Raw genomic sequence first — 72089 nt, 5'->3', positions numbered from 1 at the left:
AATGTGTTATTTTTTTTACATCTGTCTCTGAAATGTCCCTTACCGACATCCTTTTGGTCTAAAAATCCTGAGATTATAGCTGTCCCACCTCTCCAGTACCTTCTCCGCCAATAGAAACATGTCTGTGTATACTGTGTGTACAATTATGTGTATACTGTGTGATTGTATACTGTGTGTATACTGTGTGTACAATTATGTGTATACTGTGTGGCCCCATAATCTCCGATTGCCTGGGGGCCCCATAATCTCTTATTGCCCGGGGGGCCCCATGAGTTGTCAGACCACCCCTGAATCCCGAATCATAAGCATTCTGGCCCCCAAAAAAGACGAGGTTTTACACTACGCATGAAATGTAAGACACAGAGGACTCAGGAAATATTGTCAGGGACTCTACACTATACAAAATATGCTAAAAACAAAGAAAACCCAAAAACATTGGAAAAATACTCCATACTTACAGATAATGATCGAAAACCAACATGGAACCAACAGTCTGCACATCACTCCAACCATTTCTCCAATCCTTCTTGTGTAGAACAGGTATATACAACCTAACACAAGATATGAAGACTATTATTAGCTGTTAAGGTAGGCGGAAGGAAACTCAAGTGACCACAGACTCACTGATCATGAAAGAAGCATTTTAAGAACAACAGAAGACCAAAAATTTGACACTTTGATTTGTGGCACCTCAAACTTATTTTTTTTTTTTGTTAAGGGCCAAAACGATCTTTGGTTTTCACACCGATGACCAAAGGAACACACAGAGCTTACTTATTATTAGAAGCACTGGGGTTGATTTACTAAACCCTGTTCACTTTGTACGAGAAGTTGAACTTTGTAAGGGAAATTTCCCCAGAGCTCAGCCCGGGAAGGTTTTCCTGCTTAAAGACCCAGGCCATTTTTTGCGATACGGCACTGCGTCGCTTTAACTGACAATTACGCGGATCTGCAACGTGGTACCCAATCAAAATTGATGTCCTTTTTTTCCCACAAATAGAGATTTCTTTTGGTGGTTTTTCATCACCTCTGCGCTTTAAATTTTTTGCGCTATAAACAAAAAAAAACTACAATTGTGAAAAAAGCAAACAATATTTTTTTACTTTTTGCTATAATAAATATCCCCAAAAAATGTTTTAAAAATAAATAAATTTCTTCATCAGTTTAGGCTAATATGCATTCTTCGACATATTTCTGGTAAAAAAAAAAAATGCATATCATCTGCAAAATAGGGGATATATTTATGGCATTTTTATTAATTTTTCTTTTTTTTTACTAGTAATAGCAATGATCAGCGATTTTTAGAGGTACTGCGACATTGGACACTTTTGATACTTTTTTGGGACCATTGACATTTATACAGCGATCAGTGCTATAAAAATGCACTCATTACTGTGTAAATGTCACTGGCAGGGAAAGGGGTTAACACTAGGGGGTGATCAAAGGGTTAAATGTATTCCCTTGTGAGTGTTTCTTACTATGGAGGGATGGGACAGACTATGGGAAGACACATATCGCTGTTCATAATTACTAGAAACAGCAGATCTGTCTCTTTCTGTCAGAACAAGGATTTGTGTGTTTACACACACAAATCCCCGTTCTGGCTCTTGTGCCTGCGATTGCAGGTGGCCGGCAGCAATCACACCTGCCGGCCATGTGCATCGTGTCCCCTGCCGCGCAGTGGGCGTGCGCCTACTATGGCTTTTAAAGGAGCCAACGTACCGTACTGCGATTCGCAGGGACATAAGTCAGCAAGTGGTTAATTAAGGTGAAGCTCTGCTGACTTCCATCATCTAATCATATACAAGCAAAAATGCTGTTTTTTTAATTTATTTATTTCAGGTACTTATGTAGCACCCTCTAATGTCCTAATAGTGTTAGTGCAGGCAAATGGAAGTTTATGACTCATGGTAAGTTATGTGAGTCAGAAATTGGGTTAGGGTTACTGCAGGTCAAGCTGGATGGCTCCACAGAGGCCGGTCTCTGGTACCTCCCCTTGGATCTAGAAGTTTGGAGAAGCTTCTAGAAGTTAGTGTGCGGAGGTCAGGAGGTACTGATCTGCATACTTGAGGGAACTCGGCCAATCCTCAGACAGAATGTCCTGGCAAGGTGGCTAGGTCAGCCCTTAAATATGGGGGAGCCATGTTAGCAGAGGAGTCTGGTGGAAGATGGAGTGTTGAGGAAGCTGCTGGTGGCCTAGGAGGGGACACCTGGATTTGGGGGGCCTCTGCCTGCAGGCTGGGCTTGGGCTGGCTTGGGAAGATCCTATCATAAACTTAGTTTGAGGAGGAATCTTGCCTAAGGAGCAGCAAGGAACAAAGATGACAGAGTGAGTACATCAGTACAACCAGGAGGGGGATGGGAATGACTGCCACATGTAGCAAGCTTTTAGAATGACAGCGCTTAACACTTCCTATCCCTTGCCCCGGGAGATATTTGGAGCAGCCAGGTGGGCTGGTGGACAAACAGCCAGGAGGGCTGGTAGTTCCTGCAGGCAGTAGAGCTGGAGGCAGTTCTACAAAGGAGAGGAGATACTTCTGTATGCAGTTTACTATATACTGTGTTATTTTCTAAAGGGGACTGAGAGCTCCTAGTCCTCACGGGACTTTTGCTTTTGATTACTGAGGACTGACAGGGTCTAGGAAGGACAACAGTCCAGGATTTTGTACATAGGAAAGAAGTTATCACGTACCTGGTAGCAGAGCAGAGCCTGAAGTGATGAGGAAGACCTCTCTAAGCCCCTTGTACACACGGTCGGACATTCTGCCAACCAAATCCGTTGGATTTTGTGCGTCGGATTTTGCCTGTCGGATCTTGTCCGAAACTGTTGCATACACACGGTCGGACTAAGTTGTCGAAAAATCCGATCATTCAGAACGTGATGATGTAATTTCATTACGATGGGACTAGTAGCCAATAGCTTTGATGTAGGAATTTGATCTGAGCATGCGTGGCACTTGGTCCGATCAAAATTCTCTACACATGATCGGAGTATGTCCGATCGAACCAGTTGGTCGGAAAATATTTCCAACATGTTGGAAAATTGGGTCAGACGAATATTCGGACGGAATCGGTCCGATGCATACCACACACAGTCGGATTATCCGACGACACGGTCCGATAGGACACATTCCGACGGATTCTCCGACCGTGTTTACAAGGGCTTACACCTCTGACTCGAGGCCCCTGGCAGTGTGAACAGAAGACGCAGGAGTGCAGAGTGGCACGAGTACCTGTAGGTCTTTCCAGTAGCAGAACGTGTTTCCCCACCAGACAGGAGAGTTTGTCAGTAGTCTTCAGTGAAGCAGGTGGACTGGTAGACAGCTGGAGGATGGCAGACTAAAGTAGGCTGGTACTGGTGACAGCGGGCAGGTAAGGCATGTGCTGGTAGTATATATATATATATATATATATATATATATATATATATATATATATATATATATAGTGTAGATATCCTATCTCATTATCAGCTTCCCTCATTATCGTTAATACGCTCAATTGACTGCTCAGACAAATCATAAGCTAGCCACCAATACCACTTTTTACATATTTATTTGTAATAAAATTGGAAAACCATTTATAATTTTCCTTCAACTTCCCAATTATGTGCCACTTTGTGTTGGTCTATCACATAAAATCTCAATAAAATACATTTATGTTTTTGGTTGTAACATGACAAAATGTGGAAAATGTCAAGGGGTATGAATACTTTTTCAGGACACTGTGCTAATGAACAAAGTTAATTTGAGACATTGAGAATTATCTTCCATACAACTGGTGTGCAATGTTTGAACACCTTTTTTGTTGGTGCAGGAGGTCAGGTGCGCAGACCATGTGACTGTAAATTAGGTAGAATAGTGGTTAGCGATTCAGTGAATTTAGGAAATGGAAAATATAACCGCATTTTTTTTTTATTTCCATTTTCAAACTCTCTAAGACTCATTTTGCTTAGGTAACATAGTAAACTTACTCAAAACATAAGCCTTGTTTCTATGGTATTGGGGCTGCATTATATATAGGCAGTAACTGCATGAGTTTGACTCAGAGGCTACCAGATAGCCAGCAAAATGGTGGTTGACTGTTGGTGGAGCAGGGTAAGTGTTAAGGGCTCACTTTAGGGATAAGGATGAGTTGTAGGCTTAGGGGGTTATGAGAACCTGATAGGTCCTCAAAAATCTAAACAAAAAACTGTAAAAGATAGCAGGTTCAGTCTACTTTCTCCACTGCGGGTGGTGCTCATCTGCAGTGGCAATGAAGGTGGAGGAGGGAGTTGAGAGGAACCTAGTTCCTCTATGGTTTCCTCGGCCACAGGGAGGCGGACATCTGATTGGAGACACCCCATGTGACTCTAGAGGCCAGCTTGGGTCAGGCATAGTCTATTTAAGACCCTGGCTCTGGGGTTCCATTTTGTAACTGGCTATTGTAGGGACAGGTCACTCGTCTGTCAAGGACAGTGCTTAGCATCAGGGGAAGGTTCCAGATCAGTACAGAAATTGCAGGGACACACCATCCTTCCTGGAAGCCTTTCCAATTGGGTGCAGACCAGCCAGGCCACATTCCGCTCCGTAAGACAGATGCTTTCGGCACCTTTGGTCCACCACTCTACTGCTGCTTTTGTGTTACAACTTGTGAGCGCTCCCAGTCGGGTTGCTTTCCCACCTGGCTTGTTTGTTTTTGCTGGTCTTTTGTTAAATTATATTTTTGCTATTGCACCTGGACTTTGTGTGTTTTCTTCCACCACATTACGCTGCACCTTTCCAGGCATTAACGTCAATGACAGCCTATTTCTTCTATCTCCTCTCCATTCTAGTGCTTCAATCACTAAAACTTCTTTGGCTTCTTAAAGTTCCGGAGATGTTAGAAGAGTTTAGCCTGCAGTTTGCCGAATATATTTAGGTGCTGGTTCTAGGTGAACCAACAGAGTGGGCAGCCCATCTCTTAACCACTTGGGACCCGCGCTATAGCCAAATGACGGCTACAGCGCGGATCTCCTTTTCCGGGACTATGTCTATTGATGTAGTCCCGTGCACGAGCGCAGCTCTGTGATCACATCAGTCCCGATCACGGCCAGCCCTGCCAGTGCCCACCTGCCCCCTGCCAGTGCCCACCTGCCCCCTCATCAATAAAGATGTTAAAAAAATAAGTGCCCCCCGTCAGTGCCACCCAGCAGTGCCCATAGTGCCACCTAGCAGTGCCCACAGTGCCACCCAGCAGTGCCCACAGTGCCACCCAGCAGTGTCCAAAATCTGCCTCAACAAAGGTGCTGCACCCCAATGCCACATATCCATGCCCATCAGTGTCATCTACCAGTGCCCAGCAGTGCCGCCCATCAGTGCCCAGCAGTGCCACCTATCTGAGCCACCTATCAGTGCCACCTATCAGTGCCCATCAGTCCCATCTATCAGTGGTACCTATCAGTGCCCCTTAGTGCCACCCATCCGTACCACCCATCTGTGCCACCCATCCGTGCCATCTTATCTGTGCCCATCTTTGCCCATCAGTGCCGCCTTATCTGTGCCTATCGGTGCCGCCTTATCTGTGCCTATTAGTGCCGTCTTAACTATGCCTATCAGTGCCCACCAGTGCAGCCTATCAGTGCCCACCAATGTAGCCTATCAGTGCCCACCAATGCAGCCTATCAGTGCCGCCTCATCGGCGCACTTCAATGAAGGAGAAAAATTACCTGCTTACAAAATTTTATAACAAACTATTAAACATGATTTTTTATTTTTTTTGCATCTTTTTTTGTTTGTTTAGCAAAAAATAAAACTCCGAGCTGTAATTAAATACCACCAAAAGAAAGCTCTATTTGTGGGAAAAAAATGATAAAAATTTCATTTGGGTACAGTGTTGTATGACCGCGCAATTGTCATTCAAAGTGCATCAGCGCTGAAAGCTGAAAATTGGTCTGGGACTGAGGGGGGTTTAAGTGCCCAGTAAGCAAGTGGTTAAAGCAGGGGTCTCCAAACTGCGGCCCGAGGGCCAGGTGTGGCCCTTTGTTAGCCTTTGTTAGGCCCTTGTGGCACAATTCCTCCCACTGACACCAACAATGGAGCACTATATCTTCCACCAATACCAATGATGGGATACTATTCCTCCTACTAATAAGGGGAATACTCCTCCTCCTATTTACCACCAACCTTGCGGCCATATTTATTCTCACTGATGCTGGGCCCATGACATTTTCTGCCCCTGCTGGCCACAAGTCTGAAGGACAACAAAGTGCCCATTTGTTTGAAAAGTTTGGTGACCCCTGTCTTAAAGTATCAGACACTGCCTAGTCTTGTTTTGGATCAGAACAAAAGTCCGATATTATTATATCTACCCCTGATCAGATTGAATATAGCGCGCATGCACTCGCTGAAGTAATACGCTGTCACTCAGTTCAGAGTAAAATACTTTCTGTTTAATATTTCCACTTCTCAAGACTTTAATACAACTCCATTAAAGATTAAGACACGTCAACAAGAATGGCACATACAAACCACAAATATAAAAATACATATAGTGCTAAAACATTGGTTTTAGTTGGGTGCTTAATTGAGGAAGTAGCTTTGTTGTTGCAGCAGTTCTTGCTTCTTTTAATCCATTGGTGTTATGTTGTTATATTCTGAATGTATTCTCGGAAGCAGGCATGAACTTATGTTACCTGTTGACTGTCAGTCCAGTTCCAAAAATATCTGAATATGTCTTAAAGTGGCTGTAAACCCTTACAAACCACTTTGACCTACAGGTAAGCCTAGATTAAGGCTTACCTGTAGGTCCAAGAAATATCTCCTAAACCTACATGCGCTGTAGACAGCGGCACGCATGCGCACTGAGCGCGCCGCATTTAACAGCGATATGCCACGAGTGGCGGCTTCCGTGCACATGCGCGAGAGTGACATCATCGCGGCTCCGACGAATGACAGCGCTGGAGCAGTGAGACCCACCAAGAAGATGGAGGCTCCGGACTACAGGGGGCAGCGGTGACTTTGCTGGCTCCTGTGTCAGGTAAGTGACACATAATGGACTACTATGCGATGCTAAGTGACACATAATGGACTACTAAGCATGTATTGGAATAGACATTGGAATAGACGTTTCATGATTCCTTTAATCACATTCATTACAGTCTAAAGTCATGACATCTAACCTTGTTCATAAGATACTGAAGCCGCATACACACGGGCGGACTGTCTGGCCAACTAAGTCCATCAGACAATCCGACGGACAGTCCGTCCTACTTTCGAATGAACGGACTTGACCACATACGATGAACAGACACTCCGCTGAAAGCTTGCGTGATGACGTGTACAGCACGTACGACGGGACTAGAAATAGGACGTCCAATACACAGCAATGCAACCTTTCGCCGTGTAAATCCTTTCTGAGCATGTGCCATACTTAGTCCGTCCAACTTGCCTACTCACGAGCGGACTGTCCGCTGAAACCAAAGTTGGACGGACAATATTACGGAAATTCCGAAAGACTTAGTCCGCCAGACTGTCCGCTGAAAAAGTCTGCTGAAGCCCACACACGAGCGGACTGTCCACTGAAATGTGTTTCAGCGGACTAAGTTGGACAGACAGTCCGCCCGTGTGTACGCGGCTTAAGGTGAGAAAATTGATTGCGACAGGAGGGGGTTAGCACAAGACAGTTGGCCTAGGATGGGGAATAGGGACAATTCCTAACAGTCTCTACCCCAGAAGAGCTTACAATCTAATTGAAATATCCTTACCTCACAGACTTGGGTCAAGCTTTAATGTTCACTAGGTTCAGTTCTCAATGGGAACAATTTGATGGTGCCTGAATGTTTTCAGAACCTGTATACAGTTACTTTATACTCTCTGACCTCTGCAATCTAAAACAGTAAAACCATTTTCCACCCATGTAAGTCGTATTTTTTTTTTTTTTTAATATAGCACCCTCCTATAGTAGTGCAGCTCTGTAATCAGTGAAGCGGGGATTGATTGTTTAGGTCTGCTCAATGTCTCACAGGCTGGTGCACTGATTACTTCCCCCTTTATTCTAGAGGATTCTAGAAGTATAATGGGAGGAAGAACAGAGCAAGCAGCCTGAATATTTATAAGAATCCAACCCATGCCCGGTAAGGTGTACTCAGAATGCAGTGGAAGAGCTCATACTTTTTCTGGAGCCTGAGGCATGAGGAGCAGAGTTCCTGGGTATAGTCCTGCTGGAGGAGACCCCTGTGCAGGGGCTCTAACCCTGGGGCAGGATTTCAAGGTCCCAGCTGAAGCTTCAGTGAGCCATTGGCTGCTGCTGCTATCAAACTCAGCCAATCAGGAGAGAGAGGGGAGCAGGGCCGACCAGCGGCTCCGTCTCTGAATGGATACACAAAGCTGCAGCTTGGCTTGACCAGGAGTATTTTTTTAAAATATTGGCGTGGGGGGGGGGGGGTGTCCTTATTTTTCTATTGACGGCAATGCTTTCATTAAAGCTGTCGGCGGGGAAGCCCATTGAGAGCTGATGACTCATCCGTTGTTAAGGATGCAGCAGCTGGCTCCTTAACGACCAACTATTCACTATGCCCTGATTGGGCAAAGCTTTGCCCAATCAGGGCTTAGAATGCTATGTGCAGTGCGCAGTGCATTGTGGGGCACTTGGCGGGCAAACATAATGCCGAGCTCCCTGCTAAATGATGTTTGCCAAAGGCAATTTCCCCAAGTCTAGACAGGACACTCTGCATGGTCCAATAGCATGAACCTAGCTCTCCAGGACATTATTTAGCAGGACACTCCTTCTCCAGTTGCTCCAGCAAGGTAGAACGAACTCAAGGTAGAACAAGCTTCTCCAGGCCGCAAACCATGTTCTCTCTTCTACTAAAGGCCCTTCCCAGGCAGCAGTTCTGAGAGGCACTGGTCTCCAACACTGCCACCTTTCCTTGCAACAACCCAGGAGGCTCCTTCTTCAAAGTCACCACAAAGATTTATATCCTTCTTCAGTCTGAATGGAACACTCGCCTACAACAGGCAGAAGGGAAGCCCAAGAAACCCAGAACATCAGCAATTAGAGCTCAGGCTGACTACAGCCTAGCTGCAACACTACATTTTGGACGGGGGGGGGGGGGGCATTCCAGCTTAAGGCAAGTCCCCTATACTTATAACTGGAAGGATTAAAGAATATGTAAACCCAACATGTTCATATTCCTGATAAGCGCCTGCTGTACCATATACTTGTATCAAAAAGTATCCTGTTCTCTTTGTATTGCTTCCTTTATGTGAAGTCCCTAATGTTCTTGCCAATCCCTCAGCTTTACTATTAAAAACTGACCACACTAGGCAGGTGAGCAGAGTATGCTGCTGTTTCTCCTCCCTGAGCTACGTATGCAGCTGAGAACAGATGTGATGTAAAAAGGGGGGAAAAGGTATTTATAATGTTTGGCCTTCCATTATTGTTTTAACTACTTCAGATTTGGCTGTTGAATGACCAGGCCATTTTTGCGATTCGGCACTGCGTCGCTTTAACTGACAATTGCGCGGTCATGCAACGCTGCACCCAAACAAAATCGATGTCCTTTTTTTCCCACAAATAGAGCTTTCTTTTGATGGTATTTGATTGCCTCTGCAGTTTTTATTTTTTGCACTATAAACAAAAAAAGAGCTACAATTTTGAAATAAAAAACACAATATTTTGTACTTTTTGTAATAAATACCCCCATTTAAAAACAAAACAAAAAAAAAACAACTATTTTTTTCTCAGTTTAGGACGATATCCTGTTTCCCTGAAAATAAGACCTAGCGTGATTGTCGGTGATGGCTGCAATATAAGCCCCACCCCCCAAATAAGCCCTACCCTGTTTCCCCAAAAATAAGCCCTACCCTGAAATGAAGACCTACAAGGACTTTAACTAGGGCTTATTTGGGGGGGTAGGGCTTATATTGCAGCCATCACCGACAATCACGCTAGGCCTTATTTTTCGGGGGAAACAGGGTATGTATTCTTCTACATAAACATTGCAATAAGCGTATATTGATTGGTTTGCACAAAAGTTATAGTGTCTACAAAATAGGGGATAGATTTATAGCCTTTTTATTATTATTATTATTATTTTTTTTTTTTACCAGTAATGGCGGCGATCTGCGATTTTTGTCGGAAAGTCCGATCGTGTGTACGGGGCATAAGAATAATACTGACAGCGGTGTAGCACACTATATTATATTTGTGGTCATTGTAGTCTCCCATTAAACTGATGGATGGTGTAGTGCCCTGCTTTAAGATAGTGGTCAATGGTGGGATGCCCACCTTTAAACTGGTGGTCAGGGTAATGTCCCCTTTTAAGTTTTGTTTGGTAGTCACTATAGTGCACTACACTGCTTTTGGTTATGGCTAGTGTAGTGCCCCTCTTTTAGTAGGTGGTCAGTGGTTTTGGTGTCTGTTTACATTGGTGAAAGGAAGAAATAAGAGTGGTGCACTTATTCAATAACGTGCCATGAATTAATATACTTAAAGAACGAACATGATAACAGGGGCGGACTGACAACTCATGGGGCCCCCGGGCAATAGGAGATTATGGGGCCCCCAGGCAATCAGAGATTATGGGGCCACACAGTATACACACACACGGTGTACAATTGCACAGTATACACAAACATGTATACACAGTATACACAGACATGTTTCTATTGGCTGAGAAGGTACTGGAGAGGTGGGGCAGCTATAATCTCAGGATTTTTAGACCAAAAGGATGTCGGTAAGGGACATTTCAGAGATAGATGTAAAAAAAACCACAGATTTTTACATACTGTCCCTGGTTTTACTGAGGCTAGCAACCATGATGGGGCCCCTAGTGGCCCGGGGCCCTCGGGCAGTGCCCGAGTGGCCAAATGGTCAGTCCGCTCCTGCATGATAAGTATCCAAAACATACAAATAAATAAATGTAAATAAAAGTCCAACTGAAGCCCAATGGTAGGAGTCAGTTCATATAGAGATAAAAAAAATCTCATAGGAGTGACTTGATAGAAAAAAAAACAGACAACATATCAATCCAAACATCAACTGTTATGCCACGTACACACGATCGGAATTTCGGCCAGCAAAAGACAGATGAGAGCTTTTCATCGGAAAATGCGACCGTGTGTATGCTCCATCGGAATTTAGCTGGCCAGCAAAAATTTGATAACAGGTTCTCAATTTTCCCGATGGAAAAACTTTTATCGGAAATTCCGATCTTGTGTATGCAATTCTGATGCGCAAAAACTCACGCATGCTCAGATTCAACTACGAGATGGAAACTATTGGCGACTAGGTATTGCACTTTCTTTACTTTAGTCGTGTTGTACGTCACCGCGTTCTTGGCGGTCGGAATTTGGTGTGACCGTGTGTAGGCAAGACAGTTTGAGTGGAATTCTGTTGGAATTCCGACGGGAAAACCATCAGAGCTTTTTCCGACGAGAATTCCGATTGTGTGTACGCGACATTAAATTTATGAATTGGCCGCTCACCTCCAAAAATGACCCAAAGGTCAAACAAGACTCATCAGTTAAGGAATCTTGCTGATGGATCTGTAAAGACATTCAGGTCCCAAGCGAAGTCAAAGAACTACGTCCAGATCTTGGTATCAAACCATCTTGGTAGACTGCATACGTAGAGGAAACAGCTCGCTCCAAGAAATGGCACTTCTTGTATAAATGGCGCTCAAAGGAAACAAAGAACAGCCATAGTGCAATATTGCCAAATAAAAAGTACATTTATTAAGTAAAAGAAGCTGCTTACATCAAGTAAGAATAAAAATCGCAGTAAGAAACAATGAGAGTAGTGACACACTCACCCCCTCATGGCACTTCTGTAAAACGCCACTGATAAAGACGTCACAAGGCTCCACGTGACACGTTGCGTCACTGATCATGTGACTTCCTCAGGGATAGGAGCCAAGTGACAAGCGGCGGGTATTCATACCCCCTCTAACCAATGGGTAAGCCTTAGTAACAGGTGAGTCATTAGTTCATCTGTGTCCAATATAATTAATTGGCCAATAAGAAAAAACATCCATCATGGTCACAGAAAAATGCCTATCAACCGAAAGGTGATATGTTGCACACAATAAAATAAAATAAAGTCTCATGACCAGAGAAAACTGCCTAGCAACCGAAAGGTGATATGTTGCACACAATAAAATAAAATAAAGTCTCATCACCAGAGAAAACTGCCTAGCAACCGAAAGGTTATAGATTGCATATAATACAATAAAATTAAATAAATTAAATCTAACACTAAATGGCGGGCAAACATGGAAAAATTTTAGACATTTAATATGCAAATAGATACGGAAGTATTTTTCGTACAAGATTTCCCAAAGAGGAATATTGGAGAAAAATAAACTAAATCCAAAAATAAAAGATATAAAAATATACACAATATGAACGAGAGAGAGAGAGGGGATGATAATGGTGACATCCAGTGGGCAAAAAACAATAGTGCTGCCACATGGAGTTTATATAACCAATTATAGACATACTAAGTAAGTATGAGAGGATGACATCTGGTGGACAAGAACAACATCACCACTGAAAGGATACTTAATATATAAAAACATATAAAAATGACCCGAAATGCTCATAAATACACCAAACAGTGGTTTCATTGAACAAGACTAAACGTAATAGATAAGTAAATAGAAATGGAAATGAAAATGAAAAAATCAACATCTAGAAATCAGAAATGAAACAATTAAGGTCAAAATCAATGTTTAACCCTTGAGGATGGAAAGATTTCATTTCAAAAATCCATTTTGATTCACATTTAGTGTGTTAACTCTATTGCTCCCTCTCCAGTGAGGTTTATATCTTTCAATTGCCCAAAATTTCAATACCGAAGGAGCCTGTGTGTGGAATTGGGCAAAATGTCTAGGGACACTATGCTTAGTAAACACCTTACAAACTTTTTAAATATGTTCTCTAATCCTTTTCGACATCAGGTGTTTAGTCCTACCGATATATTGCTTCAAGCACAGACATTGGAGGACCTTTTTCCACATCGGGTGTTTAGTCCTACCGATATATTGCTTCAAGCACGGACATTGGAGGACCCTTTTCCACATTGGGCGTTTAGTCCTACCGATATATTGCTTCAAGCACAGACAATGGAGGACCCTTTTCCACATTGGGTATTTAGTCCTACCGATTTATTGCTTCAAGAACGGACATTGGAGGACCCTTTTCCACATCAGGCGTTTAGTCCTACCAATATATTGCTTCAAGCACAGGCAATGGAGGACCTTTTTCCACATCGGGCGTTTAGTCCTACCGATATATTGCTTCAAGCACAGAAATTGGAGGACCTTTTTCCGCATCGGGCGTTTAGTCCTACCGATATATTGCTTCAAGCACAGACCTTGGAGGACCTTTTTCCACATCGGGCGTTTAGTCCTACCGATATATTGCTTCAAGCACAGAAATTGGAGGACCTTTTTCCGCATCGGGCGTTTAGTCCTACCGATATATTGCTTCAAGCACAGACCTTGGAGGACCTTTTTCCACATCGGGCGTTTAGTCCTACCGATATATTGCTTCAAGCACAGAAATTGGAGGACCTTTTTCCGCATCGGGCGTTTAGTCCTACCGATATATTGCTTCAAGCACAGACCTTGGAGGACCTTTTTCCACATCGGGCGTTTAGTCCTACCGATATATTGCTTCAAGCACGGACATTGAAGGACATACACCACCCCCACTGTCCTACAAGAAATAAAGTCTTTGATCTGATATTCCTTATTGGTAACAGTGGATTTGAATGTATCGCCATTTTGACCATTCAGCTTAGTATTCTTGCATGCATAACATCTCCTGCATGGAAAAAAAAACCTTTTCCCTGAAAGAAGGTGAAGCTAGTTGCTTGACTGGGAGGATCAGGGATATGCTTTGCAATCATATCCCGTAAGGTACGTCCTTACCTATACGTGAATTTCGGAAACTACTGGTAGAATGGTTCACTAAATGCTAAATAAATCTGTTGCCATGACCCAAAGGTCACAAAACCTAACCAGTGATAATACCCATACTCAGTTGAGAACCAAATCGCTGTTTAACCCACAGATTCATAATAATGAACATGTGGATGTTTTCTACCATATGGTACTACAAGATCTTGAAACGCTGAAACTAAAAAGGATAAGGGATCCAACATACATCCAAGGAGGAGGAATTAAGGAGCTAGAGGAAAGAAAAAATGTGATCATTAGATCTGCAAGATACAAAAATAATGTGTAGCGCTCAAAAATGTAACCATATAAGTGGAAACATATACTCAAGTGGCCAAAAATTGTGCACTGGTAATTAGAAATCGCCAATGCTCATAAGAATAAAATAAATGTGAATACAAATATATACACAAAAATAGGATAGTGTGAAATTGTGAAGAAAATTAAACATGAATTGTGCTAGTGAGACACAATGGAATGTAATTATCACAGTCCAAAAAACAAGTACATGAGAAGTGGAAGAGTTCTGATTCCCCCGTTTCCAGATGGACTTTTGGATATATAATCCGGATGTACCAGTTGGTAGCCCTGTGGACACTTGAAAGGAGTTCACAAATAAGAGGTAGGGTACTCTTACCAGATATGATGGACACACATACCATACGGCAGTGGGTCGAACGGGCTCGTAATCCTCGGTTCCTGGAAATGCCACACTGGATACCATGAACAGTATACCATTCCAAATCGTAAGGACGAACAGTGATGGACACCCAACAACCAGGTAAATCCAGGACAATCCAAAGAATGATGGTAGATGGATGATTAACGGTGACCAAATATAAAATAAAAAAGGAAAAACATGCTCCATATGGTGCAGGTCAACCAGATATGGTTTATTCAAGCGTAATTTTTTTTAAAAAAAAGACATGCAAGATAAGCAATGTAAAAGTGATCACAAAAAGGATAAAAAGATATAACAGCAATGTGGGAGGCAAAACGGTGCTAGCCCTATAGACCTGCAGACAAGGGGGGAGGGGGGGTTGTGGTTTTAGCGAAGGAATATTATAACGATGAACTTACTGGGAAACTGAATGATCATAATAATTACCTTAAATTGATGGGAAATCCCACAACAAAATATAAGTAAGAATTGGAAAGCTTAATACAACTGGGAACCAGAAAGAAGCTAAATATCTGTTACATCAAACTTGCCAAGTACCTGTGATATATACCATACCAAAACTATGGAAGGACCAGACCCATCCACCGGGGAGACCCAATGTCAATGCCAAACAGTCCAAATACTAGATCCTATTCATCTGTGTGAGTTTGACGCAGAGGCTACCAGTGCAGGACAAGCCAGATAGCCGGCATAATGGTGGTTGACTGTTGGTGGAGCAGGGTAAGTGTTAAGGGCTCACTTTGGGGATAAGGATAAGTTGTAGGCTTAGGGGGTTATGAGACCTTGAAAAATAACGTCTTCAAAAATATAAACAAAAAATCAGCTATCTGTAAAAGAAGACAGGCTGCTCCCACTGATACCAATGATGAGGTACTATCCCTTCCACTGACACCAATAAGGGGCACTATTCCTTCAACTGATACCAATGAAAGGGCACTATTCCTCCCTCTGACACCAATTATGGGACACTATTCCTCCCACTGACACCAATGATGAGGCACTATTTCTCCCACTGATACCAATGATAGGGCACTATTCCTTCCACTGATGCCAATGAAGGGGCACTATTCCTCCCACTGATACCAATGATGAGGCACTATTTCTGCCACTGATACCAATGACAGGGCACTATTCCTTCCACTGATGCCAATGAAGGGGCACTATTCCTCCCACTGATACCAATGATGAGGCACTATTTCTCCCACTGATACCAATGATGGGACACTATTTCTCCCACTAGTACCAATGATTGGACACTCTTTAGCAATATAGGAAAAGCGGGTTTGAAATGAAATTGTCAAGTTGCAAGAGGAAGGAAGGGAGGCAACCACAAATTGGACAGATAGTAAATGAGCATTGTCAGAACAGTCAAATAAAAAAATATATATCAGTGAGCAGCTGCTGATCAGTGTATTCTGCTGTCAAAATACAATCACCATACCCCCCATAGCATAAATCCTTTACCCCTCAAATTTTCCCTCTGAGCATAAAATCTTCTACCCCCTAAATATTGCCTCCTAGCACAAATCCCCTCAATCATCCCTACTGGCACAAATTCCCTATACCCAATTCCCCCTTCATAACACAAATGCCCGTCCTAGTACAATCCCCCCCCCCCAAATTGAAATAAATCGTACGCCACTACCTCCCCCAAATTTCCTCTTCCCGGTACAAATTTTCTGCCCACCAATCCCCCCTTCAACCCCTCTCCTAGCACCAATCCTCTTCTCCCTCTCCCTCCTAACACAAAAACTCTCAACCTCAGCACAATTATTTGTTACTCTGAAGCTGCTTTCACTAGTCCTGCCAACTTGAAGGTAGGAACTCTCCATGCAGCGCCCCCCCACCTCACATGATGCCACTGTGCCCAGGGTCGCTGCCCCACCAAGACAGGGCAAGTGCCAGGCAAACGGCGAGAGGGCGGGGGTCAAACTGGGGGCATTCAAGGGCACACTGGTAGCATTTAATGGAAACACTGGCAGAATTTGGTGGGCACACTGGCAGTATTTGATGGGCACACTGGCAGCAGCTGATGGGCAGACTGGCAGCGTTTGATGGGCACAGTGGCAGCATTTGGCACAGTGGCTGCATTTGATGGGCAAAGTGGAAGCGTTTGATGGCACAGTGGCAGCGTTTAATGGGCACAGTAGCAGCGTTTAATGGGCATAGTGGAAGCGTTTGGCACCGTGGCAGCATTTGATGGGCACATAGGCAGAGTTTGAAGGCACGGTGGCAGCGTTTGATGGCACAGTAGCAACGTTTAATGGGCACACTGGCAGCATTTGGCACCCTGGCAGTGTTTGATGGGCACAGTGGCAGCATTTGATGGCACAGTGGCTGCAATTGATGGCACAGTGGCAGCATTTGATGGGCACACTGGCAGTATATGATGGGCACACTGGCAGCAGATGATGGGCACACTGGCAGGAGTTGATGTCAGACTGGCAGCGTTTGATGGGCACAATGGCAGCATTTGGCATAGTGGCTGCATTTGATGGGCAGAGTGGCAGCATTTGATGGCACAGTGGCAGCGCTTAATGGGCACAGTGGCAGCGCTTAATGGGCACAGTGGCAGCGTTTGATGGGCACAGTGGCAGAGTTTGAAGGAACGGTGGCAGTGTTCGAGGGCAAAGTGGCAGTGTTTGATGGGCACAGTGGCAGCGTTTGATGGCACAGTGGCTGCAATTGATGGCACAGTGGCAGCATTTGATGGCACAGTAGCTGCAATTGATGATTTTTTTCCTAAATTTTTTTCCACTTCCCCAAAAATATTGAGCACCAGTCACCACTGTTATCTGGCCCTAATCTCCACATCATGTGATGTCATTGAACCTAGCTGAATATATCAGGAAATAGGAAAAAGGCATGTATACAGATTTTTTTTTCTTGGTCATGAGGGTGCTCCAGACGGAGTGTGGGCATGGAAACTGGACCAGAGCTCCAGCATTTTGTACTCATATACATGGGAGTAAAACTGAATGATCTTCACTTGTCATAGTGAATAAAGTATTCACCTTACATTATCCAATTATGCACAAACAAAGATTGTGTGTTTTTTTTTTTAACTTCAGTTGCCCATTTTTGTGTTTAAAGTAGAGCTGCACCCTAATCACTAAAGCAGTCCATAGATTACTCGACTTTCTTAACTTCCACCATGGGTGGAAGGAAAGAAAATTGCTTGAGTTCCCCATCAACACTGACTGAGAATGCTTCTTACAGCGCTATTGTGTTTTTCAGGTGGGGGGAGTTGGGCTTTGGGACAGGTTAGGTCCTTTTTCTTTTTGCCTTGGACCCTCCACCCACCTCTGGTACCTCTCTTCTTGGGGAGCTTCCTAGGTAATCTTGAGTTGACCCGGGAAAACCCGATTGGTAGGAAGGTCCTGGTTGGGTTTGGTTGTATCAATAGGGGGAACGAGTGAACAAGTCCTCCTCTCTATCGCCATAACCATATGTATCATGATACGTCATATGAGATGCCTTACCCTGGGGGGAAGGGGAGACGCCCTGTGTGGGACGCCTTCCCAGTGAGTATAGCCCTGTATAAGCCCGGTATAAGCTCTGAGCAGTAATCGAATGTAGAAAAATCCAACAGGTTAGTTGTAACCAAGTCGGTCAATGGGTCGACATAGGTACAATCAGCCTGCCAATACATGAATCAAATCTTGTCTGGTTGCTACCGAACCGGACAAATTTTGATACATGTATAGCCAGTTTTGGTAAGGCGAACATTCAGTTTCCAGCGTAAAAACATTATGTTTTTCTTTAGTAAACCAAGCTGATAAATCTTACCCTACAAAATCGAAGCCGACAATCTAGATATACACGGTTGGACAAAATTAAGGAAATAGGTATGGTAAAAGAACAAAATTGTTACCTAATATGGTGTTGGACTGCCTTTGGTATCTGAGACGGCCTGAACTCTCCTGGGAATTGACAAATATAAGTCTTGGATGGAGGATAATGGAATCTGTTACTACTCTCAAAAATCCAGGTTACAATCCTGCGCAATACACTTTTGTCTTCTTCGATCAGTTGACCATGCCGAACGTTCCCGGAAACTGTATTTGCTGTCATAACCTTGGATACTGCACCTTGCGACACCACAAATAAATTGGCAACTTCAGTCACAGAGGCACCAGCTAAGCGGGCACCAACAATTTACCCTCTGAAACTCAGTAAGCTCTGACTCCATGTTACTAGCAGCCTGTTAGCTAGGTGTCTCATCACACAGCGGAAGCAAAAGAATGTTACATCACTTCCGCTCTCAACGCAAAACATGCCATCATTTTCACACCTGCAAACTATATAGTATTTCCAGATCTTTTGCCCAAGCCCTGTACAGTAGATAGACCTGCATTAACCAGATGTCCTTACTGTTCCATTTTTCATGGGACTGCCCCAGGATTTGAAGGACATGTCATGGAACTAAGGGCTGGAAACCGGCAGTATCTGCAATGTATTTGCAGTAACCTCAGCAGGAGGAGGAAGAGTGATATGTGGATGACTGCAAATTGGAGGGGGGTGACTGCCAAAAAACACATATTATCGATAGGGAGTTTTTTATGCCATTAACCTTTTATTTATTTTTTTAGGAGGGGGGGGGGGGTGGGATCAGTTTAGCAGGCAGGTATAAGCTCTGATCAGTGCTTTAGAGTTTTCACACGTTCCTTAGAGCAGAGTTTCTTAACCATGTGTATAGGTGTTCTCCCTTATGGCTTGAGACATTATTATGATGTAGGAATATTTGAGGATGAGTCTATGGCCCTATCCTACAGTGATGGAATGCTAATGAAAAGTTAACATTGAGTAGATGCAATTAACAAGTTCATGAGACCATCTCCTGATGGTCATCATTGATGGTCATCATAAACTCATCATAAACTCTTGATGGTCATCATAAACTCTTGATGGTGATCATAAACTCATGATAAACTCTTGATGGTCATCATAAACTCATCATAAACTCTTGATGGTCATCATAAACTCATCATAAACTCTTGATGGTGATTATAAACTCATCATAAACTCTTGATGGTCATCATAAACTCATCATAAACTCTTGATGGTCATCATAAAATCATCATAAACTCTTGATGGTCATAATAAAGTCATCATAAACTCTTGATGGTGATCATAAACTCATCATAAACTCTTGATGGTGATCATAAACTCATCATAAACTCATCATAAACTCTTGATGGTCATCATAAACTCATCATAAACTCTTGATGGTCATCATAAACTCACCATTGAGTTTATCATTGGGAGTCAGCTCCGGACCAATAAACACCTTAAGGACCAGAGGTCTTTTTGCAATTTCGCACTGCGCTGCTTTAACTGGTAATTGCGCGGTCATGCAATATTGCACCCAAACGAAATTTGCGTCCTTTTCTTCCCACAAATAGAGCTTTCTTTTGATGGTATTTGATTGCCTCTGCGATTTTTATTTTTTGCGATATAAATGAAAAAAGAGCGAAAATTTTGAAAAAAAAAGATATTTTCTTCTTTTTGTTATAAGAAAAATCGAATAAACTAAATTTTAGTCATACATTGAGGGCAACATTTATTCAGCCACATGTCTTTAGTAAAAAAAATGTCAATAAGCGGATATTTTTTGGTTTGCGCAAAAGTTATAGCGTCTACAAACTAGAGTACATTTTCTGGAATTTACACAGCTTTTAATTTATGACTGCCTATCTCATTTCTTGAGGTGCTAAAATGGCAGGGCAGTACAAATCCCCCCCAAATGACCCCATTTTGGAAAGTAGACACCCCAAGGAAATTGCTGATGGGTATGTTGAGCCCATTGAATATTTATTTTTTTTGTCCTAAGGGATTGAATAATGACAAAAAAAAAAAAAAAAATTTTTTTTACAAAAAGTTGTCACTAAATGATATATTGCTCACACATGCCATGGTTATATGTGAAATGACACCCCAAAATACATTCTGCTGCTTCTCCCGAGTACGGGGATACCACATGTGTGGGACTTTTTGGGAGTCTAGTCGCGCACGGCACCCCGAAAACCAATCACCACCTTCAGGATTTCTAAGGGTGCAAATTTTTGATTTACCGTATATACTCGAGTATAAGCCGAGATTTTCAGCCTCTTTTTTGAGGCTGAAAGTGCCCCCCTCGGCTTATACTCGAGTCATCGCTGTCTGCCCGCTCGATCAGCGTGTCGAGCAGACAGACAGCGGCCATTCTATGATTCAAAAGCCGCGCCTCCGGCTCCGCCTTCGCCTGTGATAGGCGGAACACTGAATTTCCCAGCAGCCTGTGTTCCGCCTATCACGGGCGTCGTCTCATCCTCGTACTACGGACGAGGATGATACGACGTCCGTGATAGGCGGAACACAGGCTGCTGGGAAATTCAGTGTTCCGCCTATCACAGGCGAAGGAGGAGGCGCGGCTTTTGAATTTTACAATGGCCGCCGACGAAGAGGGCACGGGACGGAGGCAAGGCAAGGCACGGCACGGGACGGGACGGGACGGGACGGGACGAAGGCAAGGCACGACACGGGACGGAGGCTCGGGACAAAGGCTCGGGACACAGGTAGGCTGGACACACACACACACACACACACACACACACACACACACACACACACACACACACACACACGGATGGAGACACACACACACACAGGGATGGATGGATACACACTGTGATGGCGATTTTGAAGGATAATATTTATATCAAAGAGTTTAAAAGAAAGCCATTGTGAGGACCAATTAACTTACTATGCCCTGTTTTAGATATATATATATGTGTAACATGTATACTAGAATATTTACTGTTCTTGGTATCTCAAACACACAAACCTGTTTTTCTGCTGTTTGTACAGTATCTAAGTTACCCTATTGTTCACAGAGATGGCCATTTCAGATATAGTGCCTCTTTTAAATGCTAATTTATGTTGTATCAAAGAGGGCTGACGGTTGTAAATCCAGAGATAATTAAACCGGTCTTAAGTCGGAACTGGCAGGGTCAGAGATCAAAGGAAGTTGCTCATAGAGGCATCGGAAGTTTGATGCTCAACTGGGCTTGAAATTATAACCAATCAGAGTGTGAGCCATCCTGAACCAATCAGAGCCAATGGGTGCGTTCCATCTTCTGATTGGCCCAGAATGCATATAAAATAGGGCTAAAATTAGCTGCTCTCTCTTGATTTTCTAGACCATGGAGGGCGACCGGAAGTCTGTGTAACGTATCTCTCTCTCTCTCCCCCTCTCTCTCCCCCCCCCCCTCTCCCTCTCTCGCTCCCTCTCTCTCTCCCTCTCTCTCTCTCTCTCTTTCTCTCTCTCCTTTTTATCATGTCTCTTCTATTTCTAATTATTTCTTTCGTAGGACTTATCTTGAAATATTGATAAATATATAGAAAGTGTATGTCTGTTGTAAGCATATGACCTAAATCATCTTGGCCGCTCTGTACTTGTAACATCACTTGAGTTATATGATAAGTTCTAATTATTCTAAAGTTTCTTTTCTGTATAAATAAATGTAATTGTTTATCTTTTCGCACTGTTATCGTTCATTTTTATTCTTATGTAGACAAAGGTTTAATCACTTATTTTCTCGTATCGTTAGTCATTTAAGTGAGATATAAAAATCGCCATGACAACACACACACAGGGATGGATGGATGGATGGAGACACACACACACAGGGATGGATGGATGGATGGATGGAGACACACACACACAGGGATGGATGGATGGATGGAGACACACACACACAGGGATGGATGGATGGATGGACACACACACACACAGGGATGGATGGACGGACACACAGGGATGGACGGACACACAGGGATGGACAGACACACAGGGATGGACGGACACACACACAGGGATGGACAGGCATGTCTCACCCTCGGCTTATACACGAGTCAATAAGTTTGCCAGTTTTTTTGGGGGTAAATTGGGGGCCTCGGCTTATATTCGGGTCGGCCTATACTCGAGTATATACGGTAACTCCTCACTACCTATCACAGTTTCGAAGGCCATAAAATGCCAAAATAGCACAAAACCCCCCCAAATGACCCCATTTTGGAAAGTAGACACCCCAAGCTATTTACTGAGAGGCATGTTGAGTCCATGGAATATTTTATATTTTGCCAAAAGTTGCGGGAATATTACAAACTTTTTTTTTTTTGCACAAAGTTGTCACTAAATGATATATTGCTCACACATGCTATGGGCAGAAGTCAAATTACACCCCAAAATAAATTCTGCTGCTTCTCCCGAGTACGGGGATACCACATGTGGGGGACTTTTTGGGAGCCTAGTTAACTAGCTACCTAGCGACACTAGCGACACTGATGCAGCGTTCAGAAAAATTATCGCTTAGTGACACTGGCAAAAGGGGGTGAAAGGGTTAACTAGCGGAAATCAGGGGGTTAAAACCATTATTGGGTAGTATATCGGGGTACCTAGCGCTATAAAAACCTGGCGGTGAACCTAAAAAAATAACTAGCTACCTAGCGACTGTAGCGACACTAATGCAGCGATCAGAAAAACGATCGCTTAGTGACACTGGCAAAAGGGGGTGAAAGGGTTAACTAGCGGCAATCAGGGGGTTAAAAACATTATTGGGTAGTATATCGGGGTACCTAGCGATATAAAAACCTGGCGGTGAACCTAAAAAAATAACTAGCTACCTAGCGACACATGCAGCGATCAGAAAAATGATCGCTTAGTGACACTGGCAAAAGGGGGTGAAAGGGTTAACTAGCGGCAATCAGGGGGTTAAAAACATTATTGGGTAGTATATCGGGGTACCTAGCGCTATAAAAACCTGGCGGTGAACCTAAAAAAATAACTAGCTACCTAGCGACTGTAGCGACACTAATGCAGCGATCAGAAAAACGATCGCTTAGTGACACTGGCAAAAGGGGGTGAAAGGGTTAACTAGCGGCAATCAGGGGGTTAAAAACATTATTGGGTAGTATATCGGGGTACCTAGCGATATAAAAACCTGGCGGTGAACCTAAAAAAATAACTAGCTACCTAGCGACACATGCAGCGATCAGAAAAATGATCGCTTAGTGACACTGGCAAAAGGGGGTGAAAGGGTTAACTCTAGGGGCAATCAGGGGGTTAAATCTTTATTGGGGGGTGATAGGGGGCTACCCTGGACCTAACACTAACTGTCCTGACAGTTTTTACTGTCACAACTGACACTGAATGCATTGATCAGTAAAGAAATGATCAATGCAATCAGTGACACTGTGACTGGGGGGGGAGGGGGGGCGGGGGGGGGGATCGGGGGGCGATCGGGGGGGGATCGGGGGGGGTTTGTGTGCCTGTGTGTACCTACATGCCAGTGTAGTGTTCGTGCAGACTTACTTTTACTCTTCTCCTCGTAGTCCGGTCAAAAAGACCGCCCCGAGGAGAATGACATCACTTCCTCCTTCCTGTGTAAACAATACACAGGGGAGGAAGCTTCTCATTGGCCAGGAGCGATCCAGAGGGGGTGGCCGAAAACGAACGGCCATCCCCTCATCACGGAGCGCTCCTGCACCGAATCGGACCGCCGTAACCAGCGGGAGGGGGTCCGATGGGACCCCCCACCCGCTGGAAGGCAATCACGTAGATGTACGTGATTATGCCTGCCTGTGCCATTGTGCTGACGTACAATGGCAATACGGCAGTCCTCAAGTGGTTAAATTCACAGATATTAGATTTTTACTTTTCATTACCATTTTAATTTTGGTCTTTTTATTTTTGCATGTATTTTGGTGTATTAATTAGTGCAGAATTGTTCTTTTTTTTCCACTGGACTGTATAGTGATATATATTGTATGGTGATTTGTTATTTTAAATACACTTCTTGATGTATCTTGGACACATGGTGCTCTTTTTACTTCCAATAAGTTTTCATAACATTTTCATTATACGTACAGTCGGTAACCATTAACAACTATGTACCATAGGCAATAGCAGAGAATTGGGTTAGAGTCCTATACAATTCTTTTTGTGTTCAAAGATTGGAGAGATCATGTCACTTGTATGGAGAAAAGCTTTGGTATACTGTAGGTGGTCTCCAAGTTGTGATATTTATTTACATCAGGGGTGTCAAACACAATTTCATTGCAGGCTGCATCAGCATTATGGTTGCCCTCAAAGGGCTGGTTGTATCTGTAATGCCACGTACACGCTATCGCACTTTCCGGCAGACTTGGTCCGGCGGACTGGAATCCGTTGGACAATTCAATTGTGTGTGGGCTCCAGTGGACTTTTTTTCCCCAAAAGTCCAACGAACCTAGAAATAAAACATGTTTCAAAAATCCAACAGACTCGAGCCCGACGGACTAAAAATTGAGAAAACCGTTCAAAAATCCAACGGACTCGAGCCTGACGGACTAAAAATTGAGAAAACCGTTTGTCTGTGTGCTAGTCCAACGGACCAAATACGACGCAAGGGCAGCTATTGGCCACTGGCTATTGAACGCCCTTGTTTAGTCCCGTTTACGTCATCACGTTCAAAACAGATGGACTTTCGAACTGACTTAGTCCGGTTGTGTGTGGCCAAGTCCTTTTCGTTCAGAAAGTCCGTCGTAAAATAAAACAGTAATAGTAAAATGATGGCGGATGGTCAGCAAGTGGTTAAGCATCAATAAAATTACTACTCCATGTTTTTTGCATTAATACATATCCTTCAGGGCAGTACCCAGACCCCCATAGTCCTTTTATGGCCAATCACTTGCATATAAGCTTTCAAAATGGGCACTTTTGATTTTCCCAGTTCGGCTCCCATAGACTTCAATAGGGTTTGACACTGTGGAAGCTTATCCACCCCAACAGGGGTAAGATTTCTGGTGAGGGCAATTACATTATTGAGCACTGAAAAGCGCACCGGGAGAAGTCTGTCCTACTGTGAAAAATCAAGGATCTTTGCACAAATCACTTTCTTTCTTCTTTGTGCGGGACTTTTATTAATTGTCACTTTTATATATATTTATATATTTACATATTTATTTATTTATTTAGGCACTTGCACCGGACTATATATTTATATTTTTGGCTGTGTATTCTTAATTGTATATGAATTTTTTGTAGGTAATATATGTAGACTGATGGTTTATTGACAGTGAGATGAGAACACATTACTTTTAGGCACGGAGAGCAAATAATATATATATATATTTTTTCTGCTGCCATACCCTGATAGATTTATTTATGGTCACTCAAACACTAGTAGATTGATTCATGCTATAATAGGAATATTTCACACTTTTTAATTTTAAGGTATAGCGCCAAGTCTACCCACTTTTCTTTGCACATAGTATAGTTCACCTTCACGGTCAGACTATTACGGTAGAGGCAGCTTAACAACAAAAAACTTCTCTAAATAAACCATAGCGCAATCTCTTTTTTTTTTTGATATTCAATATAAGGAAGTGTAGTGGTAAAAAAAAGCACTTTTGGGTTCAACCAATCTTTTATTTTTTATACAATTATCCTTTAAGGGGGCGTGGCAAGGGGGGTATGTCCTATGCCTGCATACTTTTTCTGATAGGTGTCCCTCATTCCCATCTCTAAAAGTTGGGAGGTGTTCTTCCATAACACCTCAGCAGTGCCACAGGCTGATCGCCTCCATGCCACGCCGCATTGATGCCGTTATTTATGCAAAAAGAGCCCCGATTAAGTATTGAGTGCATACTATACTCTACATGGACAGACCTTTCAGTAAGCCAACATTTCTGTACTAAAAACCCTTTTTTCACTGGTCTTATGTAATATTCTAATTTTCCGAGATACAGAATTTTGGCTTTTCACGAGCTGTAAGCCATAATCATCAAAATCAAAAGAGAGAAATGCTTTAAATATATCACTCTGTGTGTAACGCATCTATATAAAATATATGAGTTTCACTTTTTGAATTGAATTACTGAAATAAATTACTGTATTTATTGGTGTATAACATGCACCTTTTCACCACGAATATCAGGTGCAAATAGCATGTGCGTGTTATATGCCAATATATACTTCAATTTTAGCTGCCTTGGAGGGGACAGGGAGGGGGGAGGGACGAGCACCGTCAGATTACACACAGTGAGAATCTCCTGTTTACTTGGATGGCCTCTGTAATAGGAAGTCCCGTCTCCTGGGCAGCCATTGGACCACTGTTCTGTCTATCATAGGAGATTCTCACTGTATTTTCATGCTCGTCCCGCCCCCCCTTCCTGTCCCCTCTAGGCTGCAGATGGGCATCAATCAGGCTGCATTGAAGGCAATGGCGAGGCTGCTGCATTGAAGGCAATGGTGAGGCTGCTGCATTGAAGGCAATGATGAGGCTGCTGCATTGATGGCAATGGTGAGGCTGCTGCACTGATGGCACTGGTGAGGCTGCTGCACTGATGGAAATGGTGAGGCTGCTGCATTGATGGCACTGGTGAGGCTGCTGCATTGAAGGCAATGGCGAGGCTGCTGCATTGATAGCACTGGTGAGGCTGCTGCATGATGGCAATGGTGAGGCTGCTGCATGATGGCAATGGTGAGGCTGCTGCATTGAAGGCAATGGTGAGGCTGCTGCATTGATGGCAATTGTGAGGCTGCTGCATTTAAGGCAATGGTGAGGCTGCTGAATTGATGGCAATGGCGAGGCTGCTGCATTGATAGCACTGGTGAGGCTGCTGCATGATGGCAATGGTGAGGCTGCTGCATTGAAAGCAGTGGTGAGGCTGCTGCATTGATGGCAATTGTGAGGCTGCTGCATTAATGGCAATGGTGAGGCTGCTTAACTGAGGGAAATGGTGAGGCTGCTGCAATGATGGCAATGGTGAGGCTGCTGCATTGATAGCAACAGGGAGGCTGCTGCATTGATGGCAATGGTGAGGCTGCTGCATTTAAGGCAATGGTGAGGCTGCTGCATTGATGGCACTGGTGAGGCTGCTGCACTGATGGAAATGGTGAGGCTGCTGCATTGATGGCACTGGTGAGGCTGCTGCATTGATGGCAATGGCGAGGCTGCTGCATTGATAGCACTGGGTGAGGCTGCTGCATGATGGCAATGGTGAGGCTGCTACATTTAAGGCAATGGTGAGGCTGCTGCATTGATGGCACTGGTGAGGCTGTTGCATTGAAGGCAATGGTGAGGCTGCTGCATTGAAGGCAATGGTGAGGCTGCATTGATGGCACTTGTGAGGCTGCAGATGAGCATTGATCAGGCTGCATTGATGGCAATGATGAGGCTGCAGATGGGCACTGGCCCTTATTTTGCTTCAAAGTTCCTTATTTAAAATGTACTGAAACTCCCTCTTAAAATTAATGTGCATGTTATACGTCGATAAATACGGTACCTTTTTGATGATATTCTAATTTTATGAGATGTACCTGTATAAGAAATGATCATGTAAATAATGCAATCAACACGTGGTACTGTTTTAAATGTTGGGGTCTAGGGGGGGTCACGTTGGGGTCACGCGCACGTCCACTGGGAGCTCCGTGAGCGTGATCGCGGGTCTTGCGGACTCGATGTCCGTGGGGATCCCCACGATCGTCTCACGGTGAGGAAGAACATGGAATTGCTAATGTAAACAAGCATCTTCCTGTTCTGCCTAGTGACAGGACACTGATCATAGCTCCCTGTAATCAGGAAGCAGTGATCAGTGTCGTGTCACACACAGCCCCACCCCCCCTACAGTTAGAATCACTCCTTAGGACACACTTAACACCTACAGCACCACCTAGTGGTTAACCCCTTCATTGCCAGCCACATTTACACAGTAATCACACTGTGACAATCGCACTGTTTGCTGTATAAATGTGAATGGTTCCAAAAACGCACCGAAATTGTCTGATGTGCCCGCCGTCACAGCCACGATAAAAATCGCTGATCGCCGCCATTACTAGTAAAAAAAAAAAAAATATTAATAAAAATGCCATAAAACTATCCTCTATTTTGTAGACGCACTAACGTTTGCGCAAAGCAATAAATAAATGCTTATTGCGATTTTTTTTTTACTAAAAATATGTAGAAGAGTATATATTGGCCTAAACTGAAAAAAATATGTTTTTTTATATAATTTTTGGGGATATTTAGCAAAAAGTAAAAAATAATGTGTTTTTTTTTCAACACTGATGCTCTTTTTTTGTTTATAGCGCAAAAAATAAAAACCGCAGAGGTGATCAAATACCACCAAAAGAAAGCTCTATTTGCGGGGAAAAAAGGATGTAAATTTTGTTTGGTAGCCACGTCGCACGACCGCGCAATTGTCAGTTAAATCGACGCAGTGCCGTAATCGCAAAAAAAGTGCTCTGGTCTTTGGCCAGCCAAATGGTCCGGGAGGGGGGGGGGCTGAAGTGGTTAAACATTTTGTTTTCCCCTACTGTGAACCTATTATTATACAGCGGAACTGGGTGACTGGCAAAAAGAAGTACAAACGCATTTGAAACATTGAGTGCTGCGGTCCGTGGCTGGAGTGTAACATTTGAACTTCATGCTGTTGTTACTGCAGGTGGTCAGAAGTGCAAAAAAAAAATATAGGCGACTGAAAACAATTTGGTTATAGAAAAGCTAGAGCAATGCAGTGAAGGCACCGAAAAGGAAAATTTGACCACGTTTTCTCTTTTTTCCGTTTAGTAACCTCAAGCCAATGTGACTAAAAGCAGTGAACTTTCATAAATGGTTAGACCGTGCAAGACACAACTGATACAAAGACAAGGGTTATTATCATGTCACTAGCACTAGGATATCTGTAGTTCTGATACAAAGGCTTCCAGCAGAAGAAGAGGTGGGTGGGCAGTACAATAAAGGGTGGAGTACCGGGTACTTACCCCCCCTTACCCCCCCCCCCCCCCGCCCAGGCCAATTGTCAGCTTTCAGCGCTGTCGCTGTTTAAATGCCAATGGCGTGGTCATGCTACGCTGTACCCTAACAGAATTTTTTCTCATTTTGTTCTCACAAATAGAGATTTCTTTATTTGTTGCTAAACTAAAATGTAAAAAAAAAAAAAAAGTTTTTCTTTTGTTTCTGTTATTAAATTTTGTAAATAAGTACGTTTTCTCCACTAATGGGCAGTTGGGCACTGATAAGGCGGCACTGATGAGGCGGCACTGATGGGCACTGATAGGCAGCATTGATGGACACTGGTAGGTGGCACTGATGGGTGTCACTGATATTTAGCACTGATTGGCATTGATAGGTGGCACTGATGGGCACTCATGAGCGACACTGATGGGCACTGAAAGGCTTCACTGATGGGTACTTATGGGTGGCATTGATAGGCGGCACTGCTGGGCACTGATGGGTGTCACTGATATGTAGCACTGATTGGCATTGATAGGTGGCACTGATGGGCACTCATGGGTGGCACTGGTGGGCACTGATAGGTGACACTGATGGGCACTGAAAGGCTACACTGATGGGTACTTATGGGTGGCATTGATAGGCAGCACTGCTGGGCACTTATGGGTGTCACTGATATGTAGCACTGATTGGCATTGATAGGCAGCACTGATGGGCACTCATGGGTGGCACTGGTGGGCAGTGATAGGCGACACTGATGGGCACTGAAAGGCTTCACTGATGGGTACTTATGGGTGGCATTGATAGGCGGCACTGCTGGGCACTGATGGGTGTCACTGATATGTAGCACTGATTGGCATTGATAGGCAGCATTGATGGGCACTCATGGGTGGTACTGGTGGGCAGTGATAGGCGACACTGATGGGCAATGAAAGGCTGAACTGATGGGTAATTATGGGTGGCATTGATAGGCGCACTGCTGGGCACTGCTGGGCACTGATGGGCGCCACTGATGGGCACTGCTGGGCACTGATAGGTGGCAGTGATGGGAACTGATGTGCGGCACTGATAGATGGCATTGATAAGCATTAGACATGTGCACCATCAATAAATTTGTTTTGTTTCGTTCCGTTCCGTTCTGTTTCGTATTAGAATGAATTAGTATTTCGTCTGAAATTTCGTACGATTACGAATGTTCGTTATGATGAATTTATCATTATGAGGGGCTCCCTCATAATGATAAAAATGATAAAAAAAAGCACAATAATATTATTCTTGATATCACTAGAAAAAAAAAAGCCTTTTCAAATACATTTGCAATAGCTCCATGAGTATCACCAGCAAAGCAGCTTAATTATTATCCCATTAAAGAAGAAGAGAATTGTGCGTTGCATTTCAACTTTTCATAATTTGCCACGTCACGAATGTTAATTCTCCATTACGAACGCTGGTTTACAAGACCGAGCGCCTTTGGCTCGTCCTTGCTTCCGAGCATGTGTGTTTGTACTTTGGACTTTTGTCCGACGGACTTGTGTACACACACTCAGAAAATCTGACAACAGACACTTGTCCACAGAATTTTTTTTAAAGCCTGCCATCCAACATTTGTCTACGGAAAGTTGGCCAACAATTGTCTGATGGAACGTACAAACGGTCAGATTTTCCGACAGCAGCCTGTCATTACTGCCGTCGGAAAACCCAATCATGCGTACGCGGCTTTAGTACAGAACAGCCCCGATCCGTGGTGTTTCGGTCATGTGCCACATGACTAAAGTGTGCTGCAGAAAGAAGGAAGTGGAAGGATTAGCCAGGGCTCTTGACAGTCTCGTATGGGGAATGAGAGGTGACTGGTGTAGGGTGCTGTTGAGTCAGAGATACTGCCATTACCGGAACTTGCCGCAATGTCATAATGAGATTGTGCTGCAAAAAGCCTGTAGCCATTGGCGAGATCCAGCAGGTTGGAGGAAAGAGATGTCACTGGTTTCGTGCGAGATGGCTGCTATGAAGTCCAGAGTCACCACAACAGCACAGGTTCCATCATAAGACATCCACAGGAGGCTTCTTAACAGACTCCATAATGGTGAGAGACCACTGGCCACAACTTCCCTAACCTCCTGTGCCACCCTAAATCGGGACATAGTTTGGGGACTAATGCCCTTTACTGTAGTAGGAACCAAATAGACTTAAGTGCTCCAATGGAGGACTCAGGGCCCAAACATTATACCACATTAGCCAGTAGGAAGGGTTTTGGAGAGACTCAAGAACCTTTTAGCTTCTAGTGCCAAATCTAGCTAGAACCCTCCTGTAAATTTGATGAGATCCAGCAGGTTGGAGGAAAGAGATGTCACTGGTTTCATGCGAGATGGCTGCTATAGAGTCCAGAGTCACCACCACAACAGCACAGGTTCCATCATAAGACATCAACAAGAGGCTTCTTAACAGACTCCATAATGGTGAGAGACCGCTGGCCACAACTTCCCTAACCTCCTGTGCCACCCTAAATCGGGACATAGTTTGGGGACTAATGCCCTTTACTGTAGTAGGAACCAAATAGACTTACGTGCTCCAATGGAGGACTCAGGGCCCAAACATTATACCACATTAGCCAGTAGGAAGGGTTTTGGAGAGACTCAAGAACCTTTTAGCTTCTAGTACCAAATCTAGCTAGAACCCTCCTGTAAATTTGGCGAGATCCAGCAGGTTGGAGGAAAGAGATGTCACTGGTTTCGTGCGAGATGGCTGCTATAGAGTCCAGAGTCACCACCACAGCACAGGTTCCATCATAAGACATCAACAAGAGGCTTCTTAACAGACTCCATAATGGTGAGAGACCACTGGCCACAACTAACCCAACCTCCTGTGCCACCCTAAATCGGGACATAGTTTGGGGACTAATGCCCTTCATTGTAGTAGGATACAAATAGACTTAAGTGCTCCAATGGAGGACTCAGGACCCAAACATTATACCACATTAGCCAGTAGGAAGGGTTTTGGAAAGACTCAAGAACCTCTTAGCTTCTAGTACCAAATCTAGCTAGAACCTTCCCAGAAATTTAGGGCTTCAGATACAGAAGTACTTTGTCCTTTCATTGTTGCATTGTACTATTTTGTTTATTTTGATATTTTTCATTGCTGTTTTCTTATTGTTGTCTTATTTGGCTGTGCGTATAATGCACTTTATATTTATGATGTAGTCACACCCGGTGAAAGGTCTATGCTTAAAACATGTTGTATGAGAATTTCAATGTGACCTTTATCCAACTTTGCGTCTCTACTGAAATGACCTTAACCGCTTGTTCCAAACTAGTCTCCTTAAAATAAATAATATATCCAATAAGTTTCCACAGACAGATCAATAGTAGTTTCCTCTTAGCAGTATTTAAAGGTGATAAAACAGCAGGCAACATATATAAGGAATGCTGCCACAAGTCTTGTTATGTTCATCAACTCATATCTTCTGTACGTTGTACCTTAAAAATAGAGAAAAATGTTTATCCATTACAAATACAATATAGAGCTTTCATTTGAGGGTACATTTATCTATTAAAGCTGTAACTGATATTTTTGTGACTATTTGCCTCTGATATCCATTTTATGTTATTTTAGCTGTTTACTATCATGCTTGGGTGTTGATTTACTAAAGCCGGAGAGGGCAAATCTGGTGCAGCTCAGCATAGAAACCAATCAGCTACCAGGTTTTTTTCCCCTAAATGCTTAACTTAACCGGTTCCCGACCGGCGCATGCCGATGTACGTCGGCAGAATGGCACGGACAGGCAAATGGGTGTACAGGTATGTCCCTTTAAATTTACCGCCATGCCATCGCGTGCAAGCTTCTGGCGGTGTGTGCACGCTCCCGTCGGAACCTCCGTGAGCCCGATCGCGGGCCCTGTGGACTCGATCGCCTCGGGGATACCTCCGATCATCTCACGGGGGAGGAAGAACTGGGAGATCTGCGAGATGTTCGTCTGCCGAGCTCACAGTCAATGTGTTGTTAAGGAGCGGGGTCGGGAAACCGGCAGTCGCGTCCTTAACCGCTTGCGGACCAGCCAACGCAGTTTTACTGCGGCAGGCTGGCTCCGCTGTGCAAAATCATGTTATTGTACATGAGCTTGCACGCCCGCTGCGAGCTCCGTGGGACCAACCGCGGGTCCCGCAGATTCGATGTCCGTGGGGATACCCGCGATCGTCTCATGGAGAGGAAGAATGAGGAAATGCTAATGTAAACAAGCATCTCCCTGTTCTGCCTAGTGACAGTGTCACTGATCTCTGCTCCTTGTGATCAGGAGCAGAGATCAGTGACGTGTCACATGTAGCCACGCCCCTCCCCCCACAGTTAGAAACACGCCCCAGGACACACTTAACCATTACCCTCCCCCCTAGTGTGTAAACCCTTTACTGCCAGTGTCATTTACACAGGAATCACTGCATTTGTATAGCACCGATTGCTGTATAAATGACAATGGTCCCAAAAATATGTCAAAAATGTCCGATGTGTCCGCCATAATGTCGCATTCATGATAAAAATCGCAGATCGCCGCCATTACTGGTAAAAAAAAATATTAACAAAAATGCCATAAAGCTATCCCCTATTTTGTAGACGCTATAACTTTTTCGCAAACCAATCTATATACGCTTATTGTGATTTTTTTTTTAACAAAAATATGTAGAAGAATACGTATCGGTCTAAACTGAGGAAAAAATTTGTTTTTTTATATATTTTTGGGGGATATTTATTATAGCAAAGAGTAAAAAATATTGCTTTTTTTCAAACTTGTTGCGTTTTTTTGTTTATAGCGCAAAAAATAAAAACCGAAGATGGGATTAAATACCACTAAAAGAAAGCTCTATTTGTGGGAAAAGCAACACAGGACCACGCAATTGTCAGTTAAAGCGACACAGTGCCGAATCGCAAAAAGTGCTCTGGTCAGGAAGGGGGTAAAATCTTCCGGGGCTGAAGCAATTGAACCCTACAGGGGTTCTAAGCTTTCCCACTTGATCCAAAAAAGCAACATTTTTAGCTGGACTTACACTTTAAAGGGGTTGTAAAGGTAAATGTTTTTTCACCTTAATGCATTCTATGCATTAAGGTGAAAAAACATCTCACAGTGACGGCGCTCCCAGCCCCCCCGTTATACTTGCCTGACCGCTCGAAAGTCCCGCGCTCGCCCCCGACTTCTTCTTCACCACTCAGCCTGGCAGCTGATTGGCTGGAGTGGATGGATTGAAGGCAGCGCAGCCATTGGCTCGCGCTGCTGTCAATCACATCCAATGACGCGCTGCACCAGGGGCGGGGCCGTGTGATACAGCGAGCGGCTATAGCCGCCGGCTGTATCACGGGAGCGCGCCCGTAGGTGCTTCTCACCATGCGAGGGAGCTCGCATGAACGTGAGAAGCACCTGCGGGAAGAAGCACAGACAGCCACCGAGGGACCCCAGAAGACCAGGTACGGGGCCACTCTGTGCAAAACGAGCTGCACAGTGGAGGTAAGTATAACATGTTTGTTATTTTAAGACAAAAAAAAATACTTTAAAATCCCTTTAAGTTATTTAAAACGAATACCCCGTACACACGGTCAGATTTTACGACGGAAAATGTTCGATGGGAGCTTCTTTTCGGGAAATTCTGACCGTGTGTGGGCTCCATCGGACATTTTCCATCGGAATTTCCGTCACACAAAATTTGAGATCTGGATCTCAAATTTTCCAACAACAAAACCCGTTGTTGGAAATTCCGATCGTGTGCACACAATTCCAATGCACAAAGTTCACGCATGCTCGGAATCAAGCAGAAGAGCCGCACTGGCTATTGAACTTCATTTTTCTCGGCGCGCCGTACGTGTTGTACGTCACCGCGTTCTTGGCGTTCGTAATTTGTGTGACCGTGTGTATGCAAGACAAGTTTGAGCCAACATCCGTTAGAAAAAATACATGGATTTTGTTGTCGGAATGTCCGATCAATGTCCGATCGTGTGTACGGGGCATTATAAAGAAATTTTAACGACTACAACTCGCAGCCTCTTTAATGCTTACCCTGAAAGTGAATATTTATCTCTTCGCTCCTCTTCTTTACACTGTTGGCTGATGTCCTCACTTCACAGGAATAATTTCCAGAATCCTCCAGCTGGGCTGAGTGGACTTCATATTGGTCCGATGGACCGAATCCCTGGACATCCCTTCCATCTCTATAGAAAGCAAACAGCAGTTCTGTCTCTTGTCTGATCGGACTCAGACTTGTGTTACATAGAAGAGCCATGTGGTCTTCTTCTACCGTTGGATATAGGATTGCTGTAATGTATGGTTTGGAGAAGAGTTCTAGAAAAGCCAAGAATCCAAAGCAGAGTTCTTATTAAAATAATAAATCATTCTATTTTTGATTTACAAATTTCAGCACGTGTTTTGCACAGTCCCCATCGCCTCTCACCTTGTGTAACGACATACAGCTCTTTGCTTGTTTTCTTAATATTGTTGTTTAAAGCCTTGACTTCACAGGAGTAATTCCCAGAATCCTCCAGTTGAGCGCAACAATCTCCGTGTTGGTTGGATGAACTGAATCTTTGAACGCTTCGTCCTTCTTTATAGAATGCAAACTGCAGCTCTGTTGTTTGTTTTAGCGGACTTAGGCTTGTGAAACACATCAGGGTCATGTTATCACCTTCTACCAATGGATATGAAGTCAGTCTTATTTCTGTAGTTTGAAATAATTCTGTAAAGAATACATAAGCACATATATAATATTATTGGCACTGATAGGCTACATTGATGGGCACTGATGAGGCTCCACTCATGGGCACTGATTGGCTGCATTGATGGGCACTGGTGAGGCTGCAATGATGGACACCGATGAGGCTGCATTGATGGGCACTGATGAGACCGTATTGATGGGCACTGATGAGGCTACACTGATGGGAACTGATAGGCACTGATAGACTGCACTGATGGGCACTGGTAGGCTGCACTGATGAGCACTGATGAGGCTGCACTGATGGGCACTGTTGAGGCTGCACTGATGGGCACTGATAGGCTGCATTGATATGCACTGTTAAGGCTGCACTCATGGGCATTGGTGAGTCTGCACTGATAAGCTGCACTGATAAGCTGCACTAATGGGCACTGATGAGGCTGCATTGATGGGCACTGATGAGGCTGCACTGATGGGCACTGATTGGCTGCATTGATGGGCACTGACGAGGCTGCACTGATGGGCAACATTGAGGCTGCACTGATGGGCACCAATGAGGCTGAAATGATTGGCACCAGTGAGGCTGAAATGATTGGCACCGATGAGGCTGAAATGATTGGCACCTATGAGGCTACTTTGATGGGCACCGATGAGACTGTATTGATGGGCACAGATGAGACTGCACTGATGAGCACTAATAGGCTTGCGCTGTTGGCCACTGATGAGGCTGCACTGTTGGGCACTGATGAGGCTGTGTTGATGGGTAATGATAAGGCTGCACTGATGGGGCAGCACTGATAAGCTGCACTGATATGCTGCACTGATGGGCATTGATAAAGTCGTTTTTAAATATTTATTTTTGTAACTCAATTCTGCATAAAACATTTCACAGTGTAATTTCATGACATCATTTATAAGGGCGTGTTTAGGGGCGGAATTAGGGAAGGGCAGGGTAGGGGTTGAGTGGGGCAACTGGTGGTGAGTAACTCTTAAGTCCTGGTTAGTAGCTCAGGACTTGATATTTTGAGCCCCCTTTTTTATTAATTGCCAAAGAAATAGTCACGTCCCTCAAAAAAAGATGTGCTTATTAAAAATTGACTAGTAGTAATACTGAAGAACCTCTTCATGATTGGTTGAAATTAGTCAACCGATCATGTAACCCAATAGTAAAATGTAGATATTTAAGTCATGTATCAGTCATCAGGTGAATCATGTGGTACCCAAGACTGCAATAATAATCCCAGTGTCAGTGACTACCTTTCCCCTCAATTAAAATCAACGTGCTATTAACAATTGACAAGTTGTCATATGGAAGGACCTGTTAATAGAAGTGGCACAGACATCAGTCCTGTAATATGTCAGTGAGTCCAAAAAACATGCACTATAGTGTCTATTTAATGATTAGTCAACCGACCATGTAACCCAATAGTAAAATATAGATGTTTAACCACTTCCAGACCAGCCGCCGGTAGGTTGACTCGGCTGGGCAAATCGACGTTACCTTACGCCGCTTTTCCTTTTGGCCACTGGGGCCCGCAGCATGTGCCCGGAGCCAATGCGAGTGCCTGGCGGGTGAGATGACCGCCGGACTCCTGTGATCGCTCGTGACAGAGCAAGAACCATGATCTGTGTGTGTAAACACACAAATCCCAGTTCTTTCAGGGGAGTAAGTATTGTATGAACACCGATCTTCCTCTCCTCCTAGACAGTCCCATCCCCCCTACAGTTAGAACACAGTGAGGGAACACACTTAACCCCTTGATCGCCCCCTAGTGTTAACCCCTTCCCCACCAGTGACATTTACATAGTAATCAGTGCATTTTTATAGCACTGCTCGCTGTATAATTGTCAATGGTCCCAAAAATGTGTCAAAAGTGTCCAATTTGTCTGCTGCAATATCGCAGTCCTGATAACTGGTAAAAAAAAAAATAATAAAAATGCCATAGACCTAGTTTAGTAGGTTTTCTAGTAGGTGTCCCTCATCCTCACCCTAGTAAATGCGTGAAAGCTGTGCTGACTTCCATCTTCTAATTAGGTGTGTATACTGTATGTGATTGGGTATTCTTTGTAAAGTGAAGATTTACCTAATTTTCCAAGTTCTGGAGCAACTGCACTTGCAAACTTCACAGTATACAGTATTTGCCTTTAGTAAATCAGCCCTAATGAGTCCTCTTTGGACTTTTAATGGATAGCAAATTAAGTTCTAAACACCGAACAAGCTATATTGATAAGATGGTCACCTTGTATCTGGATATGTATTGCTTTACTCATCTTCCTTACTGTGGAGCTTGAGGTTTTCACCTCACAGGAATACTTCCCAATATCCTCCAGCTGAGCGGACTGGACTTCATATTGGTTTGATGAACTGAATCTCTGAACATACTGTCCATCTTTGTAGAAGGCAAAATGCAGTTCTGTCTCCTGCCTGAGCGGACTGAGAACTGTGTCACAGGTCAGAATCAGGTTGTCGCCTTGTGTCACGGGGTATGGAGTCTGATTTACTTCTGGACTTGAGAAGAGGTCTACAAAGGAATAGGACACGATTCAACAAGCTGGCTTGGATTTTGCAACTCTTAGCCCTTGTACACGCGGTCGGACATTCCGACGGAAAATGTCCGATCGAACCGTGTTGTCGGATAATCCGACTGTGTGTGGGCTCCATCGGACTGTTTCCGTTGGAATATCCGACGGACAAAGTTTTAGAGCTGGGCTATAAAACTTTCCGACAACATGATCCGATCGGACTTTGTCCGATTGTGTATAGAGAATTTTGATCGGACCAAGTGCCACGCATGCTCAGATCAAATTCCTAGACCAAAGCTATTGGCTACTAGCCTGAACGTAGTCCCGTCGTAACGAAATTACATCATCACGTTACCTACGATTAGATTTTCCGACAACTTTGTCCGACCGTGTGTATGCAACACAAGTTTCAGACAAAATCCGACGGATTTTGTCGTCGGAATGTCCGACCGTGTGTACAAGGGCTTATGCCCCGTACACACGATGGGGCTTTCCGATGGGAAATGTTAGATGTAAGCTTGTTGGCTGAAAGTCCGACCATTTCTATGCTCTATCGAACGATTGTTGACGGATTTTCCGCCAACAAATGTTGGCTAGCAGATTCTTACATTTTCCGCCAACAAAACTTTGTTGTCGGACTTTGCGATCGTGTGTACACAAAAGTTTACACATGCTTGGAATCAAGTACGAGCCGGAAGCGCTAGGTCTTGTAAAACTAGCATTCATAATGGTGATATCACGTACATCTTGTACGTCACTACGTTCGTAATTGTTGGCCAACATTTGTGTGACCACGTGTATGCAAGACAAGTTTGAGGCAATATCCTTTGGAAGAAAATCACCGGTTTTGTTGTCGGAAAATCCTATCGTGTGTACAGGGCATTACACAAAATGTAGTAACTGCTACATTGGAATAAGTCTTTTGATGAATAAAAAGAAGATCCATAAGGAAATGTCCATTAAATGAGAATTTGTCAAATATTCAGTCACTGAGATTTTTACGTCTTCCACATTTAGAAACATAGAAGAGTTGACCGTAAAGTAGTAATGTTCTTGTAGAATACATGATGGTTTCAAAATGCAAGCAATGTATATTTTTTTAAAGGAAGCAGACAAGCTTGACCTCTCAACCAATATGGCTGATGGAGTGTCAGCTTTATGGTTGGCTTCCTACTCACCCTTGCAAAAACTTTCAAATTAGGCAAGCACCAGAAATGGACAGTAGACTTCAAAATCCTTTATTGTTAAAAGTCCATGGTTAGTGGTACCAAAGCTAACGTGCTTTGGCTAAGCAGCCTCAGTCATAGCTCTCTTAGCCCTTGTACACACAGCCGGAGATTCCGACAACCAAATCCGTCGGATTTTGTCCGACGGATTTTGTCCGAAACGGTTGCATACACACAGTCGGACAAAGTTGTCGGAAAATCCGTCGTGATGACGTTATTTCGTTACGACGGGACTACGTTCAGGCCAATAGCTTTGGTGTAGGAATTTGATCTGAGAATGCGTGGCACTTTGTCCGATCGGAATTCTCTACACATGATCGGAGTATGTCCGATAGGAGCATTTTGTCGGAAAATTTTACCAAGTTGGAAAACTTGGTCCATCGGATACTCAGATGGAAACAGTCCGATGTAGACCACACACAGGCGGAATATCCGACAAAACGGTCCGATCGGACACATTCCGTCAGAATCTCCGACCGTGTGTACAAAGGCTTATACATATTAGAATGATCCTTAAGTACCCAGACATGTTTTAACCATCGACTTTTAACAATTAAGGATTTTCAGGTTTACAGTTGAGCTCCACAGTTTGCAGTATTGGATTGTTTTACCTTGGACATAAAGGAAGGATTCATCAGTGTAACTCGTGTCAGAGGAGGACTCAGATTTCTTTTCACATTTGTACTTCCCAGCTGCATCTTTATCGACATTAGGAATGATTAGGTTGGTGTCAGCCTTCAGTGGTCTTATGACTGCCTTGTCCTTGAAAAACATGGTGCGTCGTACTGAATACCCAGGCCAGCTGTAACATCTCAAAGACACATCATCCCCTTCATACACCAAGGGAGGAACTTGCAATATCAGATAACCTGAAAGTAAGAAAACATTGTCAAAGGGTCAGTTGACCTCTAAAACGGGTTGATTGCACACAGTAGCTTGGGTGGCACATGTATCATTAGATTTTTCTGATGTTGTCAAATGCAGCTGAACATTAAACACTGAACACTAAACATCTGCTGAAGCTTAGAAGAACACTAGAAACTTGATCCTGCAAACCCTCATTTCATTTATTCTAACAAATATCCTTCAAATCTCACCCCAAAGTACGACTTATACGTATTAAAGTGGTTGTAAACCCTTACAACCAACTTTGACCTACAGGTAAGCCTAGATTAAGGCTTACCTGTAGGTCCAATAAATATCTCCTAAACCAGGGATATGCAATTAGTGGACCTCCAGCTGTTGCAAAACTACAAGTCCCATCATGCCTCTGCCTCTGGGTGTCATGCTTGTAGCTCTCAGAATCTTGCTATGCCTCCTGGGACTTGTAGTTTTGCAACAGCTGGAGGTCCGCTAATTGCATATCCCTGTCCTAAACCTATACAGTTTAGGAGATATTTACCCTAAGACGGCACACAGGCGCACTGGGCAGGCCGCAGATCACGGCGATATGCCGCGAGTGCCGGCCCCCGCGCGCATGCACCGGAGCAGCGAGACCCGGGAGTCACTCCGGGATCCATGGCAGCGGCGGGCATGAAGATGGAGGACCGCTTCGGGGGCTTCGTTCTCAGGTAAGTTATTCATAATGAGCTAGTATGCTATGCATACTAGCTCATTATGCCTTTGCCTTGCAGGGTGTGTTTTTTTTTTTTTTTAGCTTCTTTACTTCCTCTTTAATTCTGTAAAGCAAAAGTGTGCTAAGGGTGGTCACCTTTCTGATGCAAGATGATTGAAGTGTGGCTCCTGACATAACCAAATGGCCATACATAATATTCAGTAAATGTAATGTACAGAAAGCTGTCATAGGCTGCAGACATGCAACAGGAGAGTTGTTGAGACTGCAAACATGCTGAAAGAGATCATCCGAATGTAGACATCTTAAAGAAGCTATTGGAAACTGGGAACGTACTTCAGAAGATAAAACAAAGAATATTTGAGAGAGAACAGATTAAAGTCTGTTCCTCAAAGGAAAATGGGATTTTAAAGGATGCATATTTCTGTCATGAGGTAAGCACAGCCACAGGGGAAAATTAAAAAAATATATAATTTATTAGAGTATACAATGTAAAATGATAACAATATTAAGTCATAAAAGCGATGACCAAGATTAATGCTAATTTTCAATGAACTTGAACAGATTCTTGTGTATACTGGTTAGCCGCCGCATTTCACAGACTAGATTGCTGCTTCTTCGGGGCTGTTCACCATGCATCCAAATATCCTGGCATTGATCAAAGATATATCGCAACATCGGAGTGAGAGAGAACCGGCCAAATCCAGTGACAAACAGGTGGTGTTAAGGCCCATACACACGATCAGACTTTTTGACAACAAACATGCAAATTAGCTGTTTTGGAGCAACGTCCGACCGTGTGTACGCTCCATCGGACAAACTTTTTTGGTTTTCATCGGACTTTTGTTGGCTGTGTGAACGGACAAACTTTCTGGCAACAAAAGTCCGATGGAGCAAAGTCTGATCGTGTGTACAGAAAACCATAGGACTTTTGTACAAAGTACAAACAGGCATGCTCAGAACCAATGCAAAAGATCAGATAACATTACAGAAGTTGACCAAAGGTGGCGGTAAAGAGCAGAAAAACCACGTGATTTTGTGAAAGTTGGCTGAAAAAGTCCTGCTGTGTGTATGCAATACAAGTTCAGGGCCGACACCCTTTGTACAAAAATCCAAGGGAAAGTTTGTACAAAGTCCTATCGTGTGTATGAGGCTTTAGAATCACCTGTATGGTCTTGCGGATGTCGGGGTTTTCATGAGCTGTAAGTCTTAATCATCCCAATTATGACAAATCACAGCTTGAACTATCTTGCTTTGCATGTAATGAGTCTATCTCATATATTAGTTTCACCTTTTAAGTTGCATTAGTGAAATAAATGAACTTTTTCACGATATTCTAATTTTTCGAGTATCAGCTGTACTTACCTTTTCCCCCACCGGCCCGTTCAGCTACTAGGAGGGAAGAAAGATAATCCTTTGCAGGATCTAAGTTGCTCCAGTGAAAGTTGACATAGCATGAGGGTTCTCTTCCCACCCATTGTGACAGTGCTGGGCCAATTCCCATGCATAAGCTCTGTCACATGGAGTAAGTCACAAGTTACTGTGGCTTGGTTATCAGTGGCGGAATGGAGCATGTGGGAGAACTAACGAAAGCCAAATATATGCTGCTGGGAAGAGGGTATTAAAGCTAAACTGCTGCTTTGCCCTGCACAGGCAATGCACAGGTTTTCACAAAACTATAACTGTAATGCCGTCTGACCTTTGCTGTTGAAAAGTCCGGTCATGTGTACGCGGCATTACAGTTATAGTTTTGTGCAAACCTGTGCATTTCGATCATGTGTGGGCTCCATCGGACCTTTGCTGTCCAAAAATCTGACAGACTTTAGAAATAGAACATGCTTCAAACATGGGCGTCCGCAGATTTTTTTTCAGGGGGGGGCATCATTTTGGGGTCACCCATGCAACGCCCCTTTTCGACAAGGCCATTATCACATTATCATGGTCAGAGACTGCAGAAGTAGTAAGTCCCTAGGATAAGTAATGGATAATGGCCAACAAGCCCTTTTACCAGACTCAGTGAAACTACAGCAGTGATCCCTCCGGCTGGACGATCTTTCACTCTGGGTTCCCTGGGGGCGACTTTTGTCAGTAGTGTAGCATGTCTGTACCCTGGTAGTGGCTCAGTCTTTCTCTCTCTGGTGACACTAGGCAGCGTGGCTCTCTCTCTGGTGGTGCTGGGCAGCGTGGCTCTCTCTCTGGTGGCTCTGGGCAGTGCGGCTCTCTCTCTGGCTTCCGCCCAGCACACTTCTCATTCTTTGTCCTGTAGTGCTCTCTCCCTACTCTTTTTTTCCAGGCTGCAGTCTGTCAATATCTCTCTTGATCGAGCTGTAGCCTCCTCCCTGTGGAAAATGGGGGCACCAATCTTTGGGACTACATGTCCCACGATGATCTCCTCTCCCAGTCTCCTTTGATTGGCCCTCAGTTATGGCCAATAGGGAAGGAACAGAGCGGGAAGGAACCTTGACGGGGAACCTAGTGAGAGCCGCCGTCTCTTCTCCCTGACAGGAGAAAGTGGGGAGAGTGGGAGAAGCCTCTGATAGCCCACAGCTCACCTTTCTTCTGTCACAGCACTGCCAAGTTCTCTGCTGTACTGAGCAGGGAAAAGAGCTCAAAGTCACACTACACTGATGAGGGGCTTGACAGCACCTTGATGGTGTCACCCCACTGGCAGGTGGCGCTTGGGTGCAGGCTACCCGCACCCCAATAGCGACGCAACTGTACTGAATTTAACATCCAATACCTGATTCCGGGGGGGGGGGGGGAACTTGACCCCCCTTGCCCCTACCTGCAGGCGCCCATGATTTCAAATTTTTTCACCGGAACTCAACCGGACCCAGTTCCTATCGAGAAATCCACTCGTGTGTATGCTAGTCCGATGGACAAAAAACAACGCTAGGGCAGCTATTGGCTACTGGCTATGAACTTCCTTATTCTAGTCCGGTCATACGTCATCATGTTCCAATCTGTCGAACTTTGGTGTGATTGTGTGTGGCCACTCATTCGGAAAGTCCGTCGGGAAGACCGTCGGGACCTAGTCCGTCGAAAAGTCTGGTCGTGTGTACGCAGCATAACAGATCTATATTATTATCATTCAATGGATTCTATTCCTGTACTCACAATGTGTCTACTTCTAACTAAGCTTATTCTCTTCAGCTTTTCTGCGAGTGAGGTCACTGTTGTAAAACTAGTATGGTCTATGTGACAATTTGAGACAATTATGGCAAATGAGACCAGTACAAGATGAACTATGACTGTAAGCTATTTTCACTTTCAACTTGAACCCTTTACTGAATTAGACTCTAAATTAATGTCTTTTTACAATTCCTTTCATAGGTAGAAAATAGTCCATTGAGTTCAACCAATAGGCAAATAAAAAAGTTTAAATTCTCTATCCACAAAACCCTACACCCCGGAAGATCCAAATGAAGGCGAAAACCCTTATGATGCAGTTTCCTGCAATATGGAAACACATTCCTGTGATGCCCTTAGGCAATCAGATACTACCTGGATCTGTAATCTACCGTATTATTTCTGATAAATAGCCAGCTATATTAAGTGAATTTAGAAATACATCCAACTTTTTTAACAATCTAAAGAGTTGAATGAATGAATGAATGAATGAATAATTTGTATAGCGCTCAAAGCGAACTGAATCGCATCAAGGCGCTGTGCTGAGCTTTGTTGTCCAGCTTGTAGAAGAGGAAGGTCTTGAGTTTTTTCCTGAAGACCTGGAGGTTTCCTTCCAAGCTGATGTTGGTTGGTAGAGCGTTCCATAGCCGTGGTCCTTGGAGAGCGAATCTCCGTTCCCCCTTAGATTTGTACCGAGATTTGGGAATGAAGAGGAGGTTTTGGTTAGAGGATCGAAGACTGCGGTTGGGTGTGTAGTGTTTTATTTTCTCGAATAGGTATTGAGGAGCGTCTCCATGCATGCATTTGTGGGTGAGGCAGAGGGTCTTGAATGTGATTCGATTCTTTATGGTTAGCCAATGTAGGCTGCTCAGGGCTTAGCTAAAACTATCTCTTATGGAAGGCTATTTCACATTTCACAGCTCTTACTTTAAAGGAATCTCTCCAAATGTGGTTAGACCTCTTCTTCACTAAGCAAAAAAGTGCCACCCTGCTTCTACAGAAAAGACAAAAAAGTGTCTAATCCTTACCTTACCAGGGAACTTACCGTAGATGACCTCCAGCCTACTAATACCACTAGTTTCATAAAAAGTTGTCCCGCACTGGTAATTTCCAGTATGTTCAGTTCCGGTGTAGGATATTGTATACGTTTGGCCATTGACAGATAACTGCTGATTATCTTTGTACCAGGAAAACCTTTGATTTTGATGGGCAAGGCTTACGTAGCACATCATAGTTATAGACTCTCCTGTGAATACTTTGACCCAGTTGGGATTGAAAGTCACTATTGCTTTTTCTGTAGCTCCTGGAAGACAATATGTTACTCAGGTGATACAACAAGAAAGCCACTGTAACAGTATATAATAATAAAATAAACCACACATTGCACAACCAGTGACTGTACGCTCTACAAGCAGGACCAATCATTTTTTTTGGCCTGGCCCCCTTGGATCACAATTTTCTGGCATGTAGAAATGGAAGCTTTTGCTGTGCCCAACAACAGATAGCTAGTGTAATGCCACATACACGGGACCGGACTTTTCGACTGACTTGGTCCGGCAGACTGGAATCCGTCAGACAATTCGATCGTGTATGGGCTCCAGTGGACTTTTTCTTCCCAAAATTTCTTCCCTAGAAATAAAACTTGCTTCAAATCTTTCCGACGGACTCGCGTCCGGTCGAAAAATACAGTCGTCTGTGTGCTAGTCCAATGGAATAAAACCGATGCTACAGACAGCTATTGGCTACTGGCTATGAACTTCCTTATTCTACATCATCACGTTCGAATCCGTCAGAATTGTGTGTGGCCAAGTGCGTTCGCTTGAAAGTCCGGTGGACCTCAGCTGCAAAGTCCGTCGGATTGTCCGCCGGACCAAGTCCGTCAAAAAGTCGGATTGTGTGTACGCGGCATTAGCTTAAAGGTTAGGTTGGGACAACCCAACTCAAATGGTATAATGCGTTAGGCGGTAAACCTGAACTCCAGGAGTGAAAACCCCCTCCTGCTCTTTGCTCTACACCAAGTATATTACTTGAAAGATGCGCTGGGTCCCAAATCTTTTATCACTTTCCTTGCAGAGGAGAAGATTCCTCCTTGTAGCATAAACATTACTGCATGAATGACATAGATCCTACCTATTTGATGTCAAGGGGTATGGGTCCTCTTAGGTCCTGAAAACCGAGGTGCTGGATGTCATTACAAAGAAGTGGCAAGCCCACGTGGATGCAAATAAAGATATGCTGGGATCTGAGTCTCTTATCTCTTCCTCTGCAGAGGAGGTGGGTATTACTTGGGGACATCCACACAAATGCACGGGTGACATAGACCCTACCCATTGGCTGTCCAACAGTGAAGGCCCTCTCAGGTCCCAAAAGCTGCATTACTGGATGTCATTACAAAGACATGACCAGTCCACATGGCCACAGAGTGCGGCACTGCAACCCTGAATGTGGCACCAGTCAGGGACGCAAGCTGGAGAGTCAGGAGGCTGGAAAACAGCTAACAAAGGTATTTTTAAAAAAAAGGTGTGAATGGGTGAGATGGAAGTGAGGGGGATTGAGGATTGCGTATGCCTGGTTTTAAAGTTAAGCCTCGTACACAGGCTTAGATTTTCAGATGACCGAACGTCCGTTTTTTTGTGGCATGCTAGTCTCATGTCAAAAGTGAAGAGGTCACTCACAATACGAAAATTTTCATTCACCAGGATACAACGTCAGAAGTGATATAATGCGTTGAATAGTTTTGTATGTATTCTTGCTTTTCTGAGCATGCGTAGTCTTGCTCTTACGTTTTTTTTTTCGTAAAAAGACTGAAAACGAAACAAGATGAAACGAAAATCGGACACTGACAAAAATGTATAGTCTGCACATCCAGCTTTTGTCTGATAAAAAAAAGCGAAATCGGCTGCCGAAAAGCACGTCGTACAAAATTCTCCATCCGAATCCGGGTTTCAAATGTAATGTAATGTAGAAATCGAGTAAGAACTAGGATTACCTGCTAGGACTAGGTATTTCAATAAAGATCAGTTGGAGTTTTGGCAAATATTGGAACACACACACTGGTGTTAATTTACTAATGGAATAGGGGCTGTTTGCCTAGAAAAGTGCATTTTCACGATGCAAAGTAACGATTGGTGAATAAGGTGAAATTGTTTGCGTTAACCACTTGCCAACACGCCGATATACTTCAGCACAATTGCAGCGGTGGGCAAATGGGCGTACCTGTTTGTCACCTTTAATTGGTGGGGCTAGCAGGCGCACACACACCCATCGCATATAGCGTAACCGCGCCCATGAACCCGCGGACTTGATGTACACCAGTGTCCCGGTGATCGTGTCACAGAGCCACAGAACGTGGAGATGCCTATGTAAACAAGGCACCTTTTGTATTGAACTCTACTGTAATTGTGTTGCCCCCCCTATACATTGTAAAGCACTGCGTAAACTGTTGACGCTATATAAATCGTATATTATAATAATAATGATAATAATAATTTCCCCGTTCTGCCTAGTGACATGACAGAGATAACTGCTCCCTGTCATCGGGAGCAGTGATCACTGTCATGTGAGTGGTAGCCCATCCCCCCCACAGTTAGAATCACTCCCTAGGACACACTTAACCCCTTTATCGCCCCCTAGTGTTTAACCTTCCCTGCCAGTGTCATTTACACAGTAATCAGTGCATTTTGTAGCACTCACCGCTGTATAAATGGCAATGGTCCCAAAATAGTGTCAAAAGTGTCCGATGTGTCCGCCATAATGTCGCAGTCATGATAAAAATCGCAGATCGCCGCTATTACTAATAAAAAAAATAATAAAAATGACATCCCCTATTTTGTAGACGTTATAACTTTTGCGCAAACCAATCAATACACGCTTATTGTGATTTGTGCAGGCTCTCAATTTTTCCAACGGAAAAAGTTTCTATTTGAAATTACGATCGTGTGTATGCAATTCCGACGTGCAAAAACTCACGCATGCTCAGATTCAACTACAAGACGGAAGTTATTGGCTACTGGCTATTGAACTTCCTTTTTCTAGTCCCGTCGTACGTGTTGTACGTCCGTGTTTCTCAACTCCAGTCCTCAAGGCACCCCAACAGGTCATGTTTTCAGGATTTCCAGCAGATGAAACGGCTGTGGTAATTACTGAGGCTGTGAAACTGATCAAATCACCTGTGCAAAATAATGGAAAGCCTGAAAACATGACCCGTTGGGGCGCCTCGAGGACTGGAGTTGAGAAACACTGTTGTACGTCACCGGATTCTTGGCGGTTGGAATTTGGTGTGGCCGTGTGTAGGTAAGACAGTTTGAGCGAAATCCTGTCGGAAATTCCATCGGGAAAACCATCAGAGCTTTTTTTCGAAGAAAATTCTGATCGTGCGTACACGGCATCAGAGTACAAATGAACACTCCTTCTACAAGCTTCAACCAGACACTGATAGAAGTCACAAGACTGCTATATACTGCTGATGAGTAAAGGTATTTAGCAGTTTATATGTACTAAAATAATTGCATTTCCATGTTCTGTGTACTGTGGGAGACCAGATATAGTGAATGCAGAGTCCGGGGTTTAGTAACACTTTTATGGGTACACTGGTGAAAGAATCATAATGTTTCTGATTTTGATGTTGCTCTATAATTCAGTGATTGATCTTTTAAAATGAACATACTCTAAAACTTACCTTGGCTGTCTGTCATGATCCCTATAAAAAAAAAAAAATGAAAAAAAAAAAAAGTAAGACTTAGAACCATCATTCATAATCCCCCAAAAAAATCAAAGGTACCATAGATGTTTTTGGTCAACTCTTTGGCCCTGATAGTAAATCACATTGCATAAATAAATACATAATATACGTACTATATGGCCAAAAGTATGTGGCTTCTCTCCAACTTATTGAGATCAGATGTTTCCAGTGGGGATTTAAAAATGCAGCATGCACAGACCTTTTAGTCAACTGTATACATCCAACCTTGAGACAACAGTTTGGGGAAGGTCCTTTCCCCAGCAAAAATGTGCCCCTGTGTACAAAGCCAACTTCATAAAGACTTGGTTTAACTAGTTTGGTGTGGAGGAACTTGAGTGTCCTGCACAGATCCCTGACCTCAACCCTACTGAACATATTTGGGATGAGTTGGAACACCAATTGCGAGCCAGGTCTTCTCATCCAACATCAGCACCTGACCTCACAAATGTTCTTTTGGCTGAATGGGTACACATTTTTCAGAGACACAATTCAAAACCTTGTGGAAAGATTAGAGGATGTAATAGCCACCATTGGGGGGGGGGGGGGGGGGGCAACTCTATACTGATGCCCATGGTTTTGCGATGGGATGTCCAACAAGCTCATATTGGTGTGATGGTCAGTAGAGATGGGCTGAACCCCCCCCCCCCCCCCCCCCCCCGTTCGGTTTGCACCACAACTCCAAAACAGGGAAAAAGTTTGGCCCCAAACCGCAAACTCTATTAAAGTCTATGGGACCCAAACATGAAAAATCAAAGGTCCCCATTTTGAAGGCTTATATGAAAGTAATTGGCCATAAAAAAAGGCTATGGGGGCCTGGGTACTGCCTTGGGGGACATGCATCAATGAAAAATTCAAATTCAATGATTTAAGGATGCTTAAAGTGAAACAATAAAAATGAAAAATTATTTTAAATCTAGTGCTGGGGGGGGGGTCCCCTTAGTCTTTATGTAAGATGGCGCATCTGAACCATTTATAGAACCTGCTGCAGCAAAACTGACATTTCCAAAGAACACAATGTACAATGTACCCCTACTCATTCACATGAGTGGGTGGGATCTGGGGGCCTCCTTGTTAAAGGGGGCTTTCAGATTTCGATAAGCCCCCTGCACGCTGACCCCCGCAAACACTGCCCAGGGTTGTCAGGAAGGAGCCCTTGCTTGGATAAGGTCCTGGTGTGGACTGGGAGGTGGGACCTCCCCCCGCCGTTTGTTTCATAGTGAAGCCTGTTGAGAGCCGATGACTCATTAGTTGTTAACCACTTCAGCCCGGACCATTTGGCTGGCCAAAGACCAGAGCACCATTTGGGATTCAGCACTGCGTCGATTTAATTGACAATTGCGCAGTCATGCGACGTGGCTCCCATACAAAATTTTCGTCCTTTTTTCCCCACAAATAGAGCTTTCTTTTGGTGGTATTTTATCACCTCTGCGGTTTTTATTTTTTGCTCTATAAATAAAAATAGAGCGACAATTTTGAAAAAAAAGCAATATTTTTTACTTTTTGCTATAATAAATATCCCCAAAAAATACATAATTTTTTTTCCCTCAGTTTAGGCCGATATGTATTCTTCTACAAATATTTAATATTTAAAAAATCGCAATAAGCGTTTATTCATTGGTTTGTGCAAAAGTTATAGTGTCTACCAAATAGGGGATAGGTTTATGGCATTTTTATTAATCATTTTTTCTTACTAGTAATGGCGGCGATTAGCGATTTTTATCATGACTGCGACATGACGGTGGACACATCGGACACTTTGGCGATATTTTGGAACTATTCACATCTATACAGCGATCCGTGCGATTAAAAATACACTGATTACTGTGTAAATGTGACTGCCCATGAAGGGGTTAACCACTAGGGGCTTAGTGTGTCCTAGGGATGTGTTCTAACTGTGGGGGGAGGGGCTATGTGTGACACTACACTGATCACCGCTCCCGATTACAGGGAGCGGTGATCAGTGACAGTGTCACTAGGCAGAACAGGGAGATGCTTGTTTACATTAGCATTTCCCCGTTCCTCCTCTCCGTGAGACGATCGTGGGTATCCCCGTGGACATTGAATCTGCGGGACCCGCGGTTGGACTCACGGAGCTCGCGGCGGGTGTGCAAGCTCATGTACAATAACGTGATTTTGCACAGCGGAGCCAGCCTGTCGCGGTAAAACTGCGTTGGCTGGTCCGCAAGCGGTTAAGGACACGGTAGCTGGTTTCCCGGCCCCCCGCTCCTTAACAACATATTGACTGTGAACTCGGCAGAAGAACATCTCGCAGATCACACAGAAAATTCGGATGTTCGGCAAACACCCGAGCGGGCAATGTTCGTGCCAAACTTTTGCTTGGCCCAAACCTTTCGCCCAACACAAATGGTCACGTGTCCACCAACATTTGGTCATGTACATACAAACACACACACATATATATGAAAATCATAAAAACTACAAAAGGTGAACAGCACTCGATGCAAAGCCTTCAAGTGCCTGCCAATCCTGGACTCACCCAAAGGTTTCAATGTAAATAAAATTCACAACAAGGGATAAGGCACCACTGAAAAATATTTATTTAAATTCTAATATTACAAATGAAATGGCAATAGTTTTAAGCTCCCCTCTTTTTTTCTTAAGCCAATGAAAAACAGATTTGATGCAATGCATGATATTTGCAGCATACCTAATCATGCTGAATGCAGTGGGGGGGCCCATCCACAAGGGGCACTGCCCCCCCCCCAATCTACATGCAGTGCCCCTGACGCATGGATTTCTAGGACTTTTGTTTTTTGAAGCACATGATTAGAGCCTGACGCAACTCCTACAGTACCAAGCAGGTTTGTGCCTCCGGTGCCCCAGGACGATGTCAGACTTGTGACGAACTGCGTAGGGCGGAGCATCGTGCTGACGTCACCGCGCTGTAACGTCCCGATTGGACAGGCGCTTGTACCGTAGTAACAACTGATCAGGAACAGCGATCTCTCTCTACTCCCAGTCAGTCCGTCCCTCTGACAGTTAGAAACACCTCCCTAGGGAACACTTAACCCCTTGATCACCACTAGTGTTAACCCCTTCCCTGCCAGTGCCATTTATATCACTGTATTGGTGTCACTGGTCACCAAAAAGTGCCACTTTGGGTCAGATTTGCCCTCCGCAATGTCGCAGTCCCCGCTAAAAATTGCAAATCACCGTCATTACTATTAAAAACTATAAAAAGTAAAAAGTCCCTAAATCCTTCCCCTATTTTGTAGGTGCTATAAATTTTTGCGCAAACCAATCAATATACGCTTATTGCGAATATGTAGCAGAATACATATTGGCCTAAACTGATGAATAAATTAGTTTTTTTATATATTTTTTGGGGGGATATGTATTATAGCAGAAAGTAAAAAAATATAGTTTTTTTTTTTTTATTTGTTGGTCTTTATTTGTTTATAGCGCAACAAAAATAAAAAACACAGAGGTAATCAAAATACCACCAAAAGAAAGCTCTGTTTGTGGGGAAAAAAGGACGCCAATTTTGTATGGGAGCCACGTCGCATGACTGCGCAATTGTCAATTAAATTGACGCAGTGCTGAATCCCAAAAGGTGCTCTGGTCTTTGGCCAGCCAAATGGTCCGGGCTGAAGTGGTTAACAACTAATGAGTCATCGGCTCTCAACAGGCTTCACTATGAAACAAACGGCCAAAAAACGGATGTCAATTTTGTTTAGGTACAGAGTTGCTCGACCGCACAGCTAAAATAACCCAGTGCTGTATCGAAAAAGAAAGGCCTGGTCAGGAAGTGGGTAAATCCTTCCAGGGCTGAAGTGGTTAAACACACATAGATGTTAATTTTATTTTATTTATTCACTCTTATAGCATGCCCACAGGTTTCTCCTCTGATACATTAAAATGATAATGATTGCAGCGTGTCCCCCCACTGGTTTCTTCTCTTTTTCTCAATAACCCGATTTGCTCTGTGCACCAGACACAATTTTGCTTATGTATATATATATATATATATATATATATATATATATATATATATATATATATATATATATATATATATATATTATCATTAAAATCATATATAAAATCATTATATATATATATCTATATATATAGATATATATATAGATATATATATAAAATCATTATATATATATATATGTATATATACAGTGCCTTGCGAAAGTATTCGGCCCCCTTGAACTTTTCAACCTTTTGCCACATTTCAGGCTTCAAACATAAAGATATACAATTTAAATTTTTTGTGAAGAATCACCAACAAGTGGGACACAATTGTGAAGTGGAACGAAATCTATTGGATATTTTAAACTTTTTTAGCAAATAAAAAACTGAAAAGTTGTGCGTGTAAAATTATTCGGCCCCTTTACTTTCAGTGCAGCAAACTCACTCCAGAAGTTCAGCGAGGATCTCTGAATGATCCAATGTTGTTCTAAATGACTGATGGTGATAAATAGAATCCACCTGTGTGTAATCAAGTCTCTGTATAAATGCACCTGCTCTGTGATAGTCTCAGGGTTCTGTTGAAAGCGCAGAGAACATCATGAAGACCAAGGAACACACCAGGCAGGTCCGTAATACTGTTGTGGAGAAGTTTAAAGCCGGATTTGGATACAAAAAGATTTCCCAAGCTTTAAACATCCCAAGAAGCACTGTGCAAGCGATCATTTTGAAATGGAAGGAGTATCAGACCACTGCAAATCTACCAAGACCTGGCCGTCCCTCTAAGCTTTCAGCTCAGACAAGGAGAAGACTGATCAGAGATGCAGCCAAGAGGCCCATGATCACTCTGGATGAACGGCAGAGAACTACAGCTGAGGTGGGAGAGTCTGTCCATAGGACAACAATCAGTTGTACACTGCACAAATCTGGCCTTTATGGAAGAGTGGCAAGAAGAAAGCCATTTCTCAAAGATATCCATAAAAAGTCTTGTCTAAAGTTTGCCACAAGCCACCTGGGAGACACACCAAACATGTGGAAGAAGGTACTCTGGTCAGATGAAACCAAAATCCAACTTTTTGCCCACAATGCAAAATGAGATGTTTGGCGTAAAAGCAACACAGCTCATCACCCTCAACACACCATCCCCACTGTCATACATGGTGGTGGCAGCATCATGGTTTGGGCCTTCTTTTCTTCAGCAGGGACAGGGAAGATGGTTAAAATTGAGGGGAAGATGGATGCAGCCAAATACAGGACCATTCTGGATGAAAACCTATTGGAGTCTGCAAAAGACCTGAAACTGGGACGGAGATTTATCTTCCAACAAGACAATGATCCCAAACATACAGCAAAATCTACAAAGGAATGGTTCACAAATAAAAGGTATCCAGGTGTAAGAATGGCCAAGTCAAAGTCCAGACCTGAATCCAATCGAGAATCTGTGGAAAGAGCTGAAAACTGCTGTTCACAAACGCTCTCCATCCAACCTCACTGAGCTCGAGCTGTTTTGCAAGGAAGAATGGGCAAGAATTTCAGTCTCTCGATGTGAAAAGCTGATAGAGACATACCCCAAGCGACTTGCAGCTGTAATCGCAGCAAAAGCTCTACAAAAGTATTACGGACCTGCCTGGTGTGTTCCTTGGTCTTCATGATGCTCTCTGCGCTTTCAACAGAACCCTGAGGCTATCACAGAGCAGGTGCATTTATACAGAGACTTGATTACACACAGGTGGATTCTATTTATCACCATCAGTCATTTAGGACAACATTGGATCATTCAGAGATCCTCGCTGAACTTCTGGAGTGAGTTTGCTGCACTGAAAGTAAAGGGGCCGAATAATTTTACAAAGGCTCTACAAAGTATTAACCCAAGGGGGCTGAATAATTTTGCACGCCCCACTTTTCATTTTTTTTATTTGTTAAAAAAGTTTGAAAAATCCAATAGATTTCGTTCCACTTCACAATTGTGTCCCACTTGTTGGTGATTCTTCACAAAAAATAAAAATGTTATATCTTTATTTTTGAAGCCTGAAATGTGGCAAAAGGGGCCCAATACTTTCGCAAGGCACTGTATATATATATATATATATATATATATATATATATATATATATATATATATATATATATATATATATATATATATATATATATATATATATAAAATCATTATATATATATATATATATATTAGCAAAATTGTGTCTGGTGCACAGAGCAAATTGGGTTGTTGAGAAAAAGAAAAGACATATACACAGATATATATATATATATATAGTGTGTTTGTGTATTATATATTGTATTTAGTATATATTTGGTTACATGCAAATTGTTACATACATGCAGATAATTTAAATCTAGGTACAAAGTAACAGTGCAAACAAAATTGCTTAAAAATATGTAAAAAACAAAAAACAAAAGAAAATCAAAATCATTATATGATAAAGCAGATGGTCACTTATGTGTAACAATACAGGCCAATAAATACATACTATTGATAACTTACCAATTAGGAGAACCCATATCAGGACTGACCTTATACCTCTCATGGCCTCTTTAGAAATGTGTGCCTGGAAGGGTGCTGTTTGGTTAAGACAGGATATCAAAATGTTTAACTTACACAGGATGACAGACGACTAGTATACAGGGGGAGGCTGCTGTGTATTATGACCACATTTCCAGTAAGCCGCTAGTTGTATAATATAACAGCTATTCAATATATAACAATAACATATAACTATAAAATATACTGTATAATGTTAAAGATGGGTTTACTTCCTCTTTGATTCCCTGCAAAGGTAAAGCATAATGGACTACTATGCATCGCATAGTAGCCCATTATGTGTCACTTACCTGACACAGGAGCCAGCGAAGTCACCGCTGTCCCGTTGTGTACGGAGCCTCCATCTTCTTGGTGGGTCTCGCTGCTCCAGCGCTGTCATTCGGCGAAGCTGCGATGTCATTCCCACGCATGCGCCGTAGACAACAGTGCCTGTGTTTTGCCAAACATCTCCTAAACTGTGTAGGTTTAGGAGATATTTCTTGGACCTACAGGTAAGCCTTAATCTAGGCTTACCTGTAGGTCAAAGTGGTTTGTAAGGGTTTACAACCACTTTAATACAGTATATATAACTATACAATATATAACATTAAAATATAACTATAAAATATACTGTATAATATTAATACAGTATATAACTATACAATATATGCAGGGCGTTTTTTCAGCGGGAACGTGGGGGAACGCAGTTCCGGCACCTCTAGCAATGTGTACTGTGTGTAATGGCAAGGGGTGCTGGGTTGGGCTGAAGGGTCTATTAATGCTGGCTTCTGGGTGATCTATTATTGCTGGAGCAGATCCTTTTTGAGTGGCGGTCTACTGTTGCTGGTGGGGGATATATTGTTGCTGGGGGGTCAATTATTGTTGGAAGAGATCTACTATTGACAAAGGGGAGTCTATTGTTGGTGGCTGCTGGAGAGTCTATTGATGCTGGTGGCATCTGTTGTTGCTGTTGTGGTGGTATATTGTTGTGGGGGTCCATTGTTGCTGGTGGGGGGGGTCTATTGTTTCTGATCAAATCTATTGTTGCTGGGGGGGATCTATTGCTGCAAGCTGTGGGGGATCTATTTTACTACTTTTCTTGCTATTTTTAATAAATTCCATTCGGGTTACTTGGGTGGGGGATGAAAGCAAGGAACGTTGCTCAGAGGTGGCTAGGGGGTGGAGACAAGAAGTGACTCAGAAGAAGGGGGATAGGGTCCCTGCACCTATTCTCAGAGAAAAAAATCCCTGAATATATGACATTAATATATCACTATAAAATATATGACACTAATCTAGTAAAAAATGTAACTTTAATCTATAACTATACAGTATGCTGTTTAACGTAAATATAAAGCTTTACAATAAGGCTCGGTTCACACAGGGGGCGACACGAGGCGACACGACTTGCCGCGCCGCGACCTGACGCGACCTCAGCGGTGACTTGCAAATGACTTCTGTAAAGAAGTCAATGCAAGTCGCCCGAGGTCGCCCAAAAGTAGTTCAGGAACCTTTTTTCTAAGTCGGAGCGACTCAAGTCGCTCCTCTTAGAATGGTTCCGTAGTACAGAACGGGGGCGACTTGTCAGGTCGCGGCACGGCAAGTCGTGTCGCCTCATGTCGCCCCCTGTGTGAACCGAGCCTCAATCACACTAATATATAATAGATATGGGCGCCGTCAAAAAATTTGTTTAGTTTCGTTCCGTATGAAAAAAAAAACACATTTCAGAATTCGTGTACGAAATTCAATTCGGATTCGTACGAAATACGAATTTTCGTTAGATTCGATAAAATAACAAAAGTTTGTTATGATGAATTTATCATTATGAGGGGCTCCCACCATCCCTGGGCTGTGCTGACTTCCTGGGTAGGGATGAGCTTCATGTTCGAGTCGAACGTACGTTCGACTCGAACATTGGCTGTTCGCCCGTTCGGCGAATTCCGAACGTTTTGGCCGTTCGCGTCAAAATTCGAGTGACGCGCGCGCGGACCACAATGCACTGCGTTGGCGCAGTGCATTGCTGTCCGATGATTGGCCAAGCATGCACTATGACCCCGCATGCTTGGCCAATCGCAGCGCCGGCAGCGAGGAGAGCCATGATTGGCCACAGGCAGGATGCCTGTGGCCAATCATACCTCAGGCTGTGTAGTGCACGCCCCACACTATATAAGGCCGCCTTTAAGGCGGCCTCCTGTAGTGTGTTACTTTTCATCTGAAGCAGTGGGTGTTCTGTGTACCTTCAACACAGTACACACCAATCGTTTTTGGCTGATTTCCTATCTTGCTGCTGTGTAGTGGTTGTTGTCTGTGCCCTGACTGCAGTATACACCACTATATTCACCTCACCTATATAGCTAGTGATCTAGCTTTAACCACTTAACAACTGCCCATTGCCGATTAATGGCTTCAGGGCGGTTGTTTAACTCAGAGAGGCCGTTAATTAACGGCCTCCCAGAATTCTGCTCTTGCGTGCCCCGAGGTGTGCGCACTCGAGAGCATCCGTGACCGCCGGGTCCATAGGACCCGGCGCATCACGGTAAACGGCCGCTCATAGCGGCCGTTTACCACGTGATTGCTCCGTCAAATGACGGAGTGATCACTTGGAAACAAACCGGCGTCATGTTATGACGCCTGTTCCTCCCTCCCCTTTCTGTACCGATCGGTACAGCGGAGGGGAAAGAGATCGGTGTCAGCAGCGATGTGGGCTGCATCTGCAGTGCCCACATCGCTGCTCACCGAATTTAACCCCTCAATTCCCTGCCAATACTCTGCAATACCAGTGCATACTCTGCAGTACCCTGCCATTACTCTGCAGTACCCCCCATTACTCTGCAGTAACCCCCATTACTCTGCAGTGCAGTACCCCCCAATACTCTGCAGTACCCGCCATTACTCTGCAGTACCCCGCCATTACTCTGCAGTGCAGTACCCCGCCATTACTCTGCAGTGCAGTACCCCGTCATTACTCTGCAGTGCAGTACCCCGCCATTACTCTGCAGTGCAGTACCCCGCCATTACTCTGCAGTGCAGTACCCCGTCATTACTCTGCAGTGCAGTACCCCGCCATTACTCTGCAGTGCAGTACCCCGCCATTACTCTGCAGTGCAGTACCCCGCCATTACTCTGCAGTGCAGTACCCCGTCATTACTCTGCAGTGCAGTACCCCGCCATTACTCTGCAGTGCAGTACCCCGTCATTACTCTGCAGTGCAGTACCCCGCCATTACTCTGCAGTGCAGTACCCCGCCATTACTCTGCAGTGCAGTACCCTGCTATTACTCTGCAGTACCCCCAATACTCTGCAGTACCCTGCTATTACTCTGCAGTACCCCCAATACTCTGCAGTACCCTGCTATTACTCTGTAGTACCCCGCCAATACCCCGCCAATACTCTGTAATACCCTGCCATAAATTGCCATACCCAGCCATACTCAGAGATACCCAGCCATACTCGGTGATACCCTGAAGTACCCAGCCATAGACGCCCCCCACCCCTCACCGCCCTCCGGTGCTTCTACCAACTCGCCAGTACGATCAAAGCCAGAATCTTTTTTTTTTTTTTTTATGTCAGGCTTCCCAGCCTAGAGGTGAGATGTGGGGTCATATTGACCCCCCAGATTTCACTGTAAAGAGGACCTGTCACCCCATATTCCTATTACAAGGGATGTTTACATTTCTTGTAATAGGAATAAAAGTGATCAAAAATATATTTTTGGGAAAAAAAATGTCAAACTAAAATAAAGTAAAATGAACAATAAAAAAATAAAATAAAAATTAAAGCGCCCATGTCCCCATGTGCTCGCATGTGCCACACATGTGAGGTATCCCCGAGAATGTTAGAGCGAGAGCAATAATTCTAGTCCTAGACCTCCTCTGCAACTCAAAACATGTAACCAGTAAAAAAAAAATTAAAGCGTCGCCTATGGGGATTTTTTAAGTAGCGACATTTGGCGCCATTCCACGGGCATGTGCAATTTTGAAGAGTGACATGTTTGATATCTATTTACTCAGCATAACTTCATCTTTCACTTTATGCAAACATTGGGCTAACAAGTGGTTAATAATAGAGCTTGCAGTCAGTAGTGTTAGGAGATAGTGCGTGCTGTCTGCGTGCTCTGTACCCAGTACATACCGCTATAATATAGGGCAGGCCCCTACTTTCAAACATCCAACTTACAAACATCTCCTTCTTGCAAACGCAAGGAGACAGCAGCAAGTGAGATGAAAAAAGATGGATGACAAAACAAATTATACAGGGGTGATAACCCTTCCCTATGTTTTCCAAAAAGCTTAAAAATATTTTTTTTGACTGGAGCTACACTTTAAAAATGTACCGGTTGAAAATGACAAACAGATTCAACTTAACACAACAAACCTACACAGTCCCTGTCTTGTTTGCATCGCCTGTATACTGCTGTTCTGAGTATATAGGGCCTGGGGGCCACACGCATTTCCTTTTTTTAATATGGGTACGGGGTTCCCCTTAATATGCGTACAAGACCCAAATAGGCTGGTAATGGGCAGGGAGGGCTACCCATGCCATTTTTCTGAATGATTTTCAACCATATTGCAGGAACCAGATATAACATTAAAACCGCAAGCAGTTTTAAATGGTGTTATTTCCGTTTAATGTCATTTTGTGCAGGGACTGTTCTAAACACGGGAAACACGTGGCACTTCACAGGCATACTATAGACACCCCCCAGGCACCATATTTAAAGGAATACTTCACTTTTTTTTTTCACTTTAATCGTCATTAAAATCAGTGCTCCCGCCAAAACGGTAGTTTTTAAAACTTTTTTTTGCAGTGACCCATGTCCCCTGAGGCAGGAGGCAGATCGCCAAACCCTTTTTAGCACACTATCTTGCATATTAGCCGTTAAAATTAGCATTTTCCAATTCGAACGTTCGAGTCCCATAGACTTCAATGGGGTTCTAACGTTCGTACCGAACGCGGGGGTCGTTCGCAAGTTCTGGTGCGAACCGAACCGGGGGGTGTTCGGCTCATCCCTATTCCTGGGTTTTTAACTTTTAGGTTTGTAAACTTTTCGTAACAATTACGAATGTTCGTTATGAATTTGGATCCCAAATTTGTAAATGAAATTTCGGAATTTGTATGCATAAAAATTAGTATTTTGGATTTGTTTGAATTTTTAGTTTCATACGAAACTAATCACACATGTCTAATATATAACTATACATTAAATAACACTAATGTACAGTATATACAATATAATGTATAACACCCCTCGACCTCCGGAAGGCTTACCCCCTTTCATGGATGTGAATAAGTGCAGCGCTAGTCATACAAACAAAGAAAAATAAATTGTATATCTGTTGCAATACACAAACACACTGCGTTACTTTAACTGACAATTGCACCGTCATGCCATGCTGTACCCCAAAAAAAAAAAAAAAAAAAAAATATATAAAAAAAAAAAATTTTTTCCCCACAAACAGAGATTTCTTTTGGTGGTATTTGATCACCTCTGTGGTTTTTATGTTTTGCGCTATAAACAAAAAAAAGACTGACAAGTAAAAAAATAAAAAATGTATATTTTTTACTTTCTGCTATAAAATATATCCAATCCTAAAAAAATGAAAAAACAAATTTCTTCTTAAAGTGATTGTAAGGGTTCAACATGTATTCTGCTACATGTGTTTGATTAAAAGAAATCCCAATAAGCGTATATTGATTGGTTACATTATAGCATCTACAAACTATTGGATATATATTGGGATTTTTATATATTTATTTATACTAGTAATGGCAGCGATCAGCGATTTATAGCAGGACTGTGATATTGTGGAGGCCAATCAGACACTGACACTTTTGACATGTTGCAGGAACCAAGGACACTAATACAGTGATCAGTGCTAAAAATATGCGTCGTCACTGTACTAATGACATTGGCTGGGAAGGGGGTTAAACAACAAAGGGTTAACTGTGTGCCTAGCCAGTGTTTTCGTGTACTGTATGTGGTGCTTTTACTAAGGGAAGAGCTGGATTTTTTTACCCTACTTTGCAGGAACACAAAATCCATCCCTTTCCCCCCCTATCAGAAGGGAGATCTGCCTTGTTTACATAGGCAGATCTCTGTTCTGTGTGGTTTACCGATAACCGGCTAGTGGTCTTCAGAGCTGTACCAGCAGCAGGTATGAAGAGATCTTCAGGTGAATGTGAAGCAATACACTGGGCATTATAGTATAGGTTTGCTTTCTCACTGATGTGCTGTGGTTTACTCAGACCGCGGGTGAAGTGCAGTGTACCTGAAGCTTTCCCATTGGGGAGATTTGCCTTCACTTTCTGTCCTGGAGACACGTCAGAATGTAGAGGAGGTCTCTTCAAATCGAGGGAATGAACTCTCTTTAGGTAGCTGCCATCAGTGTACCCATTGGAAGATTTCCTATTACCTCCTGTTCTCGTGTCAAATGTTGGATTTCCCTCCTTTTCTGGGAACAAAGACAATGGTCACCAGGACAAAAGGATGAAGATGAATCTCCCCCAGTGGGCATAAAGACAGGAAAAAAGTACAACAGAAGAGCTAACTCTTTCTACACTCCATCCAAAACTAAAAAGAAACATTTTGGCTTTACAAGTGTAGCAAGGTCTTCCGGACTCCTTCAGTCTAATGAGAACCTCCCTAGTCCCTAGTTCGGCACTCCAGATACTTCTCAAGCTTCACCCCACTGGCCTGTCCAGTCCCTAGCTTGACAGACAAGGCTGCACCGCAAGTGTCACCTCCACTGGCTGGGTCCCTGACTTGATCACCGCCTGAAGATTCCCGATTTTCCACCGCGCCCGGTACTTGCTTCAGTTACTCACTGTGGTCCCTTACTGGTGACAGTTTCCCCTCTACCTCTGACCACGACAGGTTCTCTGGCCGACAGAACCGTCACTTTTGGTTGGACTGCAAGCCGCAGTCCCAACCCTGCGCTGCTCTCTTGCTTCTGTATAGGCCTCAGACAGCCTAGCATCCAGATGCCCCCAGGATAGGCACAATCTCCAGCCTAGCTGCCCAGGCAATATGACACACATCCACCCAGACAGCCGTCTAGGTGGCACAGAACATAGGTCACCTGATTTCACCCAAATACATAGGCTCTTCCAACACGCCAAGGGATCTGACCTTGAGTTGCCCTTCCCATACTTAGTGGGTGTAAATTATTAATGCGGCGCTGCCAACAAACTAAAATAAAATATTACAAAAACACTAGATACATAACATGTATTGATTACCTTATCACCTGCCACAGTGAAGGGGTGATTTATGTTTTAGAATGCCCATGCCATATTCAGTATGTGGGAAGGACAAAAAGACAGCTATGGAAACGACTTAGGGAACATGTGCAGAATATCAAAAAAGGTTTCGATAAACATAGCTTGTCTAGACACTATGCCAAATTTCACCAAAAAGATCCTTCATCATTAATCATTTGTGGCATCCAGAAGTACAAGCCACACTGGAGGGGTGACAATAAGGTAATCAAAATCAGCCAGGCTGAATCTCGTTGGATACACGAACTACGCACTTTGACACCTTTAGGCCATAATGTCGAATTTGATCTTAATTGTTTTATCTCGAATTTTTAATTTTTTATTTTAATAATTTTTACATATTTCAGATTCATGTAAGTTCCATTTTTGCGGTTGATATGTATCTTTTAGGGATACCGCATCCATTTTATAACATTTTAGATTTTAGATATTTTTATAGATTTTTTATATACGGGGTACTGTATAGGTCTTCATGAATTCCAGTAGTGATGGTAGGGAAAAAAATGGGGGATATATTTGAAAATATCACGATTCCCTTCTCTATTAAGTTTTAACTACTTCCTCCTTTTCTATTTTTATTTTTATTTTTATTTTTATTTTTATTTTGAAGCTGATTTGTAGCTTTTTTATGCATTTTATTTTCTTCAGATTTTATAATTAAAAGGGTATCGGTATTATATATTTTTTAATGATGTATAAATTATTTTATTATTATTTTGAAGGTTTAATTGCATTAGAGGAAGTCATTTGCTAATTTACCACTAGATGCCGCTCTATATGTTTATATAGATATCAGATATTCTATATTGATTTGTGCGTATTGACATCTGTGAATGTAAGGTACAGGTATTATTTGCATTATTCTCTTTTTGCCTGATATGGTATAGATATACCTTGCATTACCGCTATTGTATGCTACATTTTACATGTACTGTGTTGTCTGTGGCGGCGCCGTCGTGGTTACCATGACGACGGCGCTGACTACATATAAGCTCCATCTAGCACCACAACTCCCATAACCCTTTGAGAAAGTCACGAGGGAGTGACGCAACGCGTCAGGGAAAGGAGCTGTGGTGCGTCACGTGTCACTTCCGGTCGCGGCCGAGACCGGGAGTTTCGAATGATTCGTTGTTTCTCGCTGTTCTTATCCTTCATGTAAGTGATTACTTATTTTATTAAAATGATTTTGTGAATTACTACACATGAGAGCCCCCCCTGTCCTTTATTGCATACTCTCCATACCGCACACTGTACTGAGAGATAACGGAGGAGTCTGGGAAAGAAAGGTGCAGCTGTTTATGACCTGCTGGATGGAAGAGAAAGGAATAGCCTTTGGGCTGTATACAAAGTCTGCTTACTAAACTTTTGAGGTGAGAGGCTGGGGGAAACGTTTTGGTGCACCTGTGTTTTGGCACTGAAGTTGTTTGCTGGAGTATCACGGGCTTGGATATCACGTTACTTGCATGGACTTGAGTGTATATTCACGAAATAATTCTATGGACTTTTTTGGCACGTTACATTGTTTTTTGTATTTATGTGCACTTTTTATTTTTTGATCTTTTAGTCACGTTCTATTTTTTTGATTATATATCTTTTATTTCATGATGTTTCTATATAGGCACTATTTCTAGTGTTTTGGAGCATATTGTATTGCACACTGGATCACTGAGTGAGGTTGATTCACTTTTTTCCACATGTTATGTATCTAGTGTTTTTGTAATATTTTATTTTAGTTTGTTGGCAGCGCCGCATTAATAATTTACACCCATTTGTTTATGTAGTACTGAGATTACTATTCACTGCTTGGCTGCTTCCACGTTTTTTTAGTATATTCGGTATTTTTTATACTTATACCTACATTTGTTTTTCACTATTTTTGATTTTCATACACCTTTTTTGAGTGAGGTGAAGCGCATTAGCACTCTCTATTTTATACTTCCCATACTTAGTACCACCAAAGTAACCGGCCACCTAGTGGTTGAAGAAAAAAGTGCAACAAGGCCAGATTTAGGGAGAAATCAATAGATCTCTAGCAATCAACCAGGATAACTACTCTTGACAAGTAAATTTGTGAGGAGCAACCCTGCCTAATCTCCAGGGTGCTACACATACACTTTAAGCCAACTGATAGGTACCACTTTGTAGTAGATCTTTAAAGCCTCTGGTGGATCAATTTTTATCAATCTGCTCATACAGCAGATGATATCAGAATGTGGTTTGTACTGATTTGTAAGAAGCATCACTTCCCCATGAGCTGAAAAACCACAAGAGAGTTTATTATAAAACAGGAAGATAATTAGGGTATCACATAGAGCTTCATTATTGTCTACTGTAAAAAAAAAAGCTGTTCCTTGGACTAAAAAGGGATCCAGTAATTACCAATATTTATACATCTCAATAAGTAAATAAGAGCTGAAGGATACTGCCAACATTTTATTACATCAAGAGGTATGATGATATTGGGCATTGCAATAGTAGAATTTTGATTGCTTAGATGAGTAAGATGTGTATACTGTATATAGTCACAGAATATTTTTTGGAAGTAATGAGTAAGCAATCCATCAATAGTTCATGTAGATCTAAATTGATATTATAATGGCTACTGATGATTTAACCATTTGCCACTTACATAATGCAGCAAAGAGGGTGGACTTTAATACCCACACACCACACATACAGCATGCACCTATTGGCAGCCAATGGGGGTATCGATGATTAGACTCCAGAGTGTGCCACATCCCTAAATATGAATATAGACATAGAGGTTTCCCAGTTGTGGGACTTTATAGGCACTTAAAACACATAACAGATAAATTGATAAAAACAGCTATTTATTATGAATCATCAGTAAAAGACAAGATATATATATATATATATATATACAATTTTTTATACAGATGTGTTAGTGTATAATACAGTTGGAATGATGTATAGATGTTGCCTTGCATTTCAGCTCATCATCCTCTTTGGTAAGTATGGAAAGTTTTCTCTATGGTTTGTCTGTATTTTAGAATTATATACAGTATAAATACACACACACACACACACACATATATATATAATAATAATTATTATTTTTAACTTAATTTTGTAATTTCTAAATTACATTTTAATGTCAGAGCGGGTGATAGTACACTACAGCACTACATTAGAGGGGTGCCATGGGTTTTTCCCAAGCAGGATGGGGTGAAAGTCAACCCCATTGCCGTCCCTCTGTACTGCATGTAAGATAAAAACTTCAAAAGGAAATAGTTATATACAAAGATAAACCCCAGCATATATATTTTAATTTTGGTGTAAAAAAAAAGATATTAAAATCTCAAAGTGATTAAAGTGAGAGTAACGTCAAACAGTAGGGCTGTGCATAACTAATAAACACCTACTTATTATACATATGTTACAGTAATAAAGTCCAATAAAGAAAAATTATACTGTTTAGATTCCAGTGAAAAAATATATATTGCTCAGATTCTAGGGAAAAAATAAAATAGAAAGCAGAAAAAAATAAAATATGTGTATCTCTATATGAAAGTCCACCAATGAAGTGAAAGAAAGTGTCCAAATCTTCAAATAAGTGATTCAATTCAGTCACACATCTTTTCACATGTGTCTAGTGATTCCACTCCCCAAGGGAGTATGCACTCACCAAAAGCAATTGCCATCCACTCTCATGGTTAGCACAAATAGCATGAACCAATATCCTGCTGTTAGGTTCAGGAGATGTTCAATAATGGCTCCATTATTATTATTGCATGACAGCAAATGGTATATGAAAAAGAAAGCACAGATAGACTCCCAGGACCCCCAGTGACGAAGTTGGAAGTGAGGAAATTCATCCGGGTGTGGTTACGTGGCAACAGCTGATGCATCGGGAAGTAGGGAAAGAGAATGGATGCAAACACAGAGGAGTGCAAGCACAGACTTTCGTTCTTGGAGGTGGTGAGATATCCAACCTAGTACCATACACCTGATGTCACAGCGTGAATTTTAATACATGCAAGTTTTTATTATGTATCATGTGTGTATCTTGGTTTTAATAGAATTGTGGACTCTGTTTAGTTATTGCACCATTGGACCCCATGCTTCCTTTTCATATGCAATTTGCTGTCATGCAATAATATGGAGCCATTATTGAACATCTTCTGAACTTAACAGCAGGATATCAGTTCATGCTAGTTGTGCCAACCACGAGAGTGGAAAGTAATTGTTTTTGGTGAGTGCGTACTCTGTTGGGGAGTGGAATCACTAGACATGTGAAGAGATGTGTGACGGAATTTAATCACTTATTGGAAGATTTGGACACTTTCTTTCACTTCATTGGTGGACTTTCATATGGAGATATACACATTTTCTTTTGTCTGTTTACTATTTTTATTTTTTCACTGGAATCTCTGTAGTATAATTTATGTTTATTGGACTTTGATACATGTATAATAAGTAGGTGTTTATTAGTTAAGCACAGCACTACTGTTTTAAGTCACTCTCACTTTAAACACTTTGAAGTTTTAATATATTTTGTTTTTAGGTGGCAGCAATTTTGCTAGCTTTTTATGCCCATAGCGCTGGGATTTTTCACTGTAATAAAAAAAGGTATTGATCTATATCTTATATAGTAAAAACTGTTTTACATATTTTCTGCACTACTATGGGTATTATCAATGTGACTTCTCAATTTTGCTTCTTAAATTGATAAAAAATACACTCTGCACACTTAAAGCTGGAGGAAATGCATGGTTTATCTAAAAATGTGGTAATTGTTGCAGCAAAATATGATTAAATATTGAGTGCCTTAACTAGAGAACCATTGCTGATCTACTGAGAATTCCCTGTTACCTGTCTACTAGACATGTGCAATTCGTTTCCTTCTGAATTAGTTTTTAAACAAATTTCGACAAATTTGTTAATTCGGAAATATATGAATGAATGAAAACCCGTTTAACAAATATTTCCAAATATTCTTAAATTTATAAATTTGAAAATTTGTAAATTTGTAAATTCAAAAATCTGAAAACCCGAAAATTTGAAAATCTGAAATAATAACTAACTAATATTAACTTAACTATTACTAACTATTAAATTATAGGTAGTGGAATTTCCTTTCAGATTTGGCTGTTAGTGAATGTAACGAATGTGAATTTAATCAAAGTTACGAATTTGTTTAATAATAACAGAAAGGGTAAACAAAGTAAACGTAGTCAAAACATAGCCAGAGTTCAGGAACCGGAACGGTCAAATATTTATATATACAGTCTAATATATATATTTATATATATATATATATATATATATATATATATATATGTATACTCTGCATTTAGTGCATTCCGCGGTGTACAGTTTCCACTACACTTCTGGTGGTGTACACAGTATACAATACAGTGCAGCAGTTGTACACTTTCTAATACACTAGTCCACTGGCTCCTTATCCACAGCCTCTCCTTCCGTAGCCCAATGATCATGCACGATGGAGTCCCCAGAATTATTCGACCAAAGTGTCACTGCTTCTGTAGCCCCACCATCATGCACGGAGCAGTCTCCGGAATTATTCGACCAAAGTATCACTCCTTCCATAGCCCCACCATCATGCATGGAGGAGTCCCCAGAATTATTCGACCAAAGTGTTGGTTATATGCTGCTGGATTATGCGCAGCGATCTTAAGGCTCTGTTGTTGGTTCCCAGGTTGAGGAAGGGGGTAATATGAGCCTAGAAAGAGGGGGTGCCACAGAAGGACAAGAAACTGGTACTCATGTTCCCCCAACAAGAGTAACTGTGAGAGCTTACAGTGTTCTGGCGCCACTAAAACAAAAAAAACCAAAGGCCCAATTTTTCTGCCCCTGTATAACAGGGCCATGTAATTAAAATTTTTGATATAATATTTCACAGCAGGGCCTGTCCCTGCACCCAGCAAGAGTAATTGTGAGGGCTTACAGTGTTCTGGCACCACCAAAACCAAAGGCCCAATTTTTCGGCCCCTGTTTAGCAGGACCATATTTCACAGCAGGGCCCATTCCTGTGCCCAACAAGAGTAAATGTGAGGGCTTACAGTTTTCTGGTACCACCAACACCTAAGTATATAGGGCAGGCTGTACAGTATATATATACTGCTGTTCAGAGTATATAGTGCCTGGGGGCCCCCCACGCCATTTAAAAAAAAAATGGTACAGGTTTTCCCTTAACTAGATGCTGACCGCCGACCGTCAAATGACGGCCAGACGGCGCATCTATTGTGGCGGGAGGCCGTCATATGACGGCCTCCCGTTTAAACAAGGAATGCGCGTGATAGTGCGTGCGCATCCCTGTTTCTTCGGTGGCGGCGTGTCACGGAGACACCGCTCGCCACCGAAGGGGGTGAACAGCCATTCGTTATGGCTGTTTACCACGTGATCGGCCGTGATGAAGTCACGGCCGATCACATGTGGTCACACCCCGAACGTGCACGGCGCATGCGCGCGATCGCGAGCGCGCTGCGCGTGCACGTCGGTGGCGGCGTGTTCCCCAGGAACACTGCTCATCACCGACGCTGGTAAACAGCCATTGGCCGGCTGTTTACCCACGTGATCGGCTGTGATCCTTTCACAGCCGATCACTAAAATGTAAACAAACCGCGGTAACGGGATGTTACCGGGTTCTCCTCCTCACACACCGATCGTACCTGTCACGGCACGTCAGAGTACCCGAGTACCTGTCACGGCCCGTCAGAGTACCCGAGTACCTGTCATGGCCCATCAGGGTACCCGAGTACCTGTCACGGCCCATCAGGGTACCCGAGTACCTGTCACAGCCCATCAGGGTACCCGAGTACCTGTCACAGCCCATCAGGGTACCAAAGTACCTGTCACAGTCCATTAGAGTACCTGTCGCAGTCCATTAGAGTACCGAGTACCTGTCACAGTCCATTAGAGTACCGAGTACCTGTCACAGTCCATCAGGGTACCCGAGTACCTGTCACAGCCCATCTGAGTACCCGAGTACCTGTCACAGTCCATCAGGGTACTCGAGTACCTGTCACAGTCCATTAGAGTACCGAGTACCTGTCACAGTCCATCAGGGTTCCCGAGTACCTGTCACAGTCCATTAGAGTACCGAGTACCTGTCACAGTCCATTAGAGTACCGAGTACCTGTCACAGTCCATTAGAGTACCGAGTACCTGTCACAGTCCATTAGAGTACCGAGTACCTGTCACAGTCCATCTGAGTACCCGAGTACCTGTCACAGTTCATCTGAGTACCCGAGTACCTGTCACAGTCCATATGAGTACCTGTCACCACCCTTCAGAGTACCCAAATACCAGTCACCAAACCATCAGAGTACCTGTCACCAGGCCATCAGAGTACCTGAGTACTTGTCACCAGGCCATCAGAGTACCTGAGTACTTGTCACCAGGCCATCAGAGTACCTGAGTACTTGTCACCAGGCCATCAGAGTACCCGAGTACCTGTCACCAGGCCATCAGAGTACCCGAGTACCTGTCACCAGGCCATCAGAGTACCCGAGTACCTGTCACCTGGCCATCAGATTACCCGAGTACCTGTCACCAGGCCATCAGATTACCCGAGTACCTGTCACCAGGCCATCAGATTACCCGAGTACCTGTCACCAGGCCATCAGAGTACCCGAGTACCTGTCACCAGGCCATCAGAGTACCCGAGTACCTGTCACCAGGCCATCAGAGTACCCGAGTACCTATCTCCAGCCCATCAGAGCACCCGAGTACCTATTTGCAGCCCATGTCTCATAGAATATACGTTGGGGTGTTTGCTTTCCAAAATGGGGTCATTTTGTGGGTAATTTCACTGTCCTGGTGGTCCAGGACCTTCAAAAGTGTGATGGATAGGAATGAAATAAGATGTGTCATTTATGCTCCTAGAACGCCTGAACGTACTACTTCAATGTTCGGCCTCTCTATGTGGCCAGGCTGTGTAAAAGTCCTACACATGTGGTATCGCCATACTCAGGAGGAGTAGCAGAATGTATTTTGGGGTGTAATTTTTGCTATATACATGCTATGTGTTAGAAATATCTTATAAATTGACAATTTTGTGTAAAAAAAATGCGTTTTAATTTTTTTTCACATATTCCAAAAACTTCTGGAAAAAAATGAACCGTTCAAAAGACTCATTATGCCTCACAGATTATATGTTGGGGTGTTTGCTTTCCAAAATGGGGTAATTTTATGGGAAATTCCATTGTCCTAGTACTCCAGGGCCTTCAAAAGTGTAATAGGTGGTTGAGAAACGAGATGCGTAATCTTTGCTCGTAGAACGTCTGTAGGTACTACATCAATGTTGGTGCTCTGTATGTGGCCAGGCTGTGTAAAAGTCTCACACATGTGGTATCGCCATACTCAGGAAGAGTAGCAGAATGTATTTTGGGGTGTAATTTGTTGTATACATATGCTGTGTGTGAGAAATAACCTGATAATATGACAATTTAGTAAAAAAAAAAAAATAATAAAAATCTTCATTTTGCAAAGAATTGTGGGAAAAAATGACAACTTAAAAAAAACTCACCATGCCACTTACTTAATACCTTGGGATGTCTACTTTGTAAAAAGGGGTCATTTGGGGGGTATTTGTACTTTCCTGACTTGTTAGTGTCTCAAGAAATGAGATACACCTGATGTACTGAAGGCCTGATCAGAAGTGATCAATTTTCAGTGATTGGCACCATAGATTGTAGACTCTATAACTTTCACAAAGACCAAATAATATATACTAATGTGGGTTATTTTTACCAAAGATATGTAGCAGTATAAATTTTGGCCAAAATTTATGAAGAAAAATTACTAATTAGCAAAAATTTATAACAGAAACAAAGAAAAAGGCATTTTTTTCACAAAATTTACGTTTTATTTTATTTATAGCACTGAAAAATAAAAAACCCACTAGTGATTAAATACCACTAAAAGAAAGCTCTATTTGTGTGGAAAAAAGGATGCAAGTTTCATATGGATACAGTGTTGGATGCTGAGTAATTGTCATTCAAACTGTGAGAGCGCTGAAAGCTGAAAATTGGTCTGGTCAGGAAGGGGGTGTAACTGCACTGTACTGAGGTGGTTAATATCCATACCAGACCTGAAGGGCCTGGTATGGAT

At 43.0% G+C, this 72089-nt stretch overlaps 2 protein-coding genes across 2 annotated transcripts; both read right to left on the bottom strand.

The window, feature by feature from the left end:
* Positions 1–31741: 31741 nt before the first annotated feature.
* Positions 31742–36451, bottom strand: LOC143973441 (Fc receptor-like A). The gene is made up of 3 exons (XM_077474423.1): positions 35785–36451; positions 35394–35675; positions 31742–32832 (listed from the first exon to the last, which is right to left on the bottom strand). The coding sequence occupies exons 1-3, from the start codon at positions 36005–36007 to the stop codon at positions 32732–32734; spliced, it is 606 nt and encodes a 201-aa protein (XP_077330549.1). The 5' UTR covers positions 36008–36451; the 3' UTR covers positions 31742–32731.
* Positions 36452–38238: 1787 nt separating this feature from the next.
* LOC143973434 (Fc receptor-like B) lies at positions 38239–40996 on the bottom strand. The gene is made up of 2 exons (XM_077474415.1): positions 40403–40996; positions 38239–38564 (listed from the first exon to the last, which is right to left on the bottom strand). The coding sequence occupies exons 1-2, from the start codon at positions 40563–40565 to the stop codon at positions 38239–38241; spliced, it is 489 nt and encodes a 162-aa protein (XP_077330541.1). The 5' UTR covers positions 40566–40996.
* Positions 40997–72089: the final 31093 nt, after the last annotated feature.

This window comes from Lithobates pipiens, unplaced genomic scaffold (assembly GCF_037356315.1).
Source record: "Lithobates pipiens isolate NorthernLeopardFrog02 unplaced genomic scaffold, aLitPip1_a1.2 Scaffold_82, whole genome shotgun sequence".
Taxonomy (NCBI): Eukaryota; Metazoa; Chordata; class Amphibia; order Anura; family Ranidae; genus Lithobates; species Lithobates pipiens.
The sequence above is the reverse complement of the archived record's forward strand: the minus strand, read 5'-3'. Positions and strand labels throughout refer to the sequence as shown.

What these genes read in the sequence shown, in the direction of transcription:
- LOC143973434 (XM_077474415.1), bottom strand. Translation starts at nt 40,565, where the DNA reads ATGTTTTTCAAGGACAAGGCAGTCATAAGACCACTGAAGGCTGACACC. An exon ending in ATCCTTCCTTTATGTCCAAG is followed by an intron (nt 38,565 to 40,402) that starts GTAAAACAATCC and finishes ATTCCTTTGTAG; the next exon opens with ACCTCTTCTCAAGTCCAGAA.
- LOC143973441 (XM_077474423.1), bottom strand. Translation starts at nt 36,007, where the DNA reads ATGACCCTGATGTGTTTCACAAGCCTAAGTCCGCTAAAACAAACAACA. An exon ending in GCTGTATGTCGTTACACAAG is followed by an intron (nt 35,676 to 35,784) that starts GTGAGAGGCGAT and finishes TGGCTTTTCTAG; the next exon opens with AACTCTTCTCCAAACCATAC. An exon ending in GATAAATATTCACTTTCAGG is followed by an intron (nt 32,833 to 35,393) that starts GTAAGCATTAAA and finishes TCTATTTTTAAG; the next exon opens with GTACAACGTACAGAAGATAT.